Genomic DNA, 72,089 nt, shown 5'->3' with positions numbered 1-72,089 from the left:
GTCACAGGTATAGATCAGTTCCTCTTCCAGGCCTGTAGGGAGGGAAATTCATCTCTTTCAATGCAGCAGCAGTGTTTTGAACAAGACTGTCTCCATGAAGGTTTTTAAACTTTGTATTTTGCACTAATTATTTAATTTGTTCAAATAAAGTGCTCAGGAGATAATGCAAGCCAAACCACTAGAAATAGATTCAGAAGTCATGTATGATTTCACAGAAATAAAAGCTTGGTTTATTCTATCAGTGTTACCCAAATTAGAATTCAAATCTTCAAAAAAAAAAAACTATTAAAATAGTTTTCAAATTCGCATTTCATTAGCAACCAAATAGCAAACAACAAATTCCCAGACTTTCTGTTTGAGATTATCCTATAAAATAAGAATTTAGTTGAGATTAAACACATATCTGTGCTTAAGATAATGCCTGAGATAAAAAGGCATCTCAGCATCATAGAGAAAATCACAACCTGATAAAGTAGCTCCAATTTATTTCAGGCTCCAAACCTATCATCAGTGTTGACTTTCCTCCAGTCTTATTCACATTTGTCCCTTTGCAAACTGTTATATCTGGGAGGACGGTTCAAGAACGGAGGCAAGACTCAGATAGTAACTAAAGCTCTTTATTTGTGACTTCAGATCTGAGCCACTAACCCCAGCCGCAGCAGCCCCTTATATAGGGCTGGCTGCGGCTAGGCAGCCAATGAAGGCGATTTGAGTTTGCCGCTCTTGGCAGGGCCAATCGCGGCAGCCCGTTTACTGGCCAATCGCATCAGTCTATGGCGACCAATCACGATCGGCTTTCAGCGGGCCAATCAGATTTACAGGCTACGATCCTGCTAGTCTGGAACACAAACAGTAGCCACACACATTTATTCAGAGAAAATATTTTTAAGATATCTTTGCAGTTGTTTGAACCAGGCCAGCAATCTAATGCTACAAAATTGGTTTTGCCTATTTTACCTAATCTTATACATATGGGTTTTGTGAATATTTAATGGAACAGTTCTGATTAGTAACTGCTTTACAGAAATCTATGTAATGGCAGTTGTCACTATAAATTTGTCATCAATCTGGATATCAGAATGAACTGAGGAAGGATTTCTTGATCAGATAGAACATGTAAGAAGGAAAGGTAGAAGTTAAATTAAGTTGGATTTATTTTACTATTTATTTATTTAGGAAATTTATATTGTCACCTATTCTCACATGGCAACTCAAGGCAGCTTACAAGAATCTAAAAACCTCATATAAAAACAATAAAACTAATAAAAGAGACAATCATATAATAAATTAATAAAATAATATAATAAAATAGCTCCACACACCCTGCCCTGGTGACAACACAACACTCTATACATTTTCATCATTGGTTTCATATCATCTCCAGTTGAATTGGTAGGTCATCAGTCAAGATACTCATAAAAGGCTCTTGTTGTGTACAAAACACCATATAGAACTAAAGATCTTAGCAATTTTTTTTCTCAGACCATATCTTTAATATCTCCCCACCAGGACTATTGGTCTCGGGAACTGCAGAAGGGCTGGGATGGGCCTATTCCAAAACGTAACAAGAGACAGTTTCTCTTTTCCTCACTCTTGTTTGAAATGACAATTCAAACTTTTTGTACTTTGGATTATAATGTTATTGTGCTCCACGAAGCAATAGAACAGTAATAAACTTTCTTTATAGCAACCAAAAATTAGAGATGGCTTTGTTACAATGAATAGTCAGTTTCTGCTGTTAAGAAGTGATAAATCAGAATAACAAGGAATGAGTGTGCTGAATTGAAGGAAGAATTACACAGACCATAGACTGAAGAAAACTTAAGAAAGAAATTCAAAATAACTAGATTTTGATTTTGATTATCATAAACAAAAGTCCAAGAAAAATTTGGACAGGCTTTCAAGATTATATCAATATATGTAAAAAAAAAAAAAAAAAACAATAAAGCAACATTCATGGAATTCCTGCAGCATCTGGGGCTTTAGTGGTTAGAATGCAGTATTACAGCCTCATTCACTACTCACTGATAGAAGTTCAATTCTGACCAGCTCAAGGCTGACTTAGACTTCTATCCTTCCAAGATAGATAAAATGAGAACCTAGATTGTTGGGGGCAATATGCTGTTTCTGTAAACTGCTTAGATGAGGCTAGTAATCTATGCATGCAAATCTGTGACATCAAGTATCTGGGTTCATATCAGAGACGTTTGTCTCTTGGTACCTGCTGCTGCTATCTTGCCAGTTCAACACTGGCAGCCAAAAACAGGCAGATGCACCATTTATCAATCAGTCTGATATTATTGCCAAGTTATCTCTCTCCCCCATGCCCATCCAGCATTTGTTACCTAGCATATGCTGACATAGAACATCTCAGATTTGTTAATTAAAACAAACAAACAACAGCACAGCAGCAGCAACAACAATAACAACATTTATTCAGCCACTTGCTGTGAAGAAAAGATGATATTCTTCCTAACCTGTATAGCCATCTTACGTTTCAAGTACTAGCTTCATTCAACATGACATTCTATCTTCTGCTTCAACACAGCTTAGAGAGGAGTCAAATGCCTTCCAGAAAAATAAAAGACACGAATTGGCTACCTGAATTATGTAGCAAAAACTGGTTGACAGACAGCCCTGTCCATTAAAGCACATATTTCTAGGGATCTGAAAATGTGCAATTTGTATCAACACCTGCCACTTATGTTTTAGGATAACACAATGCTTTTTAAACAGGGCATTTCTCAGCTTTGAGCAGGATGATCCAAAATGCTTTCCTTTTCTATTTTTCCAGGGTGAGTGGAAGGGAGAAACTCTACTGAAAAATGGATAAAACCTACCAGCCAAATAGACTAGGAGGCATCAGGAGATGCAGCTTGACTGGTGATAAACAAAAAATAAATCTCTTTAATAGGAAGTACTTGGAATATAATTTTATTGGATTTTTGTTGTTGAATTTGCTATTTAAATGCTATTACACCTTTCAAATTATTCCCTTTTCTGGTGGGTAACCAAGTGGCAAAATTACAAGGTGATTTTTAATGAGGTGTCACATACTAACATCCTTTCTTTTTCCTCTCCCATACTTTGTCAGGATTACTTTTTTTTAAAAAAACCAATTATTCCAACAAAAGAATCTTTACATACCAGCTGCTCCTTTTTTGAAATAGTACATGTTATGTCCTGAGATACTCTAAGAGTTCTCACTCAGGTCCACTCACTTCGCGTGGGCGTTCTTCCCTTCACTCATTGGTTGGTTCTCCCCAGCAGCCAGCTATAAAAGCAGGCTGCGGGGTCCCACCAGTTGCTGATTGCTGCGAGCCAGTTTCCAGGCGTGGCAAGCACGGTCAGCCCTTTATTGTTATAATAAAGTATTGTTGCACTCATGCTCTGGTTCAGCCTCTCTTTTCCCAAACTTAACACTGGCGACGAGGATGGGATGGCTACCAGAAGCACCATGCAACCGCTGAGTCACTAGCCGCCGATCCGCAGCCAGAGAGAGCGATCGGCCGGCGTTAAGGGCAACGCTGATCCGCAGCCAGAGAGAGCGGTCAGCAAACAAAAAGAGCAAACAAAAAGAGCAAACGCTGATCCGCTGACAGAGAAAGCGACCAGCAAGCGATAAGAGTGAACGCTGATCCGCAGCCAGAGAGAGCGGTCAGAATCGAAAGTTAGAAGCGTCTGTAGCCGCTTGTTAGCCCAGCTACAGGGAAAGTGAAGCGCTGCGAGCCGCAGCCGCTCAGTATTAGGCGCGAAATTCAAACGGCTGTCATTTGAATTTCAAACCTAAAAGGTACAGCACAGCGCTGTAGCTCAGTCACTGACGCCCACACAGGCGTGAATCTAGACGCCGCCAACGGCTAACAGCCAAACGTGGTCAACCCAGAGAGAAAGAGAGGATTGCGAAAAGCCTCTCCTGAGCTGAATCACTTGCCTACCACAGGCACTAAAACATTGTCTGCTGCCCCAGAGAGATTTTGTCCACAGGTTGTTCAACCGGTCCCAGCACCATGAGTTCCAATCCAGTCTTCCCAGCGTTCAAACCAGACGAGGAGAAGTGGGAATCGTATAAGAACCGCTTTAATCATTATATCGATGCAGTTGGCCTGGCGGATGCGGGAGAGCATCGGAAAAATCGTATTTCCTAATCTACTGTGGAGCCACCGTCTACGATACTGCCACGGCACTCGTGGCTCCTCGTGAGTTGAAAACGCCCGTGGTCTGAGTTACTTGAAATCCTCACTAACCACTATTCCCCAGGCCCTCACAGATTGCCAGGAGATTCACCTTCCGTATGTGGAAGCAATCGAGCAAGGAGACCATCAATCAATATATGGCCGCTCTCAGAACAGCAGCACTGCATTGTGGGTTTGGAACCTACCTGGAGGACATGCTCCTCAATCAACTAGTCTGCGGGGTCAAGGACCTCCACCTGCAAAGGCGCCTTCTCGCCAAAAAGACCTCAACCTCGCACAAGCAGTCGAGGAGGCCTTGGCAGCTGAGCTGGCAACGAACTCAGCCACCGAGATCCAGGGCCCTAGCGCCAAGCTGACATCACTTCCAGTCCACTCCGAGGAGGTGGTAGCAGAGGAAACCGTCAGTGACGAAAACGCGCCCACCGCCTCTCCAACGACCGACGGCTGCAGGTAGGAGCCAAACAAGAAAACATCGGTCCACCCAAGCACATCACCCTGTGCCTAGCCTGTGGGGGATCTCATCAGAGGGCCACCTGCAAGTTTAAAGGAGCCACCTGCAATAACTGCCATAAAAGGGGGCACATCGTGAGAGTCTGCCAAGCCCCCAAAGCTCAGCACAAAGACACCCCCTCGCACTCGGGACCACAGAGGCGAGTATTGAACTGTCGCATGCACCACCTTGCCAAGCACACCGGCCACACTGTTAGTAAAATTTCTCTCTCCGTTTCCCTAGAAGGTAAACCGTGCCGCATGGAGGTTGACACGGGGTCAGCGCTCTCAATTATCTCGTGGAACACCCTCAAGAGGCTCCAACCAAGCCTATCCACTAGCCGGCTCCAGAGATGCCAGTTTAGCCTGAAGGACTACCAGGGGAAGACCATTCCTGTAATCGGCAGAGGCAAGTTCCTTGTCAGTTTTAAAGCTTTTAAAGGTCACCTACCTCTAGTGGTAGTTAACGGCAATCTACCCACCTTATTGGGGCTCGATTGGTTTCCCCATCTCGGCCTAGGCTAACAGGAGTCCATGCTGTCTCAACCTCAGACACTGACTCCTTATTCGCTGATTACTCAGATGTGTTCAGCGAGGAGCTGGGGTGTTATAACGGTACCCCCATCTCATTCTCGGTTGACCCCCAGGCAGTACCAATCAGGCTAAAACCGCGTAGGGTCCCATTTGCTATTCGGCCAAAACTAGATGCAGAATTAGATAAACTGTTAAAACAAGGGGTCATTGAGCCAACAGATTTCGCCAAATGGGAGACGCCCATTGTCACACCCCTCAAAAAAGACGGTAGCCTGAGAATTTGCTCGGACTACAAGATGACAATCAATAAATTTTTACAAGTTAGCGCTTATCCAGTGCCTGTCATTCAGCATTTATTACACACATTCGAACCAGGCAGCATTTTTGCTAAATTGGACATGTCTCAAGCATATCAGCAGTTCCCTGTTGATAACCAAACAGCGGAACTCCAGACCATTGTCACTCACAGGGTGCCTTCCGGTGCAAGCGTCTCCAATTTGGCGTAAGTGTTGCCCCAGGTATTTTTCAATCCCTCATGGAGCGGATTTTGCAGGGCCTCCCTGGTGTAGTACCCTACTTCGACGACATCTTAGTCTCAGCCAGGGACAGACCCCAACTCTTCCAGAGAGTTTGAGCAGTGTTAGAGAGGTTCAGACAGCATGGCCTCAAGTTGAAAAAGGAAAAATGTGCCATTGCCACTAGACAGGTGGACTTTCTGGGTTATAAAATTGACGCCTCTGGCATTCACCCCTGGAGTCCAAGGTTAAGGCAATCCACGAGGCACCCATTCCAACCTCCAAAACTGAACTACAGGCTTTCTTGGGGCTATTGAACTTTTACGCATCCTTCTTGCCCCATAAAGCATCAGTAGCTGAACCCCTACACAGATTACTGGATAAAAGTCACCGTGGCACTGGGGGCACAAAGAAGACCAGGCTTTTCACGCCGTCAAATCACTACTCACGTCAGAGGCGGTACTTATTCAATTCGACCCTAACCTCCCTCTAGTGCTGGCAGCAGACGCATCCCCTTTTGGAATTGGGGCGGTACTAAGTCACAGGCTCCCCAATGGCGCCGAGGCTCCCATCGCCTTTTTCTCAAGGACGCTCTCTGCAACGGAGCGCAATTACAGCCAGATCGATAAGGAAGCCCTAGCAGCTGTTGCAGCTGTGAAAAATTTCACGAATTTCTTTTTGGCCATTTTTTCGAGCTGGTCACGGACCACAAGCCCCTCCTGGGCCTACTAGCCGGGACAAACAGACCCCTCAAGTCCTTTCCCCTAGGATGACAAGGTGGACCCTCTTCCTAGCAGCCTACTCCTACAGACTTATACACCGCCCGGGTAAAACACTGTCCCACGCTGACGCTCTCAGTCGCTGCCCCTTGCCGGCTCCGGCTGAAGACCCTGCTCCTGTCCACGCGATTTTCGAGATCACCCAGTTGGACCTACCCATCACTGCCCTTGACATTGCTGCTAAAACCAAGGCAGATCAAACGCTCACCCAGGTGCTCGACTGGGTGAGGAGGGGTGGCCAGGGGCAATGTTGAAAACAAATTCACACCTTTCAAGACTCGCATGCAGGAGTTGTCCAGTTTGCAGGGCTGTCTACTATGGGGCACTCGAGTGGTCATCCCGACCTCACTGCGGACCCGAGTTCTGGAAGCGTTGCACGAGGGACACCCTGGCATCGTGAGAATGAAGGCTTTAGCACGCAGCTACGTGTGGTGGCCGGGTCTCGACGAGGACGTTGTCAATTGGGTAAGTTCCTGCAGCATTTGCCAGGAATCCCGTCCTGCTCCCCCCATTGCCACCCCTACTAGATGGGAAAGCGCCAGCGCTCCTTGGTCCAGAATTCACATCGACCTGGCCGGCCCTTGCATGGGAAGATGTTCCTAGTGGTCGTGGACACCTATTCTAAATGGATTGACGTAGCACAGCTATCCACGACCACCACACTAGCAATCACCAACGTGTTAACACGCCTGTTCGTAACGCACGGGTTACCCGACGCCATTGTCTCCGACAATGGCCCACAGTTTGCATCGACCGAGTTCAGCCGCTTCGTAGCCAACCTGGGCATCCGCCACATTTTCACAGCCCCATTTCATCCTGCCAGTAACGGATTGGCTGAAAGGGCCGTCAGGACCACTAAAGAAGCCCTGGCTAGGTTCAGCAGGGATGACTGGCACCACAAACTCTCGCGGTTCCTGATGAGCCAGCACTCAACTCCTTGCTCAACCACCAATAAGTCCCCAGCTGAGCTCCTGATGGGCAGGCGCCTGAGGACTGTATTGGACAGACTCCACCCACAATATTGCCCTGACTCTCCCCTCGCTTCCACATCGGGGGTTAGACATTTTATCTTACAGGAGCCAGTATTCGCGAGGAACTTTGCTGGAGACCCTCTGTGGATCCTGGGCGAGATCGTAGCCATCACCGGACCGCGGTCGTATCGGGTCAGACTAGAGGATGGCCGCGTCTGGAGAAGGCACATAGACCAACTGCGGAGGCGCCACAGCACCCTCGCCAGCAGGGATCCAGAGTCACACGATGAGGGGAGACCACATCCGCAGCCCCACATCCACATCATGCCCGGCGACCAGTTCACACCAGCAACCAATTCCGAAGGCCCGAACACGGACAGCGGCACCCAGACGGTTGACCAACCCGATCCAGTCTACGGGAGCACATCCCCAGGGACCAACCTCCTACGAGCCCCGGGCATGCCCGAACCGAGGGGCATACTGGTGACACTTTGCCGGCTCTGCCTTCCCAGGCAGACCCCGAACGGACAGACAGTGTCCCAGAGCTGCGCCGTTCCGGGCGCCAACATAAACCTCCTGCCTACCTCAGAGACTATGCGTGTTCGTATCTGGGGGGAAGGGGTGTTATGTCCTGAGATACTGATCATTGGTTGGTTCTCCCCAGCAGCCAGCTATAAAAGCAGGCTGCGGGGTCCCACCAGTTGCTGATTGCTGCGAGCCAGTTTCCAGGCGTGGCAAGCACGGTCAGCCCTTTATTGTTATAATAAAGTATTGTTGCACTCATGCTCTGGTTCAGCCTCTCTTTTCCCAAACTTAACAGTACACAGTGACCACTGTGGATCACTGTGGATGGAGGCTACTTAAAATCTCTTTTCTATGCATAATTTCAAATGCTATGCCAAATTATTGATACTTACCCATGGAGTGTGACAATGGTTCTGTAGTAATCTCTCTCTACAAAGCATTTTGTAATTGACAAAGTGAAAAAGTGTGCAAACCCAGTTATATATTGCTTGTGTATCCACTCTCCATTTGCACAAATCCAAAGCATCTTTGAAATAGTACAAAGTATTCAGTCTTGGTAATTTGTATTAAACTGAATCATTTTGACTTAAAGATGTGCTATTTGTTTCAATATTGCAGCCCACTATGCAATTCAGTAGTAATATTCTTTTCTATTCTCCTTTAGCTGTCCATATATCCATTGCAGTAGAGAGAAGTGATAGCTGTGTTATTTACCATGGTTCTGTATTATCACTCTCTATTCTCTATTCTATTATGATTGGTTATAGATTGTGGGATATATTTTGAAAAAAAATTAGGAGAAAGCCAAGTCAGAAAATGTTGAAACAAACACTCAAAAGTAGGTATGAAACTAGAAATGTAAATTCATATACTATACAGCAAGGGTCGCCAACCTTTTAGACCTCAGGGACCACCAAACTCATAATTTTAGATCCCAGGGACCACTAACTTGTTCTGTGGGTGTGGCCTAATTTGTGGGTGTGGCTTGGTGGTCATGTGACTGGCTGGGCATGGCTTGTATGTAAATATTATAAACATTTATATAAATATTGAATTTTTTGAACTGGTGGGTCGTGAGAAAATTTTGTGGGCCGTAGAGAAATCTCATTCCCAGAGCACCCCCAAAAAAAACAATTAATCCAGGCTGTGCAGAAACACAAGGCTGCACTGCCCACATGGCCCGTGGGAACCCTCCCTGCCCACTCACTCCTTACCCAGTAAACTTGCCTGCTAAATTGTTATTTTTTCTTTTTCCGACCATCATCTGTTCTGCTGTGCTGGGAGATTTAGATTAGTTGGAAGCAGGAAGTGGTTGATTCCTTCCATGTTGCATGGTTTGTTTTCAATCATGACCTCTACTCGGATCTTTTTAGCGTCAAGTGATGAAGCGTGGCTGATGATGATGGTTTGATGAGCCTCCTCTCGTCTGGGGGTGTCGTTAAACCTTCGGGGTCTGCTGTACCGGTTCCACTGGTTGCTAGGGCGGTCCCTCTGCGTGGTGGCATTGCCATCATTTCTCTTTGGCTGCTCCCTCTCCATCTGGGGCTGGAATTTCTCTTGTTTCTGCATACCTTTGCGATGTGTCCCCATTTCTCGCACTTAAAACGGCATATGGCATCTAAGAATCTGCATTCGGATCGGGGGTGGTTTCCCCCGCATCCGGCACATTGGTAATTGGCTTTGCGACCCCGCTGGTCCCGTTGCTCACGTTCTGACCGGAGCCTGTGGACTTCTTCTTCCTCGCTGTCTGAGGATGACTCGACGTCTTCGTGATGGGTGGTTGATGTGTACTTGTCTGAAGGTTTCCCAGCATCATTGGTGGGTTGGCGGTTGGTCCCGCTGGTTCGATGCATTCGTGCTGCTGATTTACGAGTGGCTTCAGCTGCTGTGGCATCTGCTATGGCATCTGCAAGCGAGATGTCTCCCTTGGCCATAATCTTGCTCTGGACGGTTGGGTCTCTGAGGCCAAGGACGATGCGATCTCTCATGGCTTCTTCGAGGTTGGCGAAGCCACACAAACCACCCAGGTTCCTCAGGTCTGCCACAAAATCCCCAACGCTCTCACCCTCACATTGGTCTCTCTGGTAGAACTCATGCCTGCGAATGAGAGTTGGCACGGCTGGGGCGTAATGGTTGCGCAGGATGGGAGCAAGGGTGTCTCAATCCATGGTCTTAACTTCAGCTGGCTTGGCTAAGGCTTTAGCCATCTTAAAAACGGCTGGTCCACAATGGGTTAGAAAAACAGCTCGTTTCTTGCTGGGCGTGGCATCTTTGAGGTTGTTGGACTCCAGGAACATTTGAAATCTGTCCATGTATGAGTCCCAATCTTCGCTAGCTGGATCAAATGGTGCGGGTGGTATAGCGCTGCTGGCCATGTCGCCGTCGTTGCGCTCTGTCAGCCACGTGCTCCTTCGGCTAGCTCAATTTCAATAGCTTTCCTTGCCTCCGCATCCCATCCTGCGTCGCCAGTGTTATATCTGGGAGGACGGTTCAAGAACGGAGGCAAGACTCAGATAGTAACTAAAGCTCTTTATTTGTGACTTCAGATCTGAGCCACTAACCCCAGCCGCAGCAGCCCCTTATATAGGGCTGGCTGCGGCTAGGCAGCCAATGAAGGCGATTTGAGTTTGCCGCTCTTGGCAGGGCCAATCGCGGCAGCCCGTTTACTGGCCAATCGCATCAGTCTATGGCGACCAATCACGATCGGCTTTCAGCGGGCCAATCAGATTTGCAGGCTACGAGCCAGCTAGTCTGGAACACAAACAGTAGCCACACACATTTATTCAGAGAAAATATTTTTAAGATATCTTTGCAGTTGTTTGAACCAGGCCAGCAATCTAATGCTACAAAATTGGTTTTGCCTATTTTACCTAATCTTATCCATATGGGTTTTGTGAATATTTAATGGAACAGTTCTGATTAGTAACTGCTTTACAGAAATCTATGTAATGGCAGTTGTCACTATAAATTTGTCATCAATCTGGATATCAGAATGAACTGAGGAAGGATTTCTTGATCAGATAGAACATGTAAGAAGGAAAGGTAGAAGTTAAATTAAGTTGGATTTATTTTACTATTTATTTATTTAGGAAATTTATATTGTCACCTATTCGCACATGGTGACTCAAGGCAGCTTACAAGAATCTAAAAACCTCCTATAAAAACAATAAAACTAATAAAAGAGACAATCATATAATAAAATAATAAAATAATATAATAAAATAGCTCCACACACCCTGCCCTGGTGACAACACAACACTCTATACATTTTCATCATTGGTTTCATATCATCTCCAGTTGAATTGGTAGGTCATCAGTCAAGATACTCATAAAAGGCTCTTGTTGTGTACAAAACACCATATAGAACTAAAGATCTTAGCAATTTTTTTTCTCAGACCATATCTTTAATATCTCCCCACCAGGACTATTGGTCTCGGGAACTGCAGAAGGGCTGGGATGGGCCTATTCCAAAACGTAACAAGAGACAGTTTCTCTTTTCCTCACTCTTGTTTGAAATGACAATTCAAACTTTTTGTACTTTGGATTATAATGTTATTGTGCTCCACGAAGCAATAGAACAGTAATAAACTTTCTTTATAGCAACCAAAAATTAGAGATGGCTTTGTTACAATGAATAGTCAGTTTCTGCTGTTAAGAAGTGATAAAACAGAATAACAAGGAATGAGTGTGCTGAATTGAAGGAAGAATTACACAGACCATAGACTGAAGAAAACTTAAAGAAATTCAAAATAACTAGATTTTGATTTTGATTATCATAAACAAAAGTCCAAGAAAAATTTGGACAGGCTTTCAAGATTATATCAATATATGTAAAAAAAAAAAAAACAATAAAGCAACATTCATGGAATTCCTGCAGCATCTGGGGCTTTAGTGGTTAGAATGCAGTATTACAGCCTCATTCACTACTCACTGATAGAAGTTCAATTCTGACCAGCTCAAGGCTGACTTAGACTTCTATCCTTCCAAGATCGATAAAATGAGAACCTAGATTGTTGGGGGCAATATGCTGTTTCTGTAAACTGCTTAGATGAGGCTAGTAATCTATGCATGCAAATCTGTGACATCAAGTATCTGGGTTCATATCAGAGACGTTTGTCTCTTGGTACCTGCTGCTGCTATCTTGCCAGTTCAACACTGGCAGCCAAAAACAGGCAGATGCACCATTTATCAATCAGTCTGATATTATTGCCAAGTTATCTCTCTCCCCATGCCCATCCAGCATTTGTTACCTAGCATATGCTGACATAGAACATCTCAGATTTGTTAATTAAAACAAACAAACAACAGCACAGCAGCAGCAACAACAATAACAACATTTATTCAGCCACTTGCTGTGAAGAAAAGATGATATTCTTCCTAACCTGTATAGCCATCTTACGTTTCAAGTACTAGCTTCATTCAACATGACATTCTATCTTCTGCTTCAACACAGCTTAGAGAGGAGTCAAATGCCTTCCAGAAAAATAAAAGACACGAATTGGCTACCTGAATTATGTAGCAAAAACTGGTTGACAGACAGCCCTGTCCATTAAAGCACATATTTCTAGGGATCTGAAAATGTGCAATTTGTATCAACACCTGCCACTTATGTTTTAGGATAACACAATGCTTTTAAACAGGGCATTTCTCAGCTTTGAGCAGGATGATCCAAAATGCTTTCCTTTTCTATTTTTCCAGGGTGAGTGGAAGGGAGAAACTCTACTGAAAAATGGATAAAACCTACCAGCCAAATAGACTAGGAGGCATCAGGAGATGCAGCTTGACTGGTGATAAACAAAAAATAAATCTCTTTAATAGGAAGTACTTGGAATATAATTTTATTGGATTTTTGTTGTTGAATTTGCTATTTAAATGCTATTACACCTTTCAAATTATTCCCTTTTCTGGTGGGTAACCAAGTGGCAAAATTACAAGGTGATTTTTAATGAGGTGTCACATACTAACATCCTTTCTTTTTCCTCTCCCATACTTTGTCAGGATTACTTTTTTTAAAAAAAAAACCAATTATTCCAACAAAAGAATCTTTACATACCAGCTGCTCCTTTTTTGAAATAGTACACAGTGACCACTGTGGATCACTGTGGATGGAGGCTACTTAAAATCTCTTTTCTATGCATAATTTCAAATGCTATGCCAAATTATTGATACTTACCCATGGAGTGTGACAATGGTTCTGTAGTAATCTCTCTCTACAAAGCATTTTGTAATTGACAAAGTGAAAAAGTGTGCAAACCCAGTTATATATTGCTTGTGTATCCACTCTCCATTTGCACAAATCCAAAGCATCTTTGAAATAGTACAAAGTATTCAGTCTTGGTAATTTGTATTAAACTGAATCATTTTGACTTAAAGATGTGCTATTTGTTTCAATATTGCAGCCCACTATGCAATTCAGTAGTAATATTCTTTTCTATTCTCCTTTAGCTGTCCATATATCCATTGCAGTAGAGAGAAGTGATAGCTGTGTTATTTACCATGGTTCTGTATTATCACTCTCTATTCTCTTATGATTGGTTATAGATTGTGGGATATATTTTGAAAAAAAATTAGGAGAAAGCCAAGTCAGAAAATGTTGTTGAAACAAACACTCAAAAGTAGGTATGAAACTAGAAATGTAAATTCATATACTATACAGCAAGGGTCGCCAACCTTTTAGACCTCAGGGACCACCAAACTCATAATTTTAGATCCCAGGGACCACTAACTTGTTCTGTGGGTGTGGCCTAATTTGTGGGTGTGGCTTGGTGGTCATGTGACTGGCTGGGCATGGCTTGTATGTAAATATTATAAACATTTATATAAATATTGAATTTTTTGAACTGGTGGGTCGTGAGAAAATTTTGGTGGGCCGCAGAGAAATCTCATTCCCAGAGCACCCCCCCAAAAAAAAACAATTAATCCAGGCTGCGCAGAAACACAAGGCTGCACTGCCCACATGGCCCGTGGGAACCCTCCCTGCCCACTCACTCCTTACCCAGTAAACTTGCCTGCTAAATTGTTATTTTTTCTTTTTCCGACCATCAGCTGTTCTGCTGTGCTGGGAGATTTAGATTATCTAGGAAGCAAGAAGTGGTTGATTTCTTGCTTTCTAGCTAGTTTTTAGATCCCTTAGGACTGAAGGTTTGCTTGCAAGCAAATTCAGTGCAGACTCACGGCAAGCAAATTTGAGAGACTGAACTAGCCGATGGAAGATAGATAGATCACTGAATGATTCTGTGAGCAACTCAATCTGCCTGCTTTGCCTGATTTTGGGTAAAAGTTGCTCTTTTAAAAAAATAAAAAATCCAATATTTACATGCATGGTGTGTTGTGAGCTAATGTTGTGAGTTTGCTTGTAAGCAAATTTTATGTGACAGACGGAGCTAGCTAATGGCAGATAGATAGATTTCTGGATGAGTCTGTGATTCTGTGAGCAACTCAATCTGCCTGCCTGCTTTGCCTGCTTTTGGGTAAAAATTGCTCTTTTTTATAAAAAAATCAATATTTATATATTTATAATATTTACATACAAGCCATGCCCAGCCAGTCACATGACCACCAAGCCACATCCACAAATTAGGCCACACCTGCAGAACCAGTTAGTGGTCCCTGGGATCTAAAATTATGAGTTTGGTGGTCCCTGAGGTTCAAAAGTTTGGCAACCTATGCCCTGGAGTATTCTTGTTATTATCCATTAATTACTGAACAATATTCATTCACTTTCTGTTGCATCGGGGGGAGGGGGAAAGTATTTTTTTTAATTCTATCATTAATTTATCCCAGCTTGCATAGCTTCTAATAATCTCAGAAGTCAATATTTTGAACAAGAAACTAAAGCACATAACCCACAATTTTAGCAGCTGAAATAAATTCTCATTTTGCTTTGTTTTTATATGAAAACATTGCTTATTTTGTAGAGACAGCTGGTTGTATTATATAACCATGTTATACAACAATTAAAAGAAAGTCATGTTAACTTCCAGAACTACTACATATAAGTCAGATATAATATTTAGGTGTAGACTCATAAAATAGCCATTTATGCACTATCAAAAGGAAATGCATTACTAAAAAGGAGCTGATAATTGTACATGTATATAACTAATTATAATAGTTGTCATTCATACAAAAATGTAATATATATTGTGACAGTTAGAAACATGGTGATCAAACATTGTAGATGGCCAATTCCAAGCTTCCCGCTCTCCTTTCTTTACATTTAATCAGAGGTGGGCTGCACTTACGTTAACAACCAGTTCGCTGTTAGTGAGCACACATGTTTTAGCCTCTTTGGGGCTAAAACGAAGCTTCAAAGAGGCAATCTACTCAGGCAGCTCCGGTGAGTACAGCAGGCACTGTGCGGAATGCAGCTGGGCAGCGTGGGTGGGGGAAACAAACTAGAAAGTTAGTTATATATATTGAAAGCATAGCATAGGAGTGGGTGGGTGGGACCAGCCAGTGACCACAGCTACTGGTTTGCCTGAACTGGTCTGACCAGGCAGCAGCTCACCACTGCATTTAACCCAAACTTGAATTTCAAAGTCCTTCAAACAAAGAATGGAAATCTTCTCTTTAAGGATCATGGCATTTAGGCCAAAAAGGATCTTTGTCTGGCCTACTACTTCACACTTAGCCATAAAATACAGTTTTGCTGTATTTTAGGCAGTTTTGCTTCATAGGACTTTTCAAGTTAGTTGTTATGATTTAGTTTATGCCAGCCATGGGCCTGCTTGTTTGTTCCAGCACATGGTAGGAATCATAACAAGGAGAGGGAATTTTCAGGGCTTTTATTTGGAGATTTGATAGGCATTGAACAAACAAAATAGCCATTTTGAAAGAGCTTTATCCTTAGCCTAGGCAGCATATATTGTGTTGAATGGTTTGCATGCAAAAAAAGAGCCCTATATGCCTTTTTTTTTTTTTTTGCTTCCAAAATATCTTGGCTGATGTTAACAACAGGGGTGGGATTCAAATTTTTTAACAACTGGTTCTGTGGGTGTGGCTTAGGTGGTAGGTGTGGCTTGGTGATCATGTAACTGGGTGGGCATGGCTTGGTGGTCATGTTATTGGCTGGGTGAAGCCAACTCAATATCACTCACATTGAGGCACGCATCTCCTTGCCTGGCCTCTTGTAACTGTGGGGATGCTGCAACGGTCGTAAGTGTGAAAAATGGTCATAAATCACTTTTTTCAGTGCCACTGTAACTTTGAATGGTCACTCCACACAAACAAAGTACCAGCAAACGAAGAAAAAAACTCCAGAAACGTTCCTGAGACAGGAAGTCTAGTCCTGCCAAGAACGTAATAAGGGTTAACGGAGAGGCAATTTCTGTAAGCAACACCAGAATGTTTCCTTCCTGCCTTCCTTACAGGATTAGGCCAGTAATTTCTTCTAACAACAGGTTCTCCGAACTGCTTAGAATGTTAACAATTGGTTCTAGTGAATATGTGTGAACAGGTAGAATCCCACCCCTGGTTGACAGGGTGATACAGGATGATACCATTTCCTCTTGCAGAGAAGTGAATCTTTCAGTATTGCTTATGCATAGCAGAGGTCTTGATGGAAACAGTGATTCTTTCTAGCACAGCAAAAAAGAACTACATGGTCAAACAATAAAGAGAAGCTAGAATTCCAACAATTAGATCTCCACCTTTCTAAGACAATATTTCTAGAATCTAAAAGTTCTGCTCCTCTACTAATACATGCAGAAATATATTCAGTACCTATTTGAAAACAAATATGACTCTGAAGAGATGTGGGATATACAATGTTAAATCTTGATTCTATCCCCCATCCTTTGCTTGCAGAGGCCATTTTGATTTTGTATCTCAAAATATAATGCAGAAACATTCCAACATAAAAACAAAATAGCCAACACTCAGACATTGTACTCCAAACCCCCAAATGGATTTTCCCATCCTCCTCCACTTAAAGAATTAATGCAATGCCACACAGTATTCTAAATTAAAGGATTACAAATATCTCCTTATTCCAGAGCAACCCTTATACTAAAAAAACCCTTAAACTTTCTTATATATTATTTTAATTAATTTTACTTAATGGAGTAAGTTACATTAGAACCAATTTTACCACAAAGATACATTAAATAAAAATGAACAACTCAAAAAAGCAACCCAACAAGAAACAAAAAACTAAACACAAAAAGCCTATCATTACCAAGATATTCCTACTTCATCTGATTTTATAAATATTTGAAAAAGGAAATTAAGCTTTCAATGTTCACCAAGATAGTCCAAGCATCTGATCCTGGTGGGGCTAAATGTTGATCCAGCCTTTTATCCTTCTGAGGCCATTAAAATGTGGACCCAGATTGTTGGGGCCTGGGGCAATTATGCTAACATTGTAAACCTAGCAGATAATACTATAAAGCACTATGAGGCAGGATATAAGTCTAAGTGTAATTGCTATTGCTATTTTAAACCTCTTTTATATAATATCAGGTATTTCATAGACATGTCTAATGATTCATCCTGGGTAACCAAACATTGTCAGAATGGTTTATACAATCCACTTTCCCACAAGTTCTCCTTGCAGAGAGATAAAAATGTTACATTATGGCATGTTCTATGTTTTACATGACTTCCTTTTCCCTTTAAGAGTTTTAAATCTGGGAATGATAAATAATTAGAGATGGGAAGGATCAAAGGATGAATTAGAAAATTAAGGTGTTAATGAAGAATAAAGCTATATATAAATGTTATATGCTCATGTGAATTATGAGTAAAATACAAAGTTAAATCTGTCATAAAACTCCAATGCTTAAAAAACGGTAGATTTACAATCTTATCTAAAGGTGTCAAGAACAAATTTCTGGTATAATCATATCCATCTCTGTCCTCATTCAGCCTCTGAGTGAGTGAATTAAAAATAAAACAAAACAGTGCAAACCATTTTGCAAAGATGATGATCCTTCAATAAGTACCTGCTGTGTAATGATCCATGCTGAACTCAGCTTTAGTACTTGTGTCTTCTAAAGTAAATGTTATAAATATTATAGAACGCTGCACTAAGAATTCTGAACATTACATTAGCTAGCTTCATTACACATATTTCTGTGTTTGGGGATATTTCTCTGGTTGTAATGATAGAGAATAGTGATGTTCAAAGCAAGACTAACATGAATGTTGTGTATAAATGCCTTTTTTTCCCAACAGTGTTAGAAGTCTTGGGTTATTATTTCGGTATCAAGAAGACAAATGTGGAAATCACATGAATTAATGTATAATGATTTATTAATTCTGATGTTCTTACATTTTTCATACCTCCGAGTGAAGCCCTCTATGGTTACTGTATGATAAATATGGGTCCAATAAAGAGAGTGTATGGTGTGAATCTGAATTGCAGAAACAGATACTATCATCATAGGCATCCAGTTCAACTCACAATGATGTCATGTACATCTTGATATCATTATGCAAATGACACAAATTATGTAATTTATCTCATTCCATCTTAAAGTGGTGGACAAGCAAACTACAGCATAACTTGCATCATGACACTCATGATATCATTTGTTTATATAGACTGACAGACACACACACACACACATACAACAGGTGCCTGTGCTCTCCACTCTATAAATGTATCCATTATGTAGATATGTTTTCATGCCACCATCTATATTCTGTTAGATACAGATTATATATATGATGGATGCATACTCTATATTTCACATATGGGCCACACTTCTATCACTTAGCTAATTCACTTTTAGTTTGACATCTAGGGACAGATCTCTGTTTCCCTTCCACCAAAAAAAGAGAGAAAATAGGTGTCCTGAGTAGGTATTGTTATCAATAAGCCAAACTTTTCCTAATTATCCTATCCTGAAATCCTGCTCATGACTGATATTTCTTTGATGCTGTAAAGCTAAGCCTCCAGTGTTTCTTGAGGTATTTTCAAGGCCTATTAAGAGATGCAAGGAATGTATCTGAATTATTCTTTGCACGAAGTATTTGCTACAACAGTAAGCCAGTAGTCACTTTGATTGGGAATTGATTGGGAAACAGAATGATAGTCTAATGCATCTGGAAGATGCTTTAGTTGCCAGGTACATAATCACAGAATTGGTAAGGGGTTGTATTATATGTATTATCAAGTCATGCCACCTGTTTAACTACTCTCTAAGCCAGCATTAAACAGCCCAACCAAAGAACTCTAAGACAAGGGTTTTAAACTCCCAGCCTGCGGGCCAGATGCATCTTGCTGGCCACACCCATGCCTGGTTTAGCAAAGGAGAAAAAAGTCCAGATGCTCCATGTGATGCAGCTGTGATGACACGAGTTTGACACCCATGCTCTAGGACTACCTGTCTACTTTAAAATTCAACTGCCACATTTTTTTAAGAGAGTTGGAGGAGTTGAAAAGTTCAAGGTTATTCTGTATGTCGTATTAAGAAATTCCAGTGGCAGTTAATTGGTTCTCGTGATTTATGAAGTGTAGAAGTGGGAGGAGAGAAGGTGGATTCTGTGGAATGCATGAAAATGCATTTCACTTGGGAAATTGCCTTTGACATACAAGATCTGTTTCTAAATAAATCAATTGGAGAGAAATCTGTCGGAGTGATTGATATCATGGATACTTTCTGGATGCCTTACATTTATTTCCCAAGTCAAACTTTTATTTTTTGAAGAGGCTTGGCTGATACCCCGGAGTTCTTTTTCCTAAGATGGAGAATTATCAACAATCAGCCAAAGTTGGAAATATGTGGGTGGGTGGGTGGGAGTAGGGAGTCCCTCCCTCTGGAACATTAATTGAATCTGCAAGCCTTTGTTTGGAGGAGATGATGGATGCTTTCAGAACGACAGTTGAGGAAAGAGGTTTGGGAGCTATACCAAAGTGTTTCAACTCAAGAAGTTGTTATAACCCAGAGGTTATAACCCAGCTGGTTGAAAAGAAATCTTTCTCGAGTCCCAGGCAGATTGCTATTGTCTGATTGGAGTGACGAGACTATACAGATGCCAGTTGGAGGAAGCCAGAAAGATGCATCAACAGACAGAAGTATGTTGCAGCCTCTGAGGGAATTTTGCCCCCTGCAGAGAGTATCCCTGCAGCGTGGGGATTTTATCCAGTCCAGGGGCGGATTCAATGCCAATGGCAGCCAGCACTAACCCAGCCCTGGTCAGAAGGGGGATTGCCGAGACAACAGACAGCAGCCACTTCCCCTCCATCCAACCAGGGAACCAGGCCACACCTATCTTCCTTCTGGCCACCACAAATGCAGCCCCAACCAGCAGCAAGGCCACAGGGACCCCTATTCCACAGAGGCACCATCCAGCCAGGATACAGGGGGCCTATCCAGCCTACGTACGCCACCGGACCAGTTCCTTTCATTCCAGTACAACTTGCAGGGGCCTGGCCTGTGACACCTCCACAACTATGACCCAGGCCGGACCAAATACCCTTTAAGGCCATATTCAATGACCATCATGAACATTTCAATTACTTCCTCACTTGAATCCGATCCCATATAGAACAATTTGGAGATCAATACGCCACAGAGCGCGATTTGGTTATGGCCATAACAAATGGGATGAATGAAGGGGATGCTTCAGACTGGGTGGCCCAACTACACAATGAACAAGCCCCCGAATTATGTGATGTAAATGGATTTATTCAATTATTAAGACTCAGATTTGAAAATCCAGACAGATTAGCAGAGAATGAAGAGAAGTTAATGGAAATGAGGCAAGGCGAGTGACCCTTGTCAGAATTTATTTGGGACTTTAGAAGGGTCGCAAACCACCTCATGGATTGGCCTGAAAGAATGACTTTACACTATTTTAAAAATGCCATTGATCCAGAAGTAAAGAAGGCCTGTGAAATTAGGGGAATACTAGAGACATTACAATCATTGTATGTCGCATCCCTCAGCTTAGATTGCAGCATCAACCCACACAGGAAACCCCTTCCAGCAGCCCTGCCTAAGAGAATTGTGGCTAGGAGACCACCGACCAGATCAGCCAAAACTGTTTGTACCCAACCTACTAGGGTGCTGAAATGTTACCGATGTGGCCAAGCTGGCCATGGAGCAGCAAACTTTTTGGCCCCTGCTTCTGTACCACAAGCTTTGCAGTCGAAGTCTAATCCAGCCGTTAAGTTCAGAAGAATCAAGAAAGACCTCCGGCCAGGGGTGGGTTCACCAAATACAGCTGGGAAAGCCCCCTCTACGTGGATGGGAGCTACGGACCACCAGACTGCCACCACGCCCCCGAAAACCCGACCTGCGAAGATGACCCAATGGCGAGTGATCCCATCATACCTTTTACAGTCAAGGCCAAGTTAGTGATACCAAAGACGGGGAAGGCCAGGGAGTTAGAAGCTGTCAATGATACTGGGTGTTCTAGATGCCTTATTAGACTCCCCATCGTTGAATAACTGGTCATAAAGACTAACCTGCTAAAATTCCCAATCAAATGTGAGCAACTGGATGGAACCTTAATTGGGGGAGGGAGCAACCACTCAGATGACTGAATTGATCAGGATGGAATTAGGGCCCCATTGTGAACTCATACACTTCATAGTGGCCCCCAAGATGTCAGAATCAATCATACTGGGACTTGCTTGGCTAGACAAATGGGCCCCAATGATCAAATGGGAGGATGGATTCAGAAAAATCATCATTGGACTGGGCCCATTGCCCCCTCTTCCACCCACTAAAAAAATCACCGGTCAGCTTGAACCCAGAGCCTGAGCCAGCATCCATGGCATCCCACCTTCTCCCAGATAACCCCCAGACCCATATAAAGACTTGCCTGAAGCATCCAGTGAAGAAGAGTGTAATGTCTTACCTCCCCATCGAGCCACTGATTGCGCCATAGAATTAGAGCCTGGGGCAAAATTACCAAAACCAAAGTTGTATTCCATGATGCCTGCTGAAATGACTGAATTAAGGAAATACATCAACAGCAATTTGGAATGAGGTTTTATTGAGCCTGCCAAATCAAGACTAGCTGCCCCCATGTTGTTCAAGGAAAAGAAAGATGACAGGTTGAGATTGTGTGTTGACTTTAGAGGCGTGAACACTGTATGCATCAAAAACATGTACCCTCTCCCGCTTATGAAGGACTTATTGAATCACCTGTCAAAGGGCAAGATATTCACCAAGCTAGATCTCAGGGAAGCTTACTACTGGGTCCACATCAAAGGAGATGAGTGAAAAACTGCTTTTAACTGCCCTCTGGGTAGCTTCCAATTCAAAGTTATGCCTTTCAGACTTCAGGGAGCTCCTGCAGTGTTTATGCAGTTCATCAATGACGTGCTACACCCACACTTTTACCAGAAGGTCCTTGTGTACCTGAGTGACATCCTTATCTTCAGCAAAACCATGGAAGAACGTGTTCAATTGGTCCGACAATTTCTAGAAAAACTTCTAGCCACCAAATTATATGTGAAACTCTCAAAATGTGAATTCCACAAAGAGTTGTTGGACTACTTAGGCTACCGAATATCCAACCTGGGTATTGAAATGGACCCCAGAAAGGTAAAAGTGGTACTGGACTGGCAACCCCACAGAACCCGAAAACAACTTCAAAGTTTCTTAGGGTTTGCCAACTTCTATAGACAATTCATTCCATCCTTTGCTGAAGTTGCCCTCCTGTTGATGGAGCTATTAAAAACAGGCCCGTCGCCCACCAAACTGAAGCCAAGTCAACCCCTGGCTTGGACTATGAACTGTCAGAAAGCTTTTGAGGCCTTAAAAATGCTTCTTCACAGCTGAGCCCATCCTCCAGCACCCAGACGCGACCAAACCTTTTATTTTCCAAACGGATGCAAATGATGTAGCAGTGGCAGCTGTTTTGCTGCAAAAGGACTCTTGAGGCCAACTGATGCCTTGCGCTTATGTTTCCAAAAAGCTGACAGACACAAGGTGGGCAGTCTGGGAGAAAGAAGCATTTGCTATACGATGGGCTTTGTTGACTTGGACGGATTTTCTAGAAGGGGCACCAGAGGCCTTTGAGGTATGGACCGATCATAACCTCGAGGCTCTAAAGACCCCTAGGAGATTATCGCCCAGACAAGTCCTCTGGGCCCAATATTTCAAGCAGTTCAACTTTAACATTAAACATATCCCAGAAGGGAAAAACATACTGGCAGACACTCTGTCCAGAAAACCTCAGTATGACAGCCACCGAGAGGAAATAGTATAAGCCTTAATTTCAGAAGCTCAATCAGCAGTCCAAGTGACCACTCGAGCCCAAGCCAACTGCAACCCCAATCACCTGGAAGATAAACTGACTACAGAATTGAAAATGGCCCTGTTGACCGATCCTTGGTTCCTGGACCATCAAACTGAGTTGACAATGAATGATGGACTAGCTTGGAAAGGGACTAAGATTTATGTACCCACAACCCTAAGACTACTGCTACTAAAGCGTAGCCACGACTCCTGGCTGGGAGGCCTCTTCAGATTCCTAAAAACCCTACATTTACTGAGAAGACAGTTCTGGTGGCCAAAAATGAAACCTGATACCGAGGACTATGTAAAAAGTTGCTCAATTTGTGCCACAATGAAACAGAACTGGAAAAACCCCTGTCTCCTGCAATAAGTTGCTGAACCAATCCAACCTTGGGAAGAGATCACAATGGACTTTATTGTTGAATTACCTAAGAGTGAAAGGAATACAATCATTTGGACTATAATTGACTTATTCTCTAAACAGGCCCATTTTATAACCTGTAAAGGACTTCTATCTGTGAAAAAACTTGCAAAGCTGTTCATGAAACACATCTATAGACTACATGAAATACCTCGTAGAATAATATCAGAGAGGGGTACAATTTACCGCAAAATTTTGGAGGGAATTTCTGAAATCCATTGGTTCCTCTCAAGGGTTATCCTCAGCTTTCCATCCTGCTTGTAATGGAGCAGCAGAGAGGACTAATGCAATGATTGAACAATACATTAGATGCTATGTAAATTATCAACAAGAAAATTGGTCAACCTTTTGCAGAGGTTGCTTACAATAATGCAATACATAGCAACACGGGATTGACTCCATTCCAAATAAACACTGGAATGGCTTTTGTCCTGATGTCAGAGTTACCTAGACAACTTCCCTCATCCATGTCCCTAACAGAATGGATGAACTCATTAAAGAAAGGAGGGGAAGATACAAAAAAAGCTTTGACCGAAGCTACAAAAAAATATAAAAAACAGGTGGATAAACATAGATCCCTTCAACTGCCTTTTAAAGTAGGGGACAAAGTATATTTGTTGACCAAGTATCAGGTTGAAACTGCCCAGTAAGAAGCTGGGTCCAAAATTCTTGGATCTTGTTAGGAATACAAGTCACCTAACTGGTATTTTGGTTAGAAATAGAAAACCAGGATAGACCTTTTAAAACTGTATCTTTAAGAAAATGCGGTGTGGCTTCTCAAATGGCCATAAGATGGAGCCAGAAACCTGGGTTCTTTTAGTCTTAGTCTGAGTCTCAGAAGAGAGTGTGTCTGAGTGAGTCTCTCTATTTCCTTCTGAAAGTATTGCGTTCCTCCATTTCTTCTAATTGACTGATATTATTGGATTTAATGTAAATCTGTTACTGAACTGTTTTTTGACACTGGACTTTGATATTTGGATTATCCCTGGATTGAAAACTGACTGATTTACTTGTGAATGACTTTGGATTGCTTATTTTGGACTTTGCTTAAACCTTTCTGGAAGTAAAAACCTACATTTACTGTACAATGTATCTGTGTACTGTGTGTGTATTATTCAAACACTTCTCTCAAATACGTCTCCCTGTATGCGTTCATTCTCCTAACAGGGAATTACCTCAACAGGTCCATTCCCAATTTCAAAGATAATCAATCCGGTCACTGTCCAATTAGGTCTTCCTTGAATATTGGGGAAAATTCATCCAGTATTCCATTGTAGTTTACTAAAACCAGATACTACATCACTAATAAGACCACCGCCAATTGCTCCCCCTAAACTGTTAATGGTACGGGGGAGGGGGGGGAAACATATTATGAAATTCAAAAAATTATTGATTCTGGATTACACCGTGGCTGATTGCAATATTTGGTCTTATGGAAAGGATACCCTCTCTCAGATGCTAGTTGGGTAAACAGTTGGGATGTTCATGCCGATCAATTGGTTAACCAATTCCATAAGGGTTTTCCTCACAAACCAAAGGGTCCTCATGTGGGGGGAGAAGGTGTTAAGGAAAATGTGTTAACCACTGTATCTGGTTTTTTTCCCTTCCTTTTAGGAGGAGTTTTCAAGGGGGGACACCTGTCAGCTTTAAAATTCAGCTGCCACATTTTTTAAGAGAGTTGGAGGAGTTGAAAAGTTCAAGATTATTCTGTATATAGTATTAATAAATTCCAGTGCAGTTAATTGGTTCTCATGATTTGTGTAGTGTAGAAGTGGGAGGAGAGAAGGTGGATTCTGTGTAACCCGTGAAAATAATTTCACTTGGGAAATTGCCTTTGACATACCAGATCTGTTTCTAAATAAATCAATTGGAGAGAAATGTCTTGGAGTGATTGATATCATGGATACTTTCTGGATGCCTTACACTACCCCTACCAACACTGATAGGGCAAACCACTAGACTATAAACTGAAAGCGACCCATACTCCTTATTAGCACTGATGATGTTACCTATTTTGGGTAATGAAATGTCTGCAAGAAAACAAGTAAGCTCAGAGAGCACCAAGGACCCCTCATTTCAACCCCACACTACAAATATTCTCCTCTATGGTACTTTCTTTTCATTTAAGTCTTTCTTTCTGAAAAAAGTTTCATAATTTCCTTACTTTTTCCCCTAAAGTCAGCTAAGGCAGTTTCTGTTAGTGAATAGGACAGAAGCAAACAAACAAACAAAAGCAAAACATCATCCCAATAGTTTCTACAACATGTATAGCAGTATTGATCCTTACCCTCTTGTTATGATTAGAACATGGTGCTTAATATCAAGAGTAGGTTTTTAAACCCAGCGGATGACAATGCTTCTTAAAAGCTCAGGAATACCAAGCTACAGCTAATATGGTTCATTGTGACATGTTCAATTGTCTATGTGCTGTTCCTTTTATGTTTATCTCCAGCAATCAGGGAATGTGCTTGTTTAATGGTGTCAAACAATCAGCAATGTTTTTAAGAGGACACTGCCAGCCATTAGACAACAAAGAAAATAATGCAATAAATTGGATGGGAATGTCAAAATATTTCAGTGTACAATCCTCAACTACTTTATCATTAACATTGAAACAGACCAATATATGGTACATTTCTTTTCTTAATATATAATGGAAGTTCTTCCTTTGTTGTTATTGGTGTTATTTTCTTTCTTTCTTTCTTTTGTAAATTTTATTTGAGTTTTCACAAAAAGAAAAGAAATACAAATAAAACATCTTTTTTGAAAGCAGCATAATCCAGGGTTACATTTCTTCGTACAAACGCAAATTCAGGTTCATGCTCATTTTTATATTCTATTCCATATCTTATTACTATTTTACATTTTCTACATAGCTTCTCCCCTCTTTTAATTTTCTCAATTTTATTTTATTTATTTCATCTCAATTCAAATTATTGTATTTATATTTTTTGTTTGTCCTTTTTCAATTGTCTATTATCTTTTCTCATTAAACAAAATTTCTCCTATAGTTACTGATTGGAGTATGACGCCTTTATAGCTTTTCCCTAAAGCTGTAACACTCAATATAATACATAACTTCTATTCAGATTTCTCTTGGTACATTCTTAAACTACACACTGTATTCTTGAAAAAAAAAAAGAAAAAAAATTATAAATGTATATAATTAAAACAACATTCCATTCCAATTCAATTCTATCATTAATATTAATATTCATTTAAATATTAACATTTTGCACATTACTTTTCAAATAAATATCATACCTCTATGGGAACAATTATAAGCTTTCCATAGTTAATTCCCCCCCTTCACTTATATTTTATAAAACATTGACTAATTAAAATGTTCCGGTTCCTTCCTAATTCAATTTTCTCATTTATTTTACTTCATTTATTTTATTCACAAACATTTCACTAAATTACACTATTTTATCCCTCATTCTAATCATATGCTGTTTCCAATTCTCTAAAGTTATTTCTATTACAAATATAACAATACAATCTTATGTACCTTTACAGAATCCCCTTTTCAGTTAGATTTTCACCCATTATCTCTAAATAGGTCCTGTTTCTTTATATCTTGCTCCAGACCTTTGTAACTTCTTTTCCTTTCCTCCTTCCCTCTCTTCTTCTCTCTCCCCTTTTTACCTCTTTCTCTCTCTACCTCTATTTCCCTCTTCTGTATTCCCCTTTTCTGTTGCTTTCCAGTTTTATACTTATTTTTTGAATTATTTTTCTTTTCTTTTGTTGTTTTTTTAAGTCTTCAATTCTCCATTCTCTTTCCCCACTTTCTTTTTTCTTCCCCACATATAGTTACTTGTTCATTAAAGATGGCTTCTTCTTCTTGTTTCTCGTAGTTCCAGATCTCCATTTCTAAGAATTGAAAAACGAAGCCAAAAGAACCCTCCCCTTCTTGTGCATCTTCTTTGTACTTTTAAGTTCCATTTTCAATTCCTTTTTAAGTTCCATCCAGAAGTGATGCCATTATATAAATTTTTAAACAACCACCCGATTGATTTTAGTAATTAAATATAATAACCAAAAATCTAAAAGTCACCAAATAATCCAAATACACGTAAGCTGTTTCTTTTTTCTCTTTTTTTCACTTTCTCTTCCTGGGGTTACTATTTAGTTGCAAAGTTTCAGTTAAAATGTATCTTTTAGAAGTCTTATTGAAGTTTTACTTTAGATTCTTTTAAAGTCCAGGCAGTCTCCTCCTCTTCCAGATCCCGCCCTTATTGTTTTTCTCTCCCTTCCTGCTTATAGACGAAAAAGTTTTTAATGTTCAGAAATCTTTATTGTCCCTTTGGCATTTTGTTTTATTTTCAGCTTAATTGCCTATTGATGCCAAAGCGGATTTTTCAGATTTCTTTTTTAAGTCTCTTAGTTATCAATATAGGGAAGGAGAAAAAAAAGCCAAACCTTTCCCTTTTCACTTTGTTTCGGTGCTTCCGATTCTTCTTTGGGAGCAATGTTATTTTTGTAAAATTTAAATTCCAGAGTACCTTAGTTGTTGCTTTTTCAATTTAACCCAGTCAGCCAAAACTTTCACTTCTTATCTTCCTCCTGCACGTTCTTTTCCAGTTGAGTTCTTCTTTGAGGTGGCCATTTCTGACCACCACTCCTACCACCTTGGGGAAAGGGAGTAATGGCTAGCTGAGGAGGAAAGATGTGGCTCTCCTCGACCCTGCTGGTAGTCTCCCCCACCTTCACCACCTCTACGGGGTGGCTTAGCCCTGAAACCAGCTGGCTTGGGGTGCTCCAGCAGCGAGCCCAGACAGAAACTGAGCACGATCGCAGATTCCTGTCTGTCACTGAAGCCCTTCAAACCGGAAGTCCTATTGGTGTTATTTTGCTTAACTACTCATGAATTTAGTTATTCATTTTTTTTAAAAAAAAAATGCTGTATTGTAGCTATGAATTGAAGAATAGGATGTTTTGTGGTCTTTCTTTTTTTTTTCTATGATTATTTTAAGAAGGCAGAAACTCCAACATAGATATTGTCACCATGGCAATTTGTTTATAGAAGTGGGAGACAATCCCCCCACACTTTTTAATCTTTTCAATTTTCTGTGTGAGGTATTTGTTGTTGCTATTTATCTGTTTTAGATAAATCAAGTACTTTATTTACTTTTTTATTCAGTTTCCCATTAAAAATGCAATACTGTACTTAAATCAAGTGTTTAAAATGTTTTCACTTTGAACTGTTTTGAGTTTGAAATGGGATGTTTTGATTACACTGAAAAGTTTGGCTTTGAAATGGTTTGTACAAAGTCAAACCAACTAGATTTGTTTCAAGTTTGAAACAGCTCTTTGGTTTCAACTTGAAATGTCTCATTTGAAATTCAGTTGAAAAGCAGTACTCTTAAACAATCTTATTTATTATCTAATAAACCCCATGGTATCACAATCATATTCAGGATTTTCAATGTATATCTCAATAAGTTATGATCAAACTTACATTCAGATGAATATCTGTAAGACTGAATCTTTAAATATTCTTTAATTTTGGAGCTATATGTCCAGCTCCAAGGAGGGTGAGAAAAATCTTCTTGAAACCATGAGGTCGCCAGAAAGGATAAATGGGAAAAAGGCTGGCACTTACAGGGAGACTTCATCCAATAGTTATTCCCAGTGATGATGATGTTTGGTTAAACTTTCCCTAAATTATTTTTGGATATATTTAGGAATATATACACATATATCTGTATTGAATGCAGAGGGATTGACTTGTGCTACATATAAAATATACAGTTAACTTATATAAATCACATAATAATGTTAAATGTTTAGGATCTTGTGAAGGCATGTTACTAGCTGTCCAAGGCTGCATGCAGCCTACAAGCTATGGGTTAGAAATGCTTGGTATACAGATAGTCCTTGATTTATGGCCATTTGTCTAGTTATATTCAAAGTTATGATGGCACTGAAAAAAAAGTGACTTAGGACATTGCAGCATCCCCGTGGTCATGTGATCATGATTCAGGAGCTCAGCAACCATCATATATTCACAATGGCTGCAACATCCTGATCTTACATGATTACCATTTGTGACTTTCCCAGCCAGTTTCCAAAAAGCAAAATCAATGGGGGAAACTAGTTTTGCTTCACAACCGAATGATTTGTTTAATGAACATGACAAAAATAGTAATAGTCAGGCACAATCACATAATGACAATTAATGATTGCATCACTTTGTGATCCAAATACCAGACCCAATTGTGGTCATTATTTGATGACCATCTGTATGGCTAACATCATTATGAGCCATGGTAGTGCAGTGGTTAGAGTATAGTACTGCAAGTACTGCAGTACTAGTTCTTCTGACTGCCAGCTGATTGCAATTTAGCAGTTCAAATCTTACCAGGCTCAAGATTGACTCAGCCTTCCATCCTTCTAAGGTGGGCCCAAGTTGTTGGGGGCAATATGCTGAGTCTGTAAACCACTTAGAGAGGGGTGTAAAGCACTGTAAAGCAGTATATAAGTCTAAGTACTATTGCTATTGTTAACATCATTCATTGTCTTTGGTTCTGAGCATTTCATAACTTTTTCATCATCATAGTGGACTGAGATTCAGAAGAGGAGACCAACAAGGAGCAGCCAGGTCCAGAATTATCAGACAGAGGCCCTTTGAGCAGGCAGAGGAAGTGGAACTATCCAGCAACCATCAGGCACAGATGCCACCACTCTCCAAATAGGAAGGTGTTGAATTGCCACCCATTACAGCACAGGGGTTCGTCACACTAAGAAATGAGCAGAGCAGAGGTACTCTGAAAAATTGCTCACAAGGAAGGGATGTCACTCTTCTAAATGAAGAACACAGAGAATGCTTGTTTTTAAGTACTGGAGCAAGGTCAAGCCCTTCCATTCACAACTGTCTGTTCGTAGAACTCTTGTTCTACGAACCTCAAGACTCTGACTCTGGGACCGACTGGATGATGAACCTTCTACAGTGGGCTGACACTTGGACATTACCTGACTATGCTTCTGCTTGCTGTTTTGAACTAGAACTCTTGTAAGGCAACTTGCTAAACTTTGGGGAGAAACTTCTCTGCTCTCTCTCTCTCTCTCTCTCTCTGTTTGCACTCACTTGTTTGCTTACTTGAAAACCTCAGTAAAGTGTCCAACTACCTCTTCATGTGGGTGGGTGTGCTTGGCCTGGGGCAAGATAACTATTTTTTTTAAAAAAAACAGGAACACATGTAGAAACAAATAAATAAATAAAAGCCATCAACCACAGTTATAAATCCACAATGAATTCATCTGCTGGCCGGGCCAAATATTTTTACTCAGGCAAGTTTTTGACATGTTTTTTAACTAAGTTGGAATTATCTATTAGTTTAATTGATGGGGCTTTAATGGTACCTTTTCATTAATCCATATGTTTTAAAAATAATGCCTATCTTTATTTTTAGCAACTCTGTTTTAGAAAGCAAGAAAGGATACAAAATTCAGTCAATAAATAAAAAGCACCCAACTTAAAGAAATTGTTGGACAGCAAGAGGAATCCAATCTTATTCAGGAATAATTAATTTATTCATATACATATAATTCCTTATTTAGTCACTGGACAATAGAAACAACAAATTGTTGGCATGGCATCAGAAGCAGGAAGATTTCTGAGTTGAATGAGTCAGGAGACCCATATCCCAAACACGGAGATCAGATAATTCAAACTTCAATCAGAATAGAGCTGGAAAGGATCTTGGAGATCATCTAGTCCAGTCACCTGCTTAAGCAAGAGACACTGTACCATTTCAGACAGCTGACTGCCCAGTCTTTTTTTAAAAACCTCCAGTAATGAAGCACCAACAATTTCTGAAGGAAAGCAGTTCCACCCATTAATTGTCCTAACTATTAGGAAGTTTCTCCTTGATTCCAAGTTCCTTCTCTCCTTGGTTGGTTTCCATCCATTGTTTCTTGTCTTGCCTTCTGGTGCTTTGGAAAATATGTTGAGCTCCCTCCTTTTTTGTGCAGCCCTTCAATGCTGGAATACTAAAATTCAGAAGTTTAGGGTGTCTCTTTGGTTGGCGTGTTGACTCTGGAAGAATCTTGACTGTGTTGAAAGGGCTGCCTGGTTAGGAAATAACAAATATAATGAAAGTAATATGATCTGGAGTACTTACCACTTGATTTTGCCAGTCTATCATGTTAATTTATCTGGCATGTCCTTTTCATTCCAAGCAGTAAGGATGACTTTTTCATTTCATGCCAATGAATACATTAATATGTTAGCAGAGTCCTTTACAGGCTCAAACTCCAATTCAGGAAACATATGTAGCAGGATAGATTTGAAAATCAGATGATGAAAATTACCGCTGTACCCAATTAACTACTGCTTCCTATGTGAAGTTATTTAAATTGGAATAAAGTGAGCACTACTGCACCATGTTGAGATAAGTTAATAATAGACATTTATTACCTGCTGTCTCTTTTGAAGAAATAACCTGATATTTCAATGGAGAAAAGTATCCAGCTTTCACAATATTACATTTTGTTTAAAATTAATTCCCAAATGGTGGGGTTATCATCGGTAGCTTTGCAGTAATCCGTGGTGAACTTAAGGAGACTTTTGCAGAAATGGAGTTTCAGGCATTCACTGCAAAACAAACAACTTTGCCAGCTGGTTATCTCAGAAGGTATTTTGCAAAAAAAAATAAAAACCCATGGAGGGAAAATACATTGCTTTCATACTGCTTATCTTAATAACAATTGCTATTTTTTTTATTGCTTGCATGTTTTATTTTTATTGACACAACAGTTCTTTTAATTTTTAACCCCTACAACTAAATGCATCTTTTCCTATTGAAATTATTAATTGTTATTAATTCAAGTTATTTGTATCTATCTAATACGTAATAAATATTTGGTACAGTTGCATTAATTTTAAATATACTATTCTGTAAATATCTTAGGTTGGTATTTTTTATTTGCAGACATTATATTCACATATTTCCTTTCTTTATGCCAAAACCAAGATTTGGGCTGCTCTTCAGACTTTTGCTAAGCTGCAGCAAAACAGGAAATAATAGAAAAATACAGTCTGGCATCCGAAACATAATGACAACAACAGAATCTGTATGAACAGTAATGAGTGTCAAAATCAGCTTACCCCATTTTCCCCCCGACTTGTTCATTTTTTCCTCTCTATCTCTCTCAAATCCAAATTTAATTAAATCAAAAATTAACATTTAATCAATTGTGAAAAGCATTAGGGCCAGCCCTACTGTTAGGAAGTTGAAGTGATTGTCTCAGGTGGCCTAATAGCCTCCCTAATGTTTTTCATTGATTTCCTGGATGTTCACCTCCACAGAAGGACAAAAGTGTGAATGTCATGTAATATGTCCTGAAACATTAAATTAGCCTGATGCTTCAAAGGTGGTGAAGGACATTGTTGCATTGACTGTGCTAAATTGAGTTCAGCATCAGTTCTACATGCTTTGGGAGAGAATGCTTTCTCCCTCTTGTTGTTTTCAACATTTGTTTAGCTTGCCACAAAAAGGTTGTAGTGTTGTTTTAAGTCAAGTTTTACTGGGAAGGAAGTTCTAATGAATCAGTGCAGTCACCCAGAAAAAAAAATCTATGCCTGACTTTATATAATCTATATGGCTACCTTTCTGTCACCCCAGGGTTATACTTAAACATAGTTGATGTAACCACCAGAATAGATAGTCCTAGATTTTTGGGTCCTTCATTTATTTGTACACTTTCCCACTCTTCTAAGATGTGTTAAACCTATAAGTTTCATTTAAGAATGCACTCTCCACAAAAATGAAAAGAAACAGCACCACCATTTCTTAGACCTATCTGAGGGGCAGTGGGAGAAATCTGAGAACTTTCAAGATTGCAAAAAGATATTTGAAGGTCACATGTGGACTGCAGGATACTCACTCTTCCTCTAAATCTTTGACTCGTCCATCTTGACATGAGGGGATTTGCTCTGCTGATCAGAAGAAATCAAGATAGACATTTTGGGGAAAAACAACTATTTACAGTTTCAGAACACTTGGTGATTTAATTTAGTGCTGAGCTGAAATCTCTCCAGCATTCTTTTTATAAGGAGAACCGGAAGTGATGTGCTTTTGATTATGGTCTGTTCAGACTGTGCATTTCTGTACTAAGTATAGATCTCACCTGAGAAAAAATTAGATATTCCCGAATTCCGAAAACTGTCCCAGAGCTTGATATGATCACCACAACTAAGAACAGTCTATATTCAGTAAAATACATACTGACTTGTCTTTGGTATTCTTTGACTTTCCCAATCATCCAGTACACTTAATCAGTAATGTCTCTTGTTCCTTGGTATTTCTAAAACCATCTCCATTTCCATGTAAACTGCTAATCTGCATTGTATTATTCTTAGAATTACATTATTTACTTAATAAATTTATATGCCACTCACCTCATTATCAAGCAGTTTTTGATAACTTTCAACCTGATAAAAACAACAATATAAAATGTTAAAACATTACACTGTTTAAATATTAAAACTAACAAAAATTAGCTAAAATGGGAAACAGTTCTTGTGCTAGTGTGTGAAATTAAGTATATTATACAATGCACAATCTGCTAACTCTCCTTTCTTTGCTATTACTATGCAGAGTGAGTTTCTTCAATCTGTTGGCCACTTGTCATTTTCTAGATTTTCTAGAATAATTTGATTAGAGATTTCTCTGATTATTTTACTGTTGCTTTCCATATTTCTTTACATCAATTCATGTAGCTTGCTGACTCCAGTAATGACCACAGTGCTGAATAATTAGACTAGAGGTTCTTGCTAATAGGGAATAGTTTCTAAGGTATGGTGGAAGTTGATATGTTTATTGTACAAATTTTGGTATACTCTTTCCATTTTTGGTCTTTTTTGAATCAGTTACTATCTGTCTTTTGTAACCTTTATTATGCCAATTTGAATGTGGAGTTTCCTTCTAAGTTTGAGGAACTTCTGGAAGACTTTTCTTGTCCTGCCATGCCTCTTTCTACCTTCATTCTCCTTACAGATGTTGCTGTGATGCTGCAAACCTGTCTCTTCTAACAGTTTTCTGATATTCTTTGTTATGTTTTTTCCTGGGATCTTTGTTTATCTTGACTCTATTTTTTTTAATTTATTTATCAATTTTATTTGTTTCCCATCCTGCAGTTCAGGTAACTTTGAGAATAGAATAGAATAGAATAGAATAGAATAGAGTAGAATAGAGTAGAGTAGAGTAGAGTAGAGTAGAGTAGAGTAGAATAGAATAGAATAGAATAGAATAGAATAGAATAGAATAGAATAGAATAGAATAGAATACTTTATTGGCCAAGTGTGATTGGACACACAAGGAATTTGCCTTGGTGTAAATACTCTCAGTATACATAAAGAAAAGGTACATTCGTTAAGAATCAAGAATCATAAGGTACAACACTTAATAATAGTCATAGGGTACAAACAACAATCAAATCATACTAGGAAACAGTCAATATAAATCGTAAGGAGACAAGCAACCAAGTTACAGTCCTACAATCACAGGTGGGAGGGGATGGGTGATAAGGAGTGATTAGAAGATAAACAGTAATAGTAGTGTACACTTTGTAAATAGTTGAACAGTATTGAAGGAATTATTTGTTTAGCAGAGTGATGGCTTTGGGGAAAAAACTGTTCTTGTGTCTAGTTGTTCTGGTGTGCAGTGCTCTATAGCATCGTTTTGAGGGAAGGAGTTGAAACAGTTTATGTCTGGGATGTGAGGGTTCTGTAAATATTTTCACAGCCCTCTTTTTGACTCGTGCAGTATACCGGTCCTCGATTGAAGGCAGGTGGGTAGTAATTGTTTTTTCTGCAGTCCTAATTATCCTCTGAAGTCTGTGTCTGTCCTGTTGGGTTGCAGAACCAAATGAGAGTTATAGAGGTGCAGATGATAGAATCAATAATTTCTCTGTAGAACTGTATCAGCAGCTCCTTGGGCAGTTTGATCTTTCTGAGTAGGTGCAGAAAGAACATTCTTTGTTGTGCTTTTTTGATGATGTTCTTGATGTTACATGTCCATTTTAGGTCATGTGTTATAGTAGAACCTAGAAATTTGAAGGTCTCTACTGTTGATACTCTGTTGTCTAGTATTGTAAGAGGTGGTAGTATAGGAGGGTTTCTTCTAAAGTCTACCACCATTTCTATGGTTTTGAGTGTGTTCAGTTCCAGATTGTTCCGGTTACACCACGAGGCAAGTTGTATAACCTCCTGTCTGTATGCAGATTCATTGTTGTCTCGAATGAGACCAATCACTGTTTTGTCATCAGTAAACTTCAGTATTTTAACAGATGGATCATTTGAGATGCAGTCATTGGTATATAGGGAGAAGAGAAGTGGAGATAGCACACAGCCTTGGGGGGGACCTGTGCTATTGTACAGGTATCACCTAGCTTCACCTGCTGTTTCCTGTCTGTTATCAAGCTTATGATCCACTTACAAATGTGTTCAGGTACTACTAGTTGGTTTAATTTACTTAGAAGAGTATCTGGAATGATGGTATTGAATGAAGTCTACAAAGAGGACCCTTGCGTAGGTATTTGGAGATTCAAGGTGTTGTAGGATGTAATGCAGAGCCATGTTAACAGCATCATCTGTCGATCTATTTGCAAACTGAATGGGTTCTAACAGTGGATCCGTGATGGTTTTCAGGTGGGACAGCACAAGCCTTTCAAAGATTTTCATAATTACAGATGTTAGAGCAACTGGTCTGTAGTCATTCAGTTCTTTGATGGAGGGCTTCTTTCGCACTGGGATGATGGTAGAACATTTGAAGCAGGAAGGAACATAACACATCTCTAGTGATCTATTGAAGATTCAGGTGAAGATGGGGGCCAATTGGTCAGCACAGACTTTTAAGCAAGAAGGAGTTATCTTGTCTGGCCCTGGTGCTTTTCCTGGCTTCTGTCTGTGTAATAGATCTTGCACTTCTTTTTCTGTGATCACTAGAGATTGTGAGCCCAATGGATTGGGGCCAGTTGTAGGAGGCTTGGCTGTTGTTGGTGTGTTTAAGATGTGGGTTGTGGAGATAGGTGGCTGTAGTTTCTTTTCAAACCTGCAGTAAAACACATTCAGGTCATCTGCTAATTGTTGATTTCCTTCTGCCTGGCTTACATCAAGATAAAACTCTCCTTGTCTTGGCATTTTCTGTGTTTTATTCTGATATTTAATTTGTTTCGTTTCTTAGTTTTTCACAGTATCTTTTTACATTCATCCACAGCAACCTCAATTTCATTTCACAGTTCATATAGATTTCTGTCAGTTGCTTTCAGGGCTTCAGAGTGATTCCTGGTGTTCTTTTTTAAAACAGTCAGTGCATGCTAGATCACAATGTAAGAGCTGACTACTTTTCTTCTTTAGGATCACTTGAAACATGCACATAAGCAGTTCATGATCTGTTCCACAGTAAGTCTCATCAACGCCACATTTTTACTGTTTACTCTTCCATCCCTGTTACCGAGATTGGGTTTAATAGGTTTAATAAGGTGGGTAGACTCAGTTACAATGGTGATGAGTTCACTATTGGAAGATCTGAAAACCAGGTTAAGGATAGATTATCATGGACAATGTTTCTTTCTGTGTGTGTGTGTGTGTGTGTGTGTGTCTGTGTGTGTGTGTGTGTGTGTTTGTGTGTGTGTGTTTGTGTGTGAGAGAGAGAGAAAGAGACAGATAGTCTGTATATGACAAAGAATCAACACCAACTTGAAAGCACTTCATCAATCAAAAATCTTGTTGGTTAGCTCATGTTATTCCTCTGCCTCTGACTTATACTTCAGTGAATTAGAGAATTGTCAGCATGGTTTGCTTCTGAATGTTATCAGGCTGTTAAAATGTTTTACCTCTTGGCCATCAGGGCCATTTGCTGTACTTCTTTTAACAATAATACCATTAATTTAATTTCTATGTACTCCATCTGGTAATATATATGTATATAATTATAGTTTTGGTTGCTGAAAACTATGTTAACAATAAGAAAGCATTGTTATTATCTGAACAATAAGAAAGCACTGGATTATTACCAATAAGCCAGAACCCTGTTTCATTTCGTCTTCCTAGTTTTTCTTTCTTACCATTTCCAAATTTCAAACCACAAACAGCATATTTTGTTTGCATTTCAGATTGAACTTGGCCATAAAATGTGTCTTCCACATCAGTGGTTGGAACATAAATCCAGACAACCATCATGTTAAAGGGTTGTGCACAAAAATAACAATTGATATTATTTTGTCATTGGCTACAGTGTACCCAAGTATTGTTTTTTCTGTCTTCTTTCTGACCATGCTAATCCTTTTTTTTTCATGTCCTGAATTGTCATCAGTAAGATCTTCTGACCGAAAATGTTTAATTCCAGCACATTTCAGTTCACTGATGCCTAAGATATCAATGTATGGGCAATTCATGTCATTGTTTCACCTGCTTCCTAAGTGTCATGTTTGCACTGTAATTCTGTTTTAGCAACTTCAGATTTTTTTTTCTTTGTGGCAACATCAGCAAGTATATATCTCAAAGGCTTTAATCAACTATGTCAAAACCGCTATTAGTACTTCAGTTGATTCTCAGTTTTTCTTCCATTCACCCTGTGGGGCCCATCATCTGACATTCTGTCACTAATTACTTTACCTTCTGTGTCCAGATAGATTTCTTGGTAAAAGCACATAAGAGGTTTACCATCGCCTTCTCCCACACAGTATGAACTGATGCCTTTGATTGAGATTGTCACTAGAATGATCTCCTCCCTCCTCTTCCATCTTCCTATAATGCTGCTGTTTGAAATGGACCTGGGATAACTGGTATGAATCTTGGGTGTTCCTCCAAGGAGTACTTTTATTTTGCAATACAGTCACAGGCTTTTTTATCCAATTGTCCCAGGAACCCACATAGACACTCACTTGTGAGCACTTGCCTGGGCATAATATAGCAATAGCACTTAGACTTATATACTGCTTTATAGTGCTTTACAGCCCTCTCTAAGCGGTTTATAGAGTCAGCATATTGCCCCCAACAATCTGGGCCCTCATTTTACCCACCCCAAGGCTGAGTCAACCTTGAGCCTTGGTGGGATTTGAACTGCCAAACTGCAGGCAGCTGGCTGCAGAAGTAGTTTGCAATACTGAACTCTAACCACTGCACTACAGAAGCTCCATTAATATGTTGTCAGCATTTATTTGTGACCCTGTCATATTTGTGACCCCACATTTAGAACAGGGAAACTGCTTTTATTGAGCAAAAGCTTGCCTTCTACTAGAATAAAGTGTCACATTTTAACTTTAATTTGAGCACCATTTCTTCCCCCAATTACTTATTAATTATGTGCTAAAGTTGTGGTCACACTTATTTTTCTGTACATCCCACAGGCACTTGCTACCCAAAGCTGTCCTTTCCTCTTCACCTCTGCCACTGGGTCACATGCAATAATGCAGTGTGCTAATATTGCTGCTGATTTATTCCTGTTTGTTGTGTTATTTTCATAGTCTAGGTATTCAGCCTTCCTGCTATATAGTTGGTTGCTGAGCAACACCATTCTCTCTTCTCTCTTCCATAAATTTGTGGCAGTAGTTTTATTTTTGTTTCTGTTTTGTTTTAAAACAGGCCAATAGTTTTCAAACACAGATCTCTAAAAAATCAGGTGCCATTTAAATAAAGCTGGAAGGAATGCTTTATATATTGATTTGATTGGTGTGTGTGTGTATACCATACATACACAAACATATATACAAAGATAGACAGAACACACACACACACACACACACACACACACACACACAGATAGCCTCTTTAAGGATTACAAATTTCATGTCAGTTATTCCTTTTTAAAGAATACACACCCTATTATTTTATTCATGCTGGTAAATAATTCATTGCTTTATCTTCTTTTTATTGATTGAGAAGAAGGAGGGAGGGAGGGAAGGAGGGAGTGAAAGACAGAGGAAGAGTGAGGAGGGAGTGGGAGAGAGAGAGAGAGATGGTGCACTGTTTTAGATAAGAATTATCTAAAAGATTTTATGCCATTCAATATGTAAAAAATATTTCATACATACAGATTTCTGTTAAAATCTCACTAAATATTTGCTATAGTGACAGTTAAGTTTAAAGTGACATTGGACCTTCTTCCCACCTGTCCTTCCATGGCAGCATGTTCATCAAGGCATTGCTTAGAAGAAATAATTTTAGCCCCTTCTTCCACCGTGAAAATAAGTTCAACTGTTACTGAGTGTTCAAACTATTAATACTATAGCTGACCCCAGATTCTTCAAAATTATACTTTGGACTCTTCCACACAGAAGTGTAGATCCTTCAGTGGAACATGATGACCCCCATCCATCTATGTTCTCATGATTACGCCATCTGCAATAATCTATATCTTGGCTGCCTTCTGCCTCAATTGTACAATTTGAGACAACAGTAAGTTCCCTGCTTAAAGAAAAGGGTAAACTTGCAACACTTGGTATGTGCCATGGAAGTTTGGAGATGGAAGGTTCAACTTCCTCCATTGATAGATCTCATTACTCTTAGGAAGAAACTCAAATCCAAATGAAGAGAGAAGACCATCATAGTATATAAGCAGCATACAATATAATAGCATATTTCACCAACTTATAACAACTAAAGCAACATATATCATTAAAATATAAAAGTCGTTCGAATCCCAGTGATATCTATTGTGACCCCACTTTCAAAACCCGTATCACACCTGGAACATCACTTGATTATCAGTGTTATCAGACTTTAGATTTGCTTAATTTTCAGAGATGGTTACTTCTTACTCCAGGTGTTTAACTGTCCTTGATTCTTCTTCCTGCCTGAGTTCTTCCACAGTTCCAAAAGAGTTTCTTTAATCCTTCATTCTTTACAGCAACAATCTTTTCTCCTCTCAACAGATTTGCAACCACTTTCATTCCCAGTTGCCTAGACAACCACTTTCTTTTGTTAGCCCTTAGACAGGAAGGGACAGTGTACTGTCCATGGGCACCAATGTCCCACTGGATACATCCTGTGCTGCTGCTGTTGTTTTTAATGGGCATTAAAATAGAAAAAAGGAGCCCAACAAACACCTGGAAAGCTGAAATTGTTATTTCCAAAACTGAATCAAAGTTCTTGCAAAAATAAAAACTCAGGTGGGTGTAGGTCTTTATTTGGAAGAATGTACCAGAACAAATAATGCTACAAAGTTAAAGTAGAAGCAAGAAAACTCTCAACCTTTGCAGCTCCCACTGCAGATAGTTCTAAAGCAATATCTATTTATTTATTTATTTATTTGTTTATTTGTTTGTTTATTTATTTATTTATTTATAAATGTAGAAGGCAGCCCAGCTCCATGATTCTGGGCAGCATACAATAAAAGCAATCATACTATAAATTTAAAAAAAAAGAGGAAAAGAGAAAGGAAGAAAAACAACCATTAAAATCACCCAAGACCTTCTCTAACAGAACCAGTTTTGCAGGGCTTCTTTGAACACAGCCGGGGTTACTGTAGAGTCAGTGTACTGTATTTCAGAAGATGTTCGAGAGTAACTGCTACAATAGAGAATGCTCACTTCCTATGTCCCATCTGCTTAATAAATCTGGAGCATGCCAACTCTATGTGAACATAAGCAGAAGTCTTTTAACTAACCTGGCCATACGCAATGAATGATTTTACAAGTAATTACCACTTTTATTTTCTAAGAAATATGGCACAGAAGAACAATGTGAGAAACATGCAGATTATGTTAAGAAGGAAGGGGGAGGAAGCATTTTAACGTATTAATTATGGCATGCTTTCTTTTTTAAAAAATTGTATCCCTGCTTCAGAGCTGACTTTCAAAAATGCAAATATGGTACATGTGTTTTATAAATAAAAATAAATAAACACAATAAATATTTTGAACAAAAATGAAGGAAAATTGCTGGCAGGCCTCAAGGGAATGATGATTCAAGGCTCCTTGGGAGCCATATAGTCTAGAACTGCACTTTTCCACCCACCACCTTTTCTTACAATTATACATACTTTTCTTTTAATCCATAACATGTCTAGAGGTAATAGAACAGAGTAGTCTTAAATATTTTCTCACCCCTTTTATTTACATATATATATATATATATATATATATATATATATATATATATATATATATATATATATATATATAGCACATTAGTGATTCCCATTAAAATGATCCAAAGTTAAGGATTTTCCCCCCACTGTTCTTTCTTTTCTAATTATATCGGGAAGATCTATTTCTGTTCCATAATGGAATATGAGGTTTACATTGAGATCTGCCCTCCTCCTTTGAAACTCCCAAGGTAAATTCTTGAATGGAAATATATGCTGCCAATTCTTAGTCAATTCAGAGCAAATCAACCTGACACTCAAAATAACACATGATAAACATGAATGAACAGTCACAAGTATTTCACAGCAAAGTGGCTAATGTTTGACCCAAAATAATCTGTTTCTGCATACTATCTGGCTGAAGAAATAATACATTGACCCCAAAATATGATTCAGGCATTCATGAACATTTCAGAATCATTTCCAACTGAGGCTTGGAATCCAATTCAAAGGAAGAGTTAAAAATTTTAGGTGTTTATCAAAATTGCAATAGATTTGCAGGGACAGTATGGTTTTATGAAGGGATTAAAAATATCTACATTGATTAAGTAAATGTGTTATTAAGTTCTAACAGGATTGGCATGATTCATATTTCTCATTGTTGAGACAATCCCGTCTCATGTGACCCAGGAAGTGTGATCACTGTTTGTGACACTCACTGATGGCTTTCAACAAGCAAAGTCAATGGAGAAGCTAGTAAGAGTTTGTGAATGATGATCATATCATGTTTGCCCTTATGCCATGGGGTTCATTTAATAACAGGCATTGGAATGGCTGGAACTGTTGTAAGTTGGTTGCACCTCATGACAGCCTCACTTAACAATGGAACTCTAAGGAATACTAATAAAATAAAAAAGAGCTTCAGAGAAAAAAGACCCTGGTGTCTTAGCTGCCTTTATATATCTTTTTTTCTTCAATAAATATCTGCAATTCTGTAATTGGAAATAAATATTATCTTTTCAGGATAAAACTGCCAAAATTTAGAAGATAAGTACACTTTTTGTGCTAGGCAAATATTACAGTTCTGGCACAGTTAAAAAGGTATGTTTATTTTTGCACTGTTGCCAATATTACTAGGTGAGTCCCAAAAGTGTTTTATCAAAAGACAACTGGATTTGGGAGTTTTTTCCCAAGGAAAAATAAAGTCTAGCTGCCTTTTGATAAAGCCCCTTTGGAACAATCATGACCTGGAGATTTTGTTCTATAACTTCTGTTGTTATGTCTTCGGGACTGGTTGGAGTCCCCAACCAGGTCCGCTGTTTGAGCGGGAGCACCAGCCGCTCCCATTGGCTGGCACCGTTTGACAGCTGGCTATAAAAGGCGGCTGTCGAGCAGTGCCAGCCCCGTTGCCGCCAGCTAGCCTGCCTAGCGAGAAGGCAGACGCGGCAACCCTTTATTCATTGCAATAAAGCCTTCTTACGTTTCACTCTGGTTTAGCCTCGTTTCTTCCGCCGCTCTACAACACTGGCGACGAGGATGGGATGCGATCAGAGGCTACCAGTAGTGTGATTCCGAAGAGCTGAAGCCACAAAGAGCGAGCCACGGGCGCTGAAGCCGCCGATGCTCACAAAGAGCGCGAAATTCAAAAAAGCCTTTGAGGTTTTTTGAGCTGTAGTCACTAGAGCGAAGTCTCGGGCGCTGAAGCCACAGCCGCCGGTGCTCACAAAGGGCGCGAAATTCAAAAGCCTCCGTAGCCGGAGAGACTGACACCGCCTGATAGCGCAGCCGCAAGCGCTCTTCTAAGAGCGCGAATTTTGAATCAAGACTGAAGGGGACGAGCCTGCCATTTCCAAAATGAATGCCAATCCGACATTCCCACCATTCAAGCCAACCGAGGAAACGTGGGACTCATACAAAAACCGTTTCAGCTACTTCCTCGATGCAATCGGTTTAGCAGACGCTGCTGAGCACAGGAAAAAATCCTACTTCCTCAGCTACTGTGGGGCTGCGGTTTTCAACACAGCTACAGCACTAGTCGCCCCTCGTGCTATCAGGAGCATACCCTGGGATGAACTCCAAGAGATTCTCTCCAACCACTACTCACCTAAACCATCCCAGATAGCCAGGAGATATGCTTTCAGAACTAGAAAGCAGGCTGAGGGAGAGTCAATTAATGAGTATATGGCAGCTCTGAGGACAGCTGCCTTACAGTGTGGTTTCAGAGACTACCTAGAAGACATGTTATTAGACCAGATCGTCTGTGGGGTTAGGGACCTTAGGCTGCAAAGACGTTTGCTAGCAAAAAAGGACTTAAACCTAGCTCTAGCCATGGAGGAAGCCCAAGCTGCAGAGCTCTCTGCCCAATCAGCAGCTGAAATTCAAGGAACTCCTTTAAAACCCAGCAGTTCCACTATTCATTCAGAGGAAGTTTCCCTTGAAGAAGACCCCATAGACTCAACAGACATTAACCGCCTTAAGCAACAAAAGCCTTCACAGGTAGGAGCAGGGCAGAGAAACAACTTCGCCCCCAAGCAACCTTCCATTTGCCTAGCTTGCGGGGGCTCCCACTCTAGGGCATCCTGCAGGTTTAAGAACGCCATCTGCCTGAATTGTCAAAAGAAAGGCCACCTCGCTAGAATCTGCCAAGCAGGGCGAACTTTTCCTCAAAGATCTCCACCACCTACTAACCTCCAAAGGCAAGTGGAGGACTGCTATACCTGCTACCACGCTAACCAAACTTCACAAACTCCTAATAAAATCAGTATTTCTGTTTCTTTAGAAGGTAAGCCCTGCAGGATGGAGGTAGACACGGGATCTGCACTTTCAATCATCTCCTGGGAAACCCTAAAGAAGATTCATCCCAGATTTTCGAAGAAGAAGCTGCAGAGATGCCACCTGACACTGCGGGACTACCAAGGCAAGAACATCCCTGTCCTCGGGAAAGGCAAGTTTTTAGTTCATTTCCAAGCCTTTAAAGGCCATTTGCCTTTGGTGGTTGTTAATGGTGCCCTCCCCAGTCTGTTGGGGCTAGATTGGTTCCCCTCCCTCGGCCTTAGTGTAACTGGGATCCATGCTGTCTCAACTTCTGACGTAGACGCCCTATTCTCAGATTACTCTGATGTTTTTAGCAGCGAGCTGGGCTGTTATTCTGGCACCCCCATCTCCTTCTCTGTGGACCCCCAGGCAATTCCTCTTCGCCTTAAGCCACGCAGAGTGCCTTTCGCCATCCGTCCCAAGTTAGATTTAGAATTAGATAAGTTACTAAAGCAAGGGGTGTTAGAACCGACTGACTTTGCCAAATGGGAGACCCCCATAGTCACCCCACTCAAGAAAGATGGCAGTTTAAGAATCTGCGCAGACTATAAAACCACCCTCAACTGTTATCTGCAGGTCAGTGCCTACCCTGTTCCTGTTATTCAACACCTGTTACACACCTTCGAACCCGGCACCATTTTTGCCAAACTAGACATGTCCCAGGCATACCAACAGTTCCCTGTTGATGATCAGACAGCTGAATTACAAACCATAGTCACACATAGAGGGGCATTCAAGTGCAAACGCCTCCAATTCGGTGTGAGTGTAGCCCCGGGCATATTCCAATCACTCATGGAAAGGATTCTCCAAGGTCTCCCAGGGGTCGTCCCTTATTTCGATGACATCTTAGTCTCAGCAGTTGACAGACCTCAGCTCATACAAAGGGTCAGAGCAGTCCTAGAGAAGTTTAGGCAGCATGGCCTCAAACTTAAAAGGGAGAAGTGCGCCATCGCCACTAGGGAAGTGGACTTTCTGGGATATAGGATAGATGCCTCTGGCATTCACCCAGTTGAATCCAAAGTAAAGGCTATCCATGAGGCGCCTACACCAACTAACAAGACAGAGCTCCAAGCCTTTCTGGGGCTACTAAACTTTTACGCCTCATTTCTCCCGCGCAAAGCATCTATTGCTGAACCCTTACACAGACTGTTAGACAAAGAATCCCCCTGGCATTGGGGACCCAAAGAAGCCCTTGCCTTCAGGTCAGTCAAATCCTTACTCACGTCTGATGCAGTCTTAATCCAATTTGATCAACGACTTCCCCTGGTCCTAGCTGCTGATGCATCCCCTTTTGGGATTGGGGCTGTTCTGAGTCACAGGCTGCCCAACGGTTCCGAGGCACCAATCGCTTTCTTCTCTAGGACCTTCTCTACTGCAGAAAGGAACTACAGCCAAATAGATAAGGAGGCCTTGGCTGCAGTAGCTGCAGTAAAAAAGTTTCATGAATTTTTGTTTGGGCACCATTTTGAACTTATAACTGACCATAAACCACTCCTGGGGCTGTTATCAGGGGATAAGCAAACCCCACAGGTACTATCACCTAGAATGACCAGGTGGACTTTGTTCTTGGCCGCTTATTCATTCAAGTTGGTGCATCGCCCTGGAAAAAACTTGAGTCACGCCGATGCCCTTAGTTGCTGCCCCCTACCAGTCCCAGTCGAAGACCCAGCACCTGTTCATGCCATTTTTGAAGTTAATGAACTTAAATTGCCGGTTACAGACGAGGACATTGCTGCGCACTCAAAAAAGACAGAATAATTGCCCAAGTTATGGACTGGGTGGGAAGGGGTGGCGGAAACACAATACACCGCTGACTTTGCTCCTTTCAAAACCCGTAAGCAGGAATTATCGAAACTACAAGGATGTCTGTTGTGGGGGACAAGGGTAGTCATCCCAGCCACTCTTCGTGTACCCATCCTGAAGGTACTTCACGAGGGCCACCCGGGCATCGTAAGGATGAAGGCTCTGGCCCGCAGCTACGTTTGGTGGCCCGGCATGGATGCCCAAATCTCCAACTGGGTAAGCTCATGCCAACCTTGCCAAGAAACCAGGGCTGCCCCACCAGCAGCTACGCCTACCAAGTGGGAGAGTGCTAGTGGTCCTTGGTCTCGCCTGCACATTGACCTGGCTGGACCAGTACATGGCAGGACCTTCTTGGTTGTAGTAGACTCTTATTCCAAATGGATAGACTTGGCCCTACTACCCTCAACAACCACTCAAGCAATTGTTAAGGCTCTGACCCGCTTCTTCCTTACCCATGGGCTCCCTGACACGCTGGTGTCTGACAATGGCCCCCAGTTCACGTCGTGTGAGTTTAGCATGTACGTTGCCAACTTGGGCATCAGACACATCCTTACAGCCCCCTTTCACCCCGCTAGCAACGGGATGGCTGAGAGGGCAGTCAGGTCAGCAAAAGAGGCACTTGCCAGGTTTGGCCAGGAAAACTGGCATTCCAAACTGTCACGTTACCTCCTGAGCCAATATACGACGCCATGCACCGCTACAAGCCCCTGCCGAGCTCTTGATGGGGAGACGCCTTAGGACCACCCTGGACAGGTTACACCCCCACTACTGCCCGGACACCCCTTTGGGATCTGACAGTTTGGTCAGGGACTTTGCCTTGCATGACCTGGTGTACGCCAGGAATTATGCAGGGGACCCTCTGTGGGTACCAGGTCAAGTTGTGTCAGTCACAGGTCCTAGATCCTACAGGGTCCTCCTGGAAGATGGACGCCTGTGGCGTAGACACATGGACCAGCTCAGAAGGCGATGGAGAAGCACAACTGATACCAAACCAGCCCAACCTCCTAGCACCGAGGTCTCCCTGCCGGTACCAGCCTACCCAGACAGAAGCTCCCTGCAGGACCCGATCTACCCCATCGACCAGGAGAGTTTGCTGGAGGGCCCGAGCTACCAACAAGGGACACCAAACCAACAGCCAAGCGAACCTGTCTGCCGGCCGGACCAAGCGACTCACCAAGGTCAGTCCGAACATGGGGACTTACCTGATCCACAGAGCACCACACCTGACCGAGCCCACTCCCCAACAACCTCCGAGACGATTCCTGGGGGTAAGGACTTGACGCCAGCCAGCAGCTTGCCCGGGTTGTGACGTTCTTGCCGCCAGCGCAGACAACCAACTTACCTGAAGGACTACGCATGCTCCCAGCTGGGGGAAAGGAGTGTTATGTCTTTGGGACTGGTTGGAGTCCCCAACCAGGTCCGCTGTTTGAGCGGGAGCACCAGCCGCTCCCATTGGCTGGCACCATTTGACAGCCGGCTATAAAAGGCGGCTGTCGAGCAGTGCCAGCCCCGTTGCCGCCAGCTAGCCTGCCTAGCGAGAAGGCAGATGCGGCAACCCTTTATTCATTGCAATAAAGCCTTCTTACGTTTCACTCTGGTTTAGCCTCGTTCCTTCCGCCGCTCTACAACATCTGTAAATTATATTTTTATATAAGAAAGGACAATAATGGATTTACTTGCCCAACCTTTCTTTGACCCAGTTATCATATAAGCCATTCTCCTGCTGAAGTTGCAGCGTGATGGGAGCACATAGCTTCAGCAGATCTCTGAATTTAATATAATTCATCTGGCTAAATGAATGGTTGTCTAATACCAATATTTCATTAATATGGTTAGAGATTAATGATGGAATTGTTTCATTTCCGCATAATTGCTTTACATCACATATCTACTGTGGCCTGTTTAAACTTTGCTTCTTGTTGGCAAAAGCTAAGAACAAGATTCCTAATTGACTGCCTTCTGCACACTACACTTGCTTTTGCCTTGTTACTTGATTTCTCTGCCTCTGACAGATGAAAGGGATGCTGCCCTCTCAAATAAAAGCATTTTAATAGTGATTCAAGGCCCTAATTACCTCCTCTGCTCAGATATTTTCTGCTGTGTAGATAGGTCTTAAACTGTGATTCTGCTTCTCAGTTGTGATCCAGAATCACTATCTGAAATATATATTTCTACTTTTCCACCATCGACATAGTACATTTATATAATCTTTTCAGCAGAAGTGCTTGGTATTTCTTCTTCCTGGTACTCTTCATAGCAACCAATGTAGATACCAGGCTATGTATAATTGATTCACCAGAACAGAGAGCTACCAAAAGTCCTCAACACTCTTCCAATGTAGGAAATGCTACCTCCATGGAAATAGGCTTGCTTTTTATTGATGCTTTCTCTAAACAATAACCAATCCTTCCTTACATTGTGACAGGATGGATATGACTGCGAGAAACTTCAGAGTATGGGAGAATCTTCTATATTTTATGGATAACTTTTCATTGCATGCAATTATTACTGGAATAAATACAAGAAACCACTGAATTTTATGGTCATATAACCGGAGATACTCATCTTTGAGGAGAGATTAAAATTATACAATATAATAGCTGAGAGCTAAGTTCATACGTGAATGCATTCTATTAATTGACTGTAGTATTAGATTTTTCCTTTTTATGTGGATAATCCTTCACAGATTTATCATAAACTCAAATGACCATTGTTTAAAAATAAGTTTACGTTGAGTAAGATGAAGTTTCTGATAGACATTGCCTCTCACCAATACCAAATCACCTCAAACTCAGTGCTTTGCTATTAAATAAGTGTGTAATGAATCATCTGCTATCAAGTGATAAAAGTAAAGCAAGTTCAAATTTAGCTCTCTGACAGGATGCGCTTGCAGTGAAACTTGAAATTAAAGTTTTTGATGAGTGAGTATGGTATTGCTTATCTTAGAAATGACCCAAAAGCTTCTTCCCTGAATACTCAAAATCTTACATAATTCCCACATAATTTTCCCAAGCCTGGAAAAATCACTATACATTATTCTTAGTCTCTGACATTTTCATTTAAAATTCACCGTAACAAAAACAATGGGCCTATTATTTACCATTGGTCTTTTTTTCTCCTACTGCAGTTGAATGTACCGTATAGAGCAATCTAGGTAGAGAAAGTGAGGTAGCCAGTACCTATAGTACCCATTTAAAATTGTGTGACTAGCAGGGTGCTGCAATTGCCATAGCTTCAGGCCACAGTCATAACTCCCCTCATTCAGCACTGTTTCAATTTTGAATAGTTATTAAATGAACTGAAGACTACCTATACATACTGGAAGAATTGCAAGGATCTGTAAAATTTAAAAAAAAGAGTTAAATCAAAGTGAGTTAAATAAAGTTGTATGCATTTGTCCACTAATATGCAAAACCACACTAGGCCATTGCTACCAAGGAAAACCTATGAAGAACTCAACTCACTTTGTCCCATAGCAATTTGTGGACAGAGTGTTCTGTAAGCTGGAATCTGGCAATAAGGCAGAATGAGATAGGTTTTCCTTCCAATGAAAAAAACAGACATTCTCTTGCAAATTGTATGAGACCCAACCCCAACCCTATCCCTAACCATCTCTATTACAAACAGAACACTCTTAGTGTATGCATAATTTTGAATATACACTGAGTAGCCCTTCAGGGTCCAACACAAATGAAGATATGAAAACATGTAAGTTAAAGGCTGACTGTAGAGTGGTGCAAAACTGCCCTTAGGTTGGGGAATATTAAGAAACCACAAGGACATTCTTGAGGAAAGTAGTGTGATGGATGGACTATGACTGTTCTTTAGGCATTAGCAGTTTTATCTACAAAAATCCATGAAGCAGCAACACTCTCTTTATGAGTCTGGTCTTCTTGCATACTTACCTTTTATTTGTTTTATTTTTCTCATATTTTTCCTTTTCATCTGATCTCTTATTCATCCATATATAAGTCTATTTTATCCTACCACTATGTCAGTTTGCCATTTGTATATATCTACAAAAAAAAATCATACAGATGTCCTTTGCACACCTCCTACTCATCCTTAATGTATTTATGCATATTGATTATGTTTTTTGCAATTTCCTGTAATATAAAGTGCTTTTGTTCCTCAGTTACATTAATGCCCATATTTCTGTGCATGCTTTCCCCTAATATGTGCATTTGAATGCATTTTTTAAAATAGAGAAGTATATTAGAAATTATACTGCAAATGCAAATTGGGAAGCAAAATATCCAGTTTTGCATATTGCATATTTAATGCACATTTGTAAAGTACACTAAAATGTGGACAGAATAAATTTCTCCCTTATTTCCACTTGAGATTTAAGCAGCTTAAATGAGGATTCAGCTGTTATATCACCATTAAAGGTTATCCATGTCAGCAGTGAAGCTTCTGACTCTAACTCTACCAGAATAGAATTGAACACCATAATAATAATAAAAAAATGGGTTAGGTTTATTAATTGGTCTGAGCTTCTGCTTTTCACAATAGCTTTGTTTGGTTTCTCTTCTGGCTGCATCCTGTCTGGCAAAAGTCAAGTTTGACATTCTATACTGCTTTGACATACCCATGTTTCCCTGAAAATAAGATTTTATTTTGTCTTATATTTTTTTGCCACCAAAAATATACCAGGTCTAATTTTCCACTAACTCACTTTCATGCATCACCCACAGCTTCTTTTTCACTGTTGGAGGCCTTCGGGAGTTTTTTCTTCAGCTGGCAAGGCTAGTAGGTAGTAGGGCCGTCAGCAAGCAGCAAGCTAATGAATAAACCACCATTGTGTGACAAAGGAGCTGGAGTTTGTATTCATTTCAGGACAAACCTTCAATACTCAAGGGCTGGCTGAGAGGCAGTTCCATCACCCCTGCCCACATCCCCACCCTAGCTTAATTTTTACCTGTGGACCCTGGAGTGGGTGGGTCTTAATTAGGGCTTATTTTGGGGGGGGGGATAGGGTTTATATTGGACATGTGTAAAAAAATCAAGCCAGGACTTACTTTTTGGGTAGGTCATATTTTCAGGGAAACACAGTAGGCAAAGATTGGCTCGGAACAGTAAGATTTAAATTAAAATCCACTCAGTGACCTTGGGCCATCACATACACACACACATGTACACAAACATTGCCTAAGGCATCCTACTGGACTTTGTTATGAGAAGAATTAAAGAAATGGAACATCAATGGTATATCAGTCTAAGTAACAAATCAATAAATAATCAACAAACCTTATTTCAAACCTGTCTGTTAGATATCACAGGCAATTTAATTTTTAATGTGAGTGAAAATAAAAATTATTGAATGCACACATTAGCTCTATTTGATGTAATTTTATTCAACTGAAAATGACATTAAATGCCTTGGTTCTGATTGCTTCTTTGTTGCTGCTATGCCTATTTTTGGTGTCCAGTCATAAATGTGATGTTTAAAATCAGAGTAATTTCAGCCTGAGAAAGCTTACATGCCTGTGGTATATCATTATATATAAACTTCTGCACTTTGTGCCTTATTTCCTTCCACAAAACTATTTTTTCCTTCTTTTTAAAAAAAAAAAACATTGTAGGACAAACAACACAATAAAGTGATGTTGTTTCCATAAGAATGATATTAACCATAGAATTTTGAACTCCTATGAATTTTCTTATAAAACTATGTTGAAAAACAATTTCTGTATGTTTTTAATCTTTCAGCATGAATTACAGTATTTTCTGCATTTGAGTGGAATCTATTTACCTATCATTTTTATCCTGTTTCAACTGATTGCTTATTTTACTCAGGTTAAAGGATACATAAAGTTGAAAAGCTTTATTCTATAATGACCATATTTCTAGCAAATTACATTGAACACATGCATTACTAAACATACAATTTAATGCATATTGCATAAGTTGAAATCTACAGAGAATGATTCAATAAATGGGGTGTTTCATTCATCTTAGTCCTGATATTTGCCTGATATAGAATCATAGAATGCATTAGACTTATATGTATCAGGTCCAACCTTCTAGTCCATGTGAGAACCCTCTAGTCCATTCCCAACAAGGTAATAGTCAATCATGGACATCCACATGTTCCCAGTTTCATCAAAATGAGGCAACAACATTACATTGTCATGCTTTGCGCCCCACTGCTTTTGGCGTGTGTGAATTATCACAACACATATACAACAGGACACTGTTTTTGTTTTATATATATATATATATATATATATATATATATATATATATATATATATATATATATATATATATATATATATATATATATATATATATATATATATTTGTTTTCTGAGGTTCTCGCGGGTATTTATATGTGGATCTTTGGTTGTTCGGGTTTCTCCCGCGTAAGATTTGAGGTATCTAGGCAACGTTTCGATGAAGTCTCATTCATCATCTTCAGGCTTCTGTCTCCGGCTCTGTGCTTCTCAGAGTAATGGAGATTGCAGCTGCTTCCTCCTTTAACTGCCAGTGGGGGTGGGACTTGATTGGGTGGGGGCTTGGCTGTGTTCTGATTGGGTGGGGTGTGTTCTCATTGGTAGGGGGTTTGGCTGTGTTCTGATTGGTTGGGGGTTAGCTGTGTTCTGATTGGTTGGAGGCGTGTTCTGTTCAGGTGGGGGCTTGGTTGTGCTCAGGTTAGTCTTAGTTGCTGGGGGATTTGAGCTGGGGGTTGTGATCTTGCTGTTTGGCTTCTAGTTCGTGGTCCTGCTGCATCTTCATAGTGGGTGTCGGTTTGCTTCATGTATGGCTCAGAGGGGTTTGAAGTGGGTAGTGATGCAGCTGCAGTGCAGCTTCTGGTCCATGGTCGTTTCTCATTTTTGAATGGGTGGGAGTCTGTTTTCTACATGGAAGTGTGGTGGTGGCATCTTGTGTGGCTCTCATGGGTGTGGGTCCGGTGTCCTTCTTCATGTTAGGTACTGTCTGTTCATGAGGGCGGGTTTCCAAATGGCTGGAAGGCGGGAGGTGTCATCTCGCTTTGTTCATGCTGTGTGGGCGTTTTTCTATCTCTATGGCTTCTCTGATTATTCTGCTGTTGAAGTGTTCGGTTTTGGCGATAGTTCTGGTATTTTTAAAATCAATTTCATGTCCTGTGGCTTTGAGGTGTTGGACCAGGGAAGAGGTCGTTCTTCTTTTTGATTGAGTTCTTATGTTCTTCAATGCGTGCACTTATTCTTCTGTTAGTTTGTCCAATGTATGTGGTAGGGCAGGCAGTGCAGGGGATTTCGTATACTCCTTGGTTTTCTAATTCGATTTTGTCTTTGGGGTTTCTTAGGATGGTGGATATTTTTCTGTTTGTGCAAAATGCTGTTTTGATGTTGTGTTTTTGGAGGATCTTGCTAATTTTGTCTGTAGTGCCTTTTATATATGGGAGGAGGGCTTTACCATTTTCTTGTTCTCTGTCTTGGATTTTGGTTGGGGTTTCTTTTTGGATTAGGTGGGTAATCTTCTTTCTTTGGAATCCATTGGCTGTAAGTACGTTGGTGAGAGTGTGTAGTTCGGTTTTTTGGTGTTGTTCATCGCTAAGCATTTTGTTCTGGAGATGAGTGTCTTGGCTACGGAATTGATCTGTGCTGGGTGGTGGTGTGAGAGTGCATGTAGATAGCGGTTAGTATGTGTTTTCTTCTGGTAGATGGTGTGTCCTAGGGAGCCATTGGATCTTTTGTATACCAAGACATCTAGGAAGGGAAGTTGATTGTTGGCTTCTGTTTCCATGGTGAATTGTATTTTGGGGTGTAGGCTGTTGAGGTATGTGAGGAAGTTGTTCAGTTTTTCTTTCCCGTGTGGCCAGATTATGAAGGTGTCATCTACGTATCTGAGCCAGAGTTTGGGTTTGTGGTCGTATTTTTCTAGAGCTTGTGTTTCAAAGTGTTCCATGTAGAGGTTTGCGATAACAGGTGAGAGGGTGATCCCATGGGTGCTCCTTCTATTTGTTTGTATTTTTGTCCATTGTAGGTGAAGTAAGTATTGGATAGGCAGTGGTTGGTTAGATCTAGGATGTGCTTGGGGGGTTGTATTTGTTTTGGATGGCTGTCAAGGCTTCTTTTTATTGGCACTTGGGTGAAGAGGGATATGACATCGAAGCTTACTAGTAGGTCGCTAGGTTGTAAGTTTTGTTTTTTTATGATCTCGATGAACTGGAATGAGTTTCTTACGTGTGAGTTGATGGATTCTGCATAGGGTTGTAGTTGTTTGGCAAGAAATTTGGCCAGGTTTTGTAGAGGTGAGCCTATGGAGCTGACTATTGGTCTGAGTGGGGTTCCTTCTTTGTGTATTTTGGGGAGACCATAAAGCTTGGGGCATCTGGATGATTTTCTCTGGGTATGATTCCTTGCTGGATTTCTTCACTGATGGGGAGGCTTTTATTTTGGATTTGGTAGTTTTTTCTAGGTAGGTGGTGGGGTCTGTCTTTAGGGGTTTGTATGTGGGGTCTTGGAGTAGGTTGGTTAACTTGGTTTGGTAGTCAGATGTGTTCATTACCACTGTCGCGTTGCCCTTGTCTGCTGGTAGGATTATTATGCTGGTGTCTTCTTTCAGGTTAAGTAGTGCAGTTTGTTCTTCTTTGGATAAGTTGCTTTTGGGTGGTTTGCTAGTGCAGAGGATGTTGGTGATTTTGAGTCTGATTTTGTTGGCATCATCGGGGTTGGTTTTGGTCAGGCTGGTTTCAACTCCGCATATGATGGTTTCTGTGGGGATGTGTTTGGGAGCGACAGCAAAGTTGAATCCTTTAGAAAGGATCTTGGTTTCAGCTTCAGTGAGGATCTTGTCTGAGATGTTGTGCACTGTTTGTTTCATGTGTGGCTGTGGGGGAGGAGTTGGTTTCTGGCGTTGTTGTAGTTTCCTGAGTTTGTTGGTGTGTGTGTCTGTCTTGAGGATGGTCTGTGTTTCGGCTCTCCAGACAGCGAGGAGGAAGCAGCTGCAATCTCCATTACTCTGAGAAGCACAGAGCCGGAGACAGAAGCCTGAAGATGATGAATGAGACTTCATCGAAACGTTGCCTAGATACCTCAAATCTTACGCGGGAGAAAACCGAACAACCAAAGATCCACATATAAATACCGCGAGAACCTCAGAAAACAAATATTGCACCTCTACGGGAGGAAACCCACCATCTGACCAGGACTTATGAAAAGCTTGAAGTCCAAAGAGCCTCCATTTTATGTGACCTTGCATTCCTATGCAACTGCCGAGATCAAAATTTAATTCCCACAAGCTTCCAATTGAAATTCCACACCAACACAGCAGCCACCAAACGCATCCTTAAAAGAACAGAACTGGCCCTAATCAGAAATGAACTTCACACAAAAAGGTTTCTCCTAGACCAAATCAACAAAGATCTCCTCACACTCCACCTCAGACTCAGCAACAAGATTCACCCTCTACTTTGGGACAATCCAAACAACTCGCTGTCTGGAGAGCCGAAACACAGACCATCCTCAAGACAGACACACACACCAACAAACTCAGGAAACTACAACAACGCCAGAAACCAACTCCTCCCCCACAGCCACACATGAAACAAACAGTGCACAACATCTCAGACAAGATCCTCACTGAAGCTGAAACCAAGATCCTTTCTAAAGGATTCAACTTTGCTGTCGCTCCCAAACACATCCCCACAGAAACCATCATATGCGGAGTTGAAACCAGCCTGACCAAACCAACCCCGATGATGCCAACAAAATCAGACTCAAAATCACCAACATCCTCTGCACTAGCAAACCACCCAAAAGCAACTTATCCAAAGAAGAACAAACTGCACTACTTAACCTGAAAGAAGACACCAGCATAATAATCCTACCAGCAGACAAGGGCAACGCGACAGTGGTAATGAACACATCTGACTACCAAACCAAGTTAACCAACCTACTCCAAGACCCCACATACAAACCCCTAAAGACAGACCCCACCACCTACCTAGAAAAACTACCAAATCCAAAATAAAAGCCTCCCCCATCAGTGAAGAAATCCAGCAAGGAATCATACCCAGAGAAAAATCATCCAGATGCCCCAAGCTTTATGGTCTCCCAAAATACACAAAGAAGGAACCCCACTCAGACCAATAGTCAGCTCCATAGGCTCACCTCTACAAAACCTGGCCAAATTTCTTGCCAAACAACTACAACCCTATGCAGAATCCATCAACTCACACGTAAGAAACTCATTCCAGTTCATCGAGATCATAAAAAACAAAACTTACAACCTAGCGACCTACTAGTAAGCTTCGATGTCATATCCCTCTTCACCCAAGTGCCAATAAAAGAAGCCTTGACAGCCATCCAAAACAAATACAACCCCCAAGCACATCCTAGATCTAACCAACCACTGCCTATCCAATACTTACTTCACCTACAATGGACAAAAATACAAACAAATAGAAGGAGCACCCATGGGATCACCCTCTCACCTGTTATCGCAAACCTCTACATGGAACACTTTGAAACACAAGCTCTAGAAAAATACGACCACAAACCCAAACTCTGGCTCAGATACGTAGATGACACCTTCATAATCTGGCCACACGGGAAAGAAAAACTGAACAACTTCCTCACATACCTCAACAGCCTACACCCCAAAATACAATTCACCATGGAAACAGAAGCCAACAATCAACTTCCCTTCCTAGATGTCTTGGTATACAAAAGATCCAATGGCTCCCTAGGACACACCATCTACCAGAAGAAAACACATACTAACCGCTATCTACATGCACTCTCACACCACCACCCAGCACAGATCAATTCCGTAGCCAAGACACTCATCTCCAGAACAAAATGCTTAGCCGATGAACAACACCAAAAACCGAACTACACACTCTCACCAACGTACTTACAGCCAATGGATTCCAAAGAAAGAAGATTACCCACCTAATCCAAAAAGAAACCCCAACCAAAATCCAAGACAGAGAACAAGAAAATGGTAAAGCCCTCCTCCCATATATAAAAGGCACTACAGACAAAATTAGCAAGATCCTCCAAAAACACAACATCAAAACAGCATTTTGCACAAACAGAAAAATATCCACCATCCTAAGAAACCCCAAAGACAAAATCGAATTAGAAAACCAAGGAGTATACGAAATCCCCTGCACTGCCTGCCCTACCACATACATTGGACAAACTAACAGAAGAATAAGTGCACGCATTGAAGAACATAAGAACTCAATCAAAAAGAAGAAACGACCTCTTCCTGGTCCAACACCTCAAAGCCACAGGACATGAAATTGATTTTAAAAATACCAGAACTATCGCCAAAACCGAACACTTCAACAGCAGAATAATCAGAGAAGCCATAGAGATAGAAAAACGCCCACACAGCATGAACAAACGAGATAACACCTCCGCCTTCCAGCCATTTGGAAACCCGCCCTCATGAACAGACGAGTACCTAACATGAAGAAGGACACCGGACCCACACCCATGAGAGCCACACAAGATGCCACCACCACACTTCCATGTAGAAAACAGACTCCCACCCATTCAAAAATGAGAAACGACCATGGACCAGAAGCTGCACTGCAGCTGCATCACTACCCACTTCAAAACCCTCTGAGCCATACATGAAGCAAACCGAACACCCACTATGAAGATGCAGCAGGACCACGAACTAGAAGCCAAACAGCAAGATCACAACCCCCAGCTCAAATCCCCAGCAACTAAGACTAACCTGAGCACAACCAAGCCCCCACCTGAACAGAACACGCCTCCAACCAATCAGAACACAGCTAACCCCCAACCAATCAGAACACAGCCAAACCCCTACCAATGAGAACACACCCCCACCCAATCAGAACACAGCCAAGCCCCACCCAATCAAGTCCCACCCCCACTGGCAGTTAAAAGAAAAAGCAGCTGCAACCTCACATCACTCTGAAAAGCAAGAGCCAAAGACAGAGGCCTGAAGATGATGAATGAGACTTCATCGAAACGTTGCCTAGATACTTTGAATCTTACGCGGGAGAAAACCCGAACAACCAAAGATCCACATATATATATATATATATATATATATATATTATAGTGTGAACACTATACAGAAGCCTGATGATGGCAGATGAGATTCTGCTGAAACGTCACTACAACTTTAAAAGCACAACTACTATGACATGGGAAAATACCCGAACAAAGCCAAATGCCATACATGTAAGTACCCGCGAAAACTTAAGAAAACAAATATCAGACCTCTATGGGGAGGAAATAAACAGCCAGACCACAACCTATGAGAAGCTAGAAGTTAAAAGAGCAGGAATACTATGTGACCTCAAATTCCTACACAGCTGCAGAGACAACAATACAACACCAACCTGCTTCAAATTAACATTTCATCACAGCACAGCAGCTACTAAACGTATCCTGAAAAGAACTGAAATGGCTCTACTCAGGAACGAGCTCCACAGAAAGAGATTCCAATTGGATCAGTTAAACAAAGTTTTGCTTGCACTACACCTGGAATTGAGCAGCAAAATCCACCCTCTACTATATCTATCTATCTATCTATCTATCTATCTATCTATCTATCTATCTCACAGGTAATTTTGTGTAACTCATGACAAACACAGCCAGATGAGCTAATTCTACTTTATAGTAAAGTTATATTAATCAAATCTTGCAAGTCTAAAAATATATTTCTCCCCCTGACCATTTTACAGCATTTTGGAGGGTCTCTTCTAAGTCATTTGCCCCACCCACATTTCTGCTACACAATCAGCTGCCTTTTATCTGACTGTTCAACTGGTTGCATCTTTTTGCTCAGTCTTCTCAATATACCATTCATTCACATATACCATTACAATATCTGTATTTTAAATTTTGTATTTTGTATTTATAATGGGAATTGTTTTAATTTTAAGATTATTCACTGCTCAGAATTACAGGTAGTCCTCGACTTATAACAGTTCTTTTAGTGACCATTCCCCAGCATCCCCATGATCATGCGATCAAAATTCAGATGCTTGGCAACCAGTTCATAATTATGACCACTGCTGTGTCCTAAGGTCATGCAACCACCTTTTGCAACATTTTGACAAGTAAAGTCAATGGAGAAGACAGATTCACTTAACAACCGGATTAGTAATTTATCAACTGCAGTGATTCACTTAACAATTATGGCAAGAAAGGTGGTAAAATAGGGCAAAACTCACTTAACAAATGTTTCACTTAACAGCAAGTTTGGCCTCAATTGTGGTGGATAAGTTGAGGACTAGTTGTATTTGTTAAGATGGGCAGCCATACAAATTGAATAAACAAAATATAGATAAAACAATAAATAACCAGCGATTGATGTAAATTGCAATTCAACAAGACTAGAGTGTCCAAAAGATTTTATTATAGACTTTGTTCAATGTTTTACTGAGATCAAGATATGCTGCATCTAAAACATTTATTAGTCTACCAAACAAGTCATTCTGTTAGAAAAAGTAGTGACATTAATATGTTGCAACTTGCTTTTGACAAAGCCCCTGCTATCTCCTGGTAATGGTAGCAATTTTTTCCAAATACAGAAATGCTGCTTGACTTTCAATGTTCTAATCACAAAACTGAAAGACAACAAGGAAATACATCATGGCAATCCACTTAACGGATGCTTTATTGCTGTGTACTGCTGTGAAGAGCAGGGAGGGGAATCTGCAAGAGAGAGAAGAGGAGAAAGAGATGAGAGACAAAAGAGACACTCTGAAAAGAAGGAAAAGGATGAGAAGATGACTAAGGAATTAGTAATATGAAATTACTTCCTTCTGTTTTTCTGCTTGGGTACACAAACACACATGCACAGATACGTTCTCTAACTTTTATTCTAGTAGTATGTAGTTAGCAAGGAGTTATGCTTTGCCTACGTATCAAATTTATTCCTGTAAATAAAGCTCTTTTATGTGAACATTATGAAAGTTGCTTCACTAATCATTGCTCTGATTAGATTCTGCTTGGAGGATGCTTATATGCATACCCAGAACATTTTAATGGGGCCACCTCAATTAATTCTCTCTGGTCCCCAAGAGCTGTTTTTCAGCATTGTACCCTGAATTGGGAATGTAATAAAAGACAAAACAATCTGGAAACAGACTAAGCCAGGGTGGTATAAAACATGACGCCTCTCTATGAAATGCATATTCATTTTAAAAATCAATGAAAAACAGACTCATGTAACATTTGTTTTTTTTTAATAAGATTATTTTGTGGAGAAAAAGCAATAAAATGGGAAAAATGAATATATATTTATATATAATATTTTATATTTTTGTATTCACTTTTATTTGTTTTCAGTTGTCTTAGAGACACAGATTTGTGTTGGGCCTATTAGTAGTTCATAATCTTTAATCTACTACCCCATAGCAGGTGTGAAGATAAGTCATAAAAATACTCCTTTTGTCCTAAATAAAACATTTTACTGCACTTTTGCTACATTAGGGTACTTCAATTAAAAGTGCATATTGATTAAATAATTAACTTAGAGCCCTCTCTGGCAGTTCCAAAAATATGCCATGTTATTGTAGAGTGATTGGAGGCTGTCTAATTTGACTCAGAAGCTAAGTCTTCCTTTAGCAATTTAATGTTATTTGTACTGTCCATTTATGATCATTGAAATGAAACCAGCAAATATCTGTAACTTTTTCTCACTTTTTCAGAATATAATGAAATGGTCATAATATGATCCTTTGAGAGAAAGAAACCTGTCAAATTTCAGGAAAAAAATATGTACAAGGGATTAAGGGATAGCTACTGTCCCACATTGACTTTTCAGAAAGAAAGAAAAAAACCTGGCCAATAATATTTCTATTTCTTGATACAATTGGATAACATTTGCAGGCATGTCTGCCTCTTTGGAAGAATAATTGGGTTCAAGAAACTGTTTACAATTTGGATATACACATATAGAAGTAGATACAGATGTAGATGTAAATATATACAAAGGGATGTACTTTTCCTGATGCTTTTGGAAAAGGGAGGATTGCTATGAAAGTAACATGCACTTAAATATTTTTGGGGAACTGAATTTGAATCTTTGCACAGCACTAAAAGGAAGCATTCTAAGACTTTCGATGCAATACAAAGGATGGGGTAGATGCTGGATAAGGAACCCAGGCAAAAAAAACCAGATTGCCCCAAATCAACCTAACTCCCCAGTGCCACTAAAATTTTCACATTCCTATTCTTAGAAGAAAATAACCCCAAAACTAGCAATTTTCATTGAACACTGGAACAACCCTGTGGCAAATGACATTCCGAGTTTCACCTGGAAGTCTCAATATCAGAATTAGAAACTGTAATGCAAAGGAAAAGAGTCACACATATCATCTCATTGGGGCTCTACTTAACATCCAGAGATTCTGAAAGTGGGTACTGAGGAAATGTTACTCTCTGTGAGATAATAGCTGCTGAGTAATTGAGCACAAAGAACATCCTAGGAGACAACATTTCTATTCAGTTAGCAGCCAGGGCAAAGTCATTCTCTTTAAAGCTTAGAAGGCATGCTTGTCTAATAGCAAGCAAGAAAATCTTGATTCCCCAAAGCTGTCAATAATACATAAGGTTTCAACATATCCTTTTTTAAAGAATCAGCTAAATTGTGTTAAAAGAGAGCATCAAGCATAATGAGCTTTAAAACAGTTGTCCAACTTAAAAAATATTCTTACAGGATCCAATATGGGTCAGTCACTGGGACCAGAGCTTTAGTCTTCCGAATTGTCAGACTCATGCTGGAGCCAAAACTTAGGCAACTTTTCTCAGCAGAGTGTGTGCTTTGGACTACGCTGTGTGTGGTATTTATATGGTGCCTGCTGTGTGTGGCTTTTTAGATGTTGGTTGGGATGTTAATGACTGACTATTAAGTCATTGGCTGAAAGCCCAAAACACACACTCTGCTAGAGAGAAGTTTCCTGAGGATGGGCTCCAGCATGAATCCAAAGCTCGGAAGACTAAATCTCTGGTCCCGGTGACTGACTCAGATTGGATACTGCAATATTATCCTGAGACACACATAGCACTAGCCACAGCAATAGCATTTCAGACTGCTTTTACAGCGCTCTCTAAGTGGTTTACAAAGTCAGTATATTGCCCCCAACAATCTGAGTCCTCATTTTACCGACTTCAGAAGGATGGAAGGCTGGGTCAACCTTGAGCAGGTGGAACTTAAACTGCCAAAGTGCTGGCAACCAGCAGCCAGCAGAAGTAGCCTGTAGTACTGCATTCTAACCACTGTGCCACCACAGCTCACATATATTCTCCTTGATTCGTGAGAAATATTCTTGTTCGATTTTTGATCATATACATTTTTTTAAATGCTAGAACAAAGCAAATCAGACTGTTAAACCCTAAATCCAATCTCTAAACAGGTAGTCAAAAGTTTCAGTTCAAGGGTTAATTTGAAATCAGATCTAAGAAACTTTAGTAGGGAAGAATATGTGACATAGAGCTTCAGATAATAAGCTCAGTTTTGGAGTAGGAGTGGGGGGGAAACCAGATTTAAGTCTATTCTTAATCAAGGAGACTCAGTGGATGAATGTGGGCGAATTACTATCTCTAAATCCAGGCTATCTCATAAGTGATGTATAGTGGGAATAATTAGAAGAAAAAATCTTAATGAAAGACACTTTAAGCTTCCAGGAAGAAATTTGGACATATTTTTAATGAATAAATTATATTTTCAAATGAAAAGTTTAATAAAGGAGTTGACCCAATATGCTAAGAGTATACACCCTAATGTCCTTCAGGAATTTTGAATTATACCTTTCTTACTCTTATGCTAGCTGGGACTCAAGAGACTCTGTCCCTGGAACACTTGGAGGAAATTAGGTTACTTAGTCTGCTATAGAAATTACATTCTATGATATTCCAGATCAAACTTTTGCTTTTCTTGACTGAAACAGAAAGATTCTGTAAAGTTTTTCCTTTTTATTCTTTAAAATGGCATCTGAATAGCGTGACATTCACTAGGTCCAGGGATTTAGGAGACAGTTTGTGATCTTAGTGAGGGTGAACTGTACTACTGCAACCTTGTCAGTAGGAAAGGTGATGGAGGGCCAAGTTTGCTTTGTTCACATGATACATTGTCAACATTAAGATATGATGATGGAGGTAGGGAGGAAAGTGCATAAAGAATTGTAAGAAAAGGAGGGTGGACACAGGAGACACATGGAAGAAATTGGTTGTAAAGAAGGATTGTGGAAAAAGTTTGGAGCAAGAAAAAGATGGAAGAATTGCCTAAAGCTGTGTGTCAAAACCATCCACCAATCACAACATGCTTGGACTAGCAGACAGTTTTAGAAAGTGGCAGGGCAGAAGTGAAACAGGATTTAATATGTTTAATAATCCTGAATAAGGACCCAAACTTATTGCAGAAGCCAAAAGAGTCGAGAGATTTAAGACAGCATTTGACAGAAAGAACACAGTTTATGCCATTTTAGTTTTCTGCCACCTCATGGCCAAGTGAATATTTACTAATATAAGACCTGCATTCTATCAGTGCCTTTTTATAGTGTAACTATTGTTTTTTAACCAGTAGCTACAGTTTATGGCACTATAATGGCACTATTTTGCTCTCATGGTTATACAGAGTTTGATGCCTACAGATTACAAGCGGAACTGAATAAAGACATGATGGATAAAGTAAAATTGTCTTTCTCTCTCTTTACATGAGCTAAATATTCATGAGCACGCTGTTTTTTTCTCCAGATACATCTGTTAAGGAATAAATAGCTTTTTCACTTTGCTATGCTTTAGCTCAGTAAGCAACATGTGAATTTCCAGCTGCATTTTTGGAGTGTAATTGTTTAGGTGAAGTCACATCCTAATATTTCTGTTTTCCCACTGACTGAACATTTATAATATAAACATGACACCAAATTTGGCTTCTGCAAATATATTCTACCCATATGGTTGGAATCATGCTTCAAAACATGTAGTAAGAAGTCTGCAGCAAGAGAAAGACTGAGGGAGTGTGTTCCATTGTGACTGAAATGAACTTGCTGTAAAAAATGAAGAACTAGGCAAATAATGTTCTGCAATTTTTGCTTTGCTTTAATTGAATGTATAAAGTGCATTCATTGTGGATGAATAAAAATGGTAAAGCCATTTCTGATTTGCAGGTAGATTTCAGAGGTGTATGAGAGGCGAAGGAATTATTATTCATTCCACATTGAATCAGGGCTATCATTTTTGCTTTCAGTAAAATGAAAGGTATTTCTGGGGAGATGAGTGGGTTGCATCTCCAGACTATGCAATTTAATTAATTAACTAATTATATATATGATCAACTTAGTAACTAGAGTTCTCTGGCTAGATTGTACAGCTAAAATAAAATATTACAACATAGCATAGGGAAGAAAAAAAAAGAGCATGTGCATATACCAGCACAATGCATGTATTTCATATCAAAACCATCTGAAGAAAATAGCTACCCCCATCAGGGTCCAACATGCTATCAGTGCAGCCATTAAAGGTCCTTCTCTTAAGAAGGCATTCCACAAACAAAGATCTAGAACTGAGAATGCCATCCATGTCATAGCTACTTACTTAACTTTGTTTGGTGGAACATATGGAGATAGAAGACTTCAAGGAATCATCAGAGTGTTTGGACAGGCAACTTATGAAAGAAGATATTTTTGTAATATTTTGGCCCAAGGTTGTCTATGGAGATTCTTGGTCATCCAGGTTATAGTTACCCCAAAGATGCTTTTTCCAAAAACAGTTTGGGTTGAAAGAGGGTCTACATTAAGAACAGCCTTCTTTCAATAGAGGGAAGGATACGACACCACTATCTCCTGTTTACAATACAGTTCTTTCAGCAGTTCCAAGAAGTTTCCACACCCATTTGCACCATTTAGGTGACTCTGTGGGCATAGACAAACCTCCAAGGGACCTCAATGATGCTCAGAAAGAGTGCTAATGACTGGATGAAGATCCTCCACCATTCAATCAGAAGTGAACAAGCTTCTTGGATGAGAAGTGAACCATCTTCAAGGAAAAACAAAGTCCAGTTGCCTTTTGAAAAAGCACCTTTGGGACTGGCCCAAAGTTATTCAACAGCAATACATTTGAATCCTAAACATATTTGGTTACTGACTTAACTACTGACTAGACTTAAGAAGCAAAAAATTCACTTAAAAATATTATCTCAGAATAAAACAGAAATTCATTTTTCACCTATCATCCAACAAATGATTATTGTATTTATTTATATATGTTCATTTATCAAATTTTGGCTGTTTGTCTCTCAAAAAGTGACTCTGGGTAGTTTACAAAAAACTATAAAATAATAAATATATTTTAAAAAACAGTATATTAAAAAGTTTTTAAAATTATAAGGTATACAGGGGATGTCAACAATAATAATGTAAATATCTCAAGATCTTACCAGTCCTATCTAAGGCAGTTAACATGCATAGTACTTCTTCCTTCTTCTATCTTTCCTCATAACAGCAACCCTTTGATGTGAATTGTGCTAAGACAGTATAATTGGCCCAAGGTCACCCAATCAGTTTACCTACCTAAGGCCGGACTAGAACTCACAGTATCTTGGTTTCTGGCCTGGAACCTTAACCACTAGATCATACTGGCTTTCTTACATCAGTATGAAAAATCACCAACTTTGCAAATCCCTCTAGAAATATACCAATAAAAAATAGCAGTTTAATTTTGTCCTCAAGAACAACAGTTTATGAAAATAAAAAGTATCTTTACACCACAAATAAGACAAAAACTAATTTGGTTTGTATATACTAATAGAACTAGAATCCATATAAATACATTACTAAGTATGAGAATCAATCCAACTTTGGAGGTTTTCTGTAAGCCATGATCACTTTAATTTTAATGAAAACATTTATATATCACATTGTATTAAAAACAGCGTAATTTGCAGTGTTCTTTGCATCCTTCTGTTCATGTGAAGCAGACTTTCTCTTTCTCCTTTCATTTGATGAGATTTATCACTTTGGGTTAATACTATTTTGCATTTGTAGTGCAGATGGAATCCTGTTGGGATCATTGTTCATATCACTGAAAACAACCAAGTCCTGGTTGAAATGAAGAGTAGTATCTGCCCAGATGTGAATTCTGAGAAAGGATAACAGCATTCTAAGGGATGCATTGAGCCTGAAAGAAAATATGAGAGTATGCTGTAGATACTATACTGGGGCCTTAAAGTTAGCGGTGACTTTGTCCTTTGTGATTAAGACAGACTACTGTTTATAATATTGTATAGCTTCATCTGTCTCTATCACAGTTATGACAGTTCCTCCTGTTTCTAATTACAGTTAATGGTGGCTGGACAACAAGAGGACAAGGTTGATACTTTGTAGCCCAGCACATTGACCTTGTATGAAAGAAGGATGATTAAAATTGGCAATCGAGAAAGATTTGGTTAGGGACTCCAAACCTTAGCAAACTAGAGAGAGCACCTGCCTGAAATAAAACTCAACATCTATCTTTCATCTTCCATAAATTGTCAGAAACAATTGTGGTTATAATCCTTTTCTGTTCTTTTTGTTGTTGCTGCTGTTGCTGTTTTCAGCAGTGAAAATGAGAGGGCAGGGTTGCAATGGAATAAACATGTTAATAAGCCTTTCCTTCCACTGTCTTTCACCTGTAGAAAATCAACAGTAATCAAAACATGCAAAACGGAAAAGTACTATGGATTGTTTTAAACTAAGACTGTTGAGTTGCCTACAGCTCAGAAATGAATTCAGTGTTTTTGTCTATAGGAAATGCAAGGAATTCAGTATGTGCGCCTTGATTTTCAAACCAGAGAAATCAGGAGATGGAGAGAGATTCTATGCCAGGGGTCTCAAACTCGTGGCCCACGGGCCAATTGCGGCCCGCAGGACAATATCCTGTGGCCCCCACCATGATATGAAAGTATAATATTAGTGCGGCCCGCAGGGGGAATGGACCTCTGAAGGAAGTCCTGCCCAACATTTCTCGTCGTGGCTTCTTCTCCACCCTGAACTTTAACAAGTCCAAGTACAGGTCCAAACTTACTGATGATCATCTTCAAACCATACTGAGGGTCTCAAGTGCCTCCTCTCTCAAGCCAAATGTGGCTCAGATATGTGAGAGGAAGCATTGTCAAGTCTCTGGCAGCAAGGAGTAAGCTGGAGAAGCCATGTTCTGAGAAACTGTTCATGATCTTCATTCAATGTTCCATTTATGTGTTCAGGACAGTTCATGTATTGGAGAAATCATTAACTGTTGATGACATTTGAGGATATTTTTTTAACAATGTTTTTTGTGGAATCCCTTATGTGGCCCAGCCTCACCCAGACTCTGCCTCCAGCGGCCCCCAGGTAAATTGAGTTTGAGACCCCTGTTCTATGCTGAATGTAATCTGTTATCCAACTATGTTGAAATTGGCTAAAAAGTGACAAAAAGCAATTTTTCTATGGGGATTAACCAGGGGTGGGATTCAATTTTTTTAACAACCATTCTGTGGACGTGGCTAAGTTGTTGGACATGACTTGGTGGTCATGTTATTGGCTGGGCATAGCCAACTCAATATCATTCACATCGAGGCATGCATCGCCTCGCCTGGCCTCTCATGACTGTGGGGATGCTGCAACAGTTGCAAGTGTGAAAAATGGTCATAAGTCACTTTTTTCAGTGCCATTGTAACTTTGAATGGTCACTCTACACAAGCAAAGTACCAGCAAAGGAGGGGGAAAAAACTCCAGAGACGTTCCTGAGACAGGAAGTCTAGTCCTGCCAAGAACGTAATAAGGGTTAACAGAGAGGCAGTTTATGTAAGCAACACCAGAATGTTTCCTTCCTGCATTCCTTACAGGATTAGGCCAGTAATTTTTTCTATCGGTTCTCCGAACGGCTTAGAATGTGAACAACTGGTTCTAGTGAATAGGTACGAACTGGTAGAATCCCACCCCTGGGATTAATTCTGACTGGGATGTTCAGTCACTATAAATTAATCACAGAATCAAAAGGAACCATTTATGCAATTTTGTCCAATCCCCCACTCTGCTTAGGAGTACAATTTAAAGCATTTGCATCAAATGGCTGTCAAGCTTTTGCTTGAACATCTCCAAGGGAGTGGGGACTACCATCTCTCTTGGTAATAGGTTTTATGGTGGAACTGCTTTTGCTATTAGTAAGTTATTTCTTATAATCAATTGGAACTTGTTTTTTTTTAATTTAAAACCATTATCCTGTGTACCCCAGACTCGAAGAACATGATAATCCCCAAACTCACTTTTCTGATGTACATTTTACATGTGGAAAAATAGAAGGCTTCTTTCTCAGCACCAGTTGAGCTTCTCTAGGTGGTGATAATGGTGACAAATTCCTTAAATGTAATTCCACCACAGTTAAAGTTCTACCCTTTATTCACTTGACCTCTTTTGTACCGACCTGGAGCTTGAAGTCCCAATAGGTACAAATGGGAGAAGGCACTACTTTAGATAAAGTGTTCCCTAGTTGTTTAGGCTTAAAATAGTAATTAAAAAAAAAGCTCTTGAATTTGATCAAGAAGCAAACCAGCAACCAGTGCCTATGTGGCATATTAGCAGTCCCAATGAGCACTACTAAACTAACTGAAGTTTCCAGGCCATTTTCAAAGGCAGCTCCAAATACAGGACATTATAATAAACCAACCAGAAAATTAGCTCTTTCTGTCCAAGTAAGCTTATAGTTGGTAAATTAGTTGAAACTGATGAAAGGAATGCCATGACAGCAATGCCACCAAAATGGCATCAGAACCTTGATTGTTTATTTAATCCAAATTTGGAGCAATATAGGAGGCTCCTTATTTATTGCACTGCACCTGAAATTACTAGTCTCAGACATACTAAATATCTGAAACAGACTATACTGAATATGTTTCTTTCAACAGGAAGAAGAAAAAATGATTCCTGTCATAAATCCAAAAATTCAAGGTCTGACATACCTTCTAGATTCTTGGCCTCAATTAAACCCTAACAATGCTAACACATTTGTCTATCCTGGTATGATGACTAAGAGAGAAAAGGAAAAAGTCAACCTCCATTTTTCTAGGATAAAGGAATTTGGTCCTGCTTTTATCATGCTGTCTTGTGAACTCCATGTTTTCTGTGCACAGCTAAAAGGAACCAAAAAAATGTGACAACCAGTTGGTTACAGGACAGAGGGGAAAATCCACGGTAGTGAAAAACATATGGATGAGAGACTGTGCTGCTGAAAGGGCTTATATATCATGCTATATGTGAAAACATTGTTATTCACATGCAGAATGGTCTTACAGTACAGAAAAACTGACATAATAATTCCAAGACAGGGAACAACAATATCAGAAAGTAATTCATCACTTCTCTATAGACTGATCACTGTTGCTTCGAATTAAAAACCGAAACATAAGTATTACTTTTGTGATTCTGTGTGAGCTATTCAGAATATCACAGGATTAAACAATGCTGCTTATTTCAGAACAGGACCCAATAGTCCTGCTCCCACAGCTCAATTAATTTAGTCAACAACAGATAGAGGGAAGAGGAATTTTTAACCTCAGAGAGGTCTGAGGATTTTTGAAGCTGAACTAGCCTTTTCTGGTCATCCATTTCATGCACACAGTAATGAGAGAGTTAGAAGATGGTTGCTTTTTGCTGCCCAAATAAAGATTAAAGCTTCCAGCTATTTCCCACAGACTCATAAAGAATGAAACATGGGAAGGAAACAATTGATAAATCTTCCTCTATGCCATCTTTGATTCCCTCCCTAATTCTTCCAAAACAGAATTAAAAAATAGTGGCAGAAAGTTGTAACGTTTGGGAGGTGTCAAAAAGCTGCTCCCTATCAGACCAAGGTATATCATATTAGGTGCTGCTGTCCGTTGGGAACACTGCCCCCTTCTGATGAAATAACTTGTCACTTCAATACTCAATCATAGGAATATGCCTGTGAAAGGCATCAAGAACCTGAAGAGGGAACTAAAAAGTGGTAAAATAAGCCATTCATACATTATGTCCTGAACAAATAAGGCATTTCAGGGGCAGGTGATTTAATGGTTCAATCTTTAACTGGGCCAAGACTCACCCATCATTTGACCATGGATCTCTTGGGTGACTTTAGGCTAGTCACTTTTTGTTGGACCTATTTAACTTCCAGAACTCTGAAAGTTTTATACCATTTTGCAAGAATACATATGTTATCATATTTAATTTGCTAATCTGCATAGGTTTGCATAGCAGGTATAATTGCACAGCAGGTTTATTTGCAAAACAGGTTTTATGATAAATTAATTAACCAGATAAATAATCTCCTCAAAATCAAGCTTTTAAAATTATTTTTAAATATAATTTTATTGAAAGTTTTTTAAATGAGTATAAAAAATTAATACAAATTAAGATAGAGTAAGAAGGAAAAAATAAAAAGGAAGAAATAATATAGAGAAAGCTAAAATGAAAAATGACAACAAGAAAGATCATTCATTTCATTCATAACAGTTCATAGTTACAACAGCCTTGGAAAAAGGGACTTACAACCCATTCTTGAAGTTACAACCATTGTACTACCTCTGTGGTCACATGATCACAATTTGGATACTTGGAAACTGGCTTGCATTTATGATGCTTGAAGTGTCTAGCAGTCACATTATCATGATTTACAATCTTCCTAGCTGGCTTCCAAACATCAAAGTCAATTGGGAAATCCAGATTCACCTACAAATCCCAACAATAATGGGTTTCACCTAATCAACACAGTAAAAGTGGTCATAAAGTTGGCTTTGGTCATGTGATGACTCACTTTATGACCACACTGACTTACAATAGATATTTCAATCCCATTTGTGATTGTAAGTCAAGGTTTACCTGTATAGGTTACAATACAGCTAAGAGCTTGAATGAAATTATTTGATTCCCCAGCCATTTGACTCACGGGCCCACTGCAAAAATCTCAGTTCCAGCTCTCTCTTCATAAGGAGCAGCTGTCTGGATTACATGTAGGGGATCTCATAACTTATCCAAGGAGACTGCACTGGCCAAAAATTACTATTTGATAACTGATCTCTGTGTCAAGACTGTCTTTTCTCCTTCATCTACTTTTAGAACCTCACAGAACTTCAATTGAAATCCCCAAATCAAAGTGTTCAAAAAAAAGAGAAAAGCACAACTTCCTTGTAAAGAAAAATAATGCCTCCTTTCTTTAGCTCTTAATATAATAGATAACATAAATTCAGAAATGGCCTAGATATTGGGTATTTTTTTAATACAGCCTAAATTTTTCCTGATTTTTACCAAACAAAAGTAATAATTGCCTTTGTATAGTGTATCGCCATCAGAGATTCTTTCATATGCTTACCAAATTCCCAAATATGCAGCTGTTAGAAAGACAGAAGCTTTGAAATGTCTTGGGGGACTCCTGTTCTGCCTTACTGAAATCCATTACAGAGCTTTCAATAAGGAAAGGTACTTTCAAGACACAAGGCTAGGAAGGAAAATGAGATTCCACCACCAAGTGTAAAAGCTGTGACAAACCAGCTACAGATGGAGATGACAAGAGTTCACTTTCTGCAGACAAATTAGGAAACATCTCAAAATATACCAAAACCACAGGGAGTTACACAATTTCAGGCAAAATCTGATGAAAGCAAATGTGGTTCAGAGCCTTGACTATGTGGTTTGTCAAACTGCCTCAATGCATGAAGTATATGATGCTGCTATTTACTTTTATTTTTGGCAGTCCTATTCCCTTGCCTGTCTCTTCAAGGCCAAGAAGATTGGTCTTCAACCTAACAAACAGCTTATCAGTATTTATTTCTGAAAGTCAAGAATCTTTTTTTTAGTGGTAAAAGACATATATTGCACACAGAAAGT

This window comes from Pseudonaja textilis, chromosome 1 (genome assembly GCF_049901715.1).
Source record: "Pseudonaja textilis isolate UNSWEBS1 chromosome 1, rPseTex1.2, whole genome shotgun sequence".
Taxonomy (NCBI): domain Eukaryota; kingdom Metazoa; phylum Chordata; class Lepidosauria; order Squamata; family Elapidae; genus Pseudonaja; species Pseudonaja textilis.
This window is presented reverse-complemented; position numbering follows the sequence as displayed.